Here is a 72,089-nt window from a genome sequence, read left to right on the forward strand (position 1 = left end):
ATATTTTGGTCCAAGCCTTGCTCAGATAAATCAGGAGCACCACTGCTTGTTTAATTTACAAATTGTAGAACTCACCAGGGGAAAATGAAGTAGCCAAATGATGGTGAGTTTCTTGTTCATTTGCTTTTTAGTATATAAATGGCATGCAGAAAATGAGCAACTGCAGCAGCCAACCAACTTGTGATTAATATATTTGATACAGTAGCTCAAGAGGGAAAACATGCTTTGAATAATTTGTTGTTGTTTGTAATGAGCACACGATACGACAGCAGTGATTACCTTAATGAATCAATTTAGCGCAGTGCAATTGGAGTTGGATGGAAGCCGGTGATGGCCAATTGTGCAGCCACCACTGGGAGAGTTACTGAGCAAACCATATCAGACCTCAGCCAGCCTGCTGTTGGTGTAATAGAGGTGGTTGGGGAAGTGGAGAAGACAAGGAAGCAGGTGATGGAGAGGAGCAGATTTTGGCAACCTGCATGTTTCTGAACACGGTAATTATCTTTGTTACTTTGCTTGGAACAGATCCAGTCCCCAACCTTCTGGAAAGAGCAGAGCTGGGTTCTGAAGCACAAAAATTTGTTTTTCTGAATCTGTTAAGAAAGGAGAATTATGGATGATGGGGTGGGACTCTTCATCAGGGACTATAGTGATAGGACAATGGGCAAATTTAAACAGGGGAGATGCAGCTTAGATGTAAGGAAGAAATTCTTTGCAGTGAGGGTGGCGAGGCACCGTTATGGGTTGCCCAGAAAAGTGATGCCCAAAGATGTCAAATGCTCCATCCTTGGCCGTGTTCAAGGCCAGGTTGGATGGTGCTTGAAGCAAGGTGCTCTAGTGGAAGGTGTCCCTGCCCATGGCAGGGGTTGGAAATAGATGATGTTAAGGTCCTTTCTAACCCAAACCTTTCCATGATTCCATGGCTCCTGTAGCCGTAGAAAATTTGTCCTACTTGCTGGTACTTTTCAATGTCAGCCGTAGCAGGGTGTTTAATGGAAATACTGTGAACCTGGAGTCTTTCTGTGGACTTCCTAATAATATCTGAAAAAACCACCCCTCACATTAGTGCAAATTTGGTTTATGTTTCATGTGAGGGTCCATCAAAGTTGGGATCCCTGTAGTTTAACAGTGTACACAGAAGGCTGTGCGATGTCTCTGAGCTAATTCAGGTCCAATAACTCAGGTTGAACTGGAGCATTTCTTGTAGAGAAGCACCCACTCTTGTGTTACAGACCTCTGGCGATAGAGAATCCATGAGAACCTTTGGTATTTTCTTTCAGTAATTAATTATTTGCATCATTACTGCAAGAGTTTCTTTCTTGCTGCGTGATTCTGTCACTTTTCCACTTGTAACCCCTGCAAATGGATGTATTCTTGTCTCTAGGCTGAAGTGCTTGCTAGAGCAGATTTTCATTATCCTCTTAGGTTCTTCAACTGTGATCTAAGTTCCCCTTTCACCTCCTCTTTCATAAACCAAGTAGTTTGACCTCTGTGAATCTCTCTTTGTGGTCCTGCTTTCTGATCCCTTCATGTGTTTTTTGCAGCTTTCCTCTTAACACTCTCCAGGTTTGAATTATGGAATCCTACCAGGATGAAGCTCTGAAATGGCTGTTGTTTCAGGCTTGAGAACCTTTCAGACCCATCACTGTTTTCTGCAATGGAGGGTGAAGAATTGGTCATTGCATTTTCCTGTTCCGGACCTCTCATTTATTTGCCAGAGGACTTTCTGTTCACCAAAACCTGTGTCTTGTTCATACTATACTGAGAACAACAGCTCCCTTGTACCTCAGGCTTAAGTGGTTCAACTTGCAGTGAATTTAAGCTTTGACATTTAAAAAGCATTGTGTCAAAGCTCTAATGTTTAGATGAAATACTTGAATCTCTTTCTCAGGTGGAATTAGTTACTCATTTTGACCTGAATTTGTGGCTGCTTTTCACTTATATAAACTGCTTTGAATGCAGACTGACTTGTTTCTGGAAAAGCTTGTTCCAACTTGAGCTGAACGCTTCCAAAGCACACCCAACTGGTGGGAGATCAGTGTAGCCCTCACATCTCCTCTAACATTGCTCTGGAGCCTCAGCTCATCATTTTTAACAGTTTGAGATGTATTTTAATTAGTGTACACAAACAGCGCATCCAAGCAACTGTGCGTGCAGCTACTTTATAGCTATTGACACGTCTGTGTGCAATCTGTTGTTGTAGATGGATATTTGTCTATGACATCTGGGGCTTCCCGAGCCTGAAGTAGATGTCCAGCGGCTCACTTAGGAGTGAGCTTTTTCTAAGTTATCTTCCCCTGAGGCATTTTGCTACCATGATCCAAGTTGTTCCTGTGAGGAGCCTTCTATCTTGCACAGGGCAAGAAGGCAACTGCTCTATGCCAAGTGCAATGCTTGCAGCAAGTTTGCGCATTCGTTTGGGAGATGAAGGATGATCCCATTAGAAAAAGCCTCTTGGTTTGATGTCTGTAGCTTGGTTCTACACAATTCCTTTATTCCTCACTAGTGGTTGTGTGATTTTTTTGATCAGCAGATCACCATTGTCTGTCTGGTGTCCAGCCCCTCCTATTATTTGTTTGCTGGCTTTGCTTTGTTGCAAGAACCCACATGCACGGAGATGAGATGCTGGAATACTTTAATTAAAGCCATGCTTCAGCCAAGTTGTTTGCTCTGCTCTGCAAGAATTGAACATCTTATGGAAAACTTAATTTCGGAGACCTGACAAACTGTACAGGCAAAAATTGAAGTAGTGGATTGCTTGGTGGCTCAGTGAAGTATGAACACTTCTCTTGCTTCTGCTATTGTGTACAGAGGCATAATATGCTGTGCTAATGTTTGATTTTTACATGGAACAAAACATGATATTTTGTGCATAAAAATGAGCAATCTAACAGTGTAGTAGGATAGGGTGAGGTTTAACATAAAAGGGAACACTTCTTCATGTTGCTCGTAATTCAGCTGTCACCATTGCACAGTGCAAAAACTATACATGGGTTCAGAAAAAGGGCAAAAATAAGGTGTAACCAGGCAAAATAACGCTGGGCATGTTTCTTACTTACGAGGTATCAGCTAATAGCCCCTTCCAAAGAAAGGTTATCATTCTAGAAAAGCCTTTAGGTTTGTCAGGAACTGTTTCTAGGCAGCTGCACCATGAAGTTAAGCTTCTAGTTACACATATGTGTTTGTTTGGCCTCAATCACTGTGTCCCTACCTGGAAAGGTCAATTGTGTCTGAATAACTGAGGGTAGACTCATGTAGCTGGGTCTGTGTTTGAGAAGAGTATTTTGCTAGAACATGAGCACTTTGAGATTTATCCATCAGAAGAAGCAAAACCACTGTGGTTCTAGTGGCTGCAATGGGGTTGATGAAGATCATTCCTGCTTCAGTGCAGAAGCCGTCTTTTTGTCATGAATAAAAGTTGTTGCACTTGGGTTTCTAGATGCTACAGGAACATGTATGGTAGCAGTACACAGTTTTGTGCTTGCTTTTCATTAAGTCACTAGCAGAAAGCACAGAAGGAGATTTACAATAGCCAAAGTAGATATATTGTAATGTAGCATTAAATTAGCTTTACTGTAATGATGTTTCACTAGGTTATTTACTCTTTGACATTCCTACAAGACCACTGCTCTTAACAGAGAAATTTGAATGCCTTACAGCTGATTCCTTCAAATCCTCTAATTTCCTCATTAATGCTTTTGATTTATTTTGCCTCTGCCATGAGTTTATTTTTCAGACTCATTCTGGTTGCTGTTACATTCCGGAGGAAAGTTTAGGTTTTCAGTCTGTGAATCGGATTAACCAGCATCCCAGAGTTTTCATTCTCACTGTTGAGAACTGCAGATGGTATTACCCTTCATTAGTGTTGCAATCTTTCTAATTTAAGTCTTTGCCTTTCTATTGGTCTTTGAGTTACGTCTGATTTTCCTACTTCCAAAGTCATCTTTCTTGCCTTTATTTCGTTGTAAGCACAGGAGTAAGCAGTTCTTTTTCAATCCCTTCTAATGACTATACTTACTGTATATATCAATACTCCTATACTTCTCCCCCAAACAATGTATTTCTAAAGTAGTTATCAGTCATAGAATAGAATCATAGTATAGTTATGGTTGGAAAGGACCTTAAGATCATCAAGTTTCAACCCCGCTGCCATGGGCAGGGACACCTCACACTAAACCATATCACGCAAGGCCTCGTCCAACCTGGTCTTGACCCTTATGATGTTAATATGGTATAATTTGATAGACACATAGCCCATATTAATTAACAGCCCATATTTCTGCAGGGCTCTACACTGGAATTTTAGGAATGATGTTGGAATGACACTCTGTGCATTGTATGATATCAAACCATCACACCATACCTGATTTTACTATATGGGTCTCAATCAGTATAGGTTTTAGAGAGCGATAGTGCTATTACAGGAATATCGCATATTAGGGGGTGCAGTATTAACTTTGTCTGGCATGGGAAGTTGTTCCATAGTTTCTATGCATGTGACAGTTGAATATCTCTGTGTCACCTACCAAGCTTCTGATATCACAATCATCTGAGAGAGGGAAGATATTGCAATCAAAAGGAGATACTTGCTTAGTAAATCTGTGTGATTTCTAGAGATCATATCAGTTATAGGTTTGTAAAGGCTTCACAAGTTTTAAGATGCTCTGGTGATAAATCTGGGCAGACCTGTGGCTATACCTGTGGCTCATAAAGAGCCGGTCAGTGCTGTAACATCAACTTCCTCTAGTTCCCAAAGCATCATCTCATGATCTCATTATCATTGTGATCTCATGATGATCTTCAAGGTCTTTTCCAGCCTACTTGATTCTATGATCTCCAGGAGTTATCCTAGTTTTAATAGGGAATTAGGAACTATGGGTAAGGAAGCTGTACCTGAGAAAACCTGTAGCCCTTCAATGTTTAGTTTTTCTGATGGCTCATCACAACGTGATTGACCCTAAAAAGTGGTAATTCCACGACCCCTTTTCATGAGGTTTTCCTCTGTGTTAAGCTGCAAATGTTGATTTTTCTATATTAAATTCATAAAAGGGAGACTAAAAGAAGCAACTTGAGTGCTGGCCAGTGCCTTGGAGAGCTTTCACCACTGCTCGTAAATCCAAAGCCTCAATGAAACAGGAGCTTTAAGGGCTTTCTCTCATATAGAAGTAATTTCTCATATGTATTGAAATCTAAGTGTGCATATGGTGCTTTTTGCTTTAAATGCACTGTTTGCTTTAATTAATCGCACAGTATTGTATATGAGAAGAGGCATATGGAAAAAATTCCAACTTGTTCTTTAGGAAAAATGAACATTTCAAGCACATCTCATTTCCATTTCCATGCTTCTCCCTATTTTTTGGACATAGAGTTTTCCATTTCAAAACATTCACAGGGTAGATGGTGCGTATGAGAGGCTGAATTCCCAACTGCTGCTAACTTTGAGTTGGAGTATAGGGAAATCTAGGGCAGTGATATTAACAACTCTCTTTCCCCTCTCACCTTCTCATAATTTCTGCTCTCCTGGTCTTCCCAATACCACTTGGTGAATGACAGGATGTTTGCACCAAACCATCATCAGATGATGATAGAAATGTTGCACCCATGGAAAGAAAATTTTAAAGAGAACATAAGCAAACCAGCTTGAACACGGGTGGTGAAACTGCTGATAAAAGTGCAGAATTATAGATGCAGCAAAACGTCTCTGAAGTCTTTGAAGCTGATTTAAGATGTGGGGAATCATTTTACTAGGATGTAAAACAGGAGGGAGAGGGCGAAAAAGGAGGGAGACTTGGGACATCTGAAATACTTGGAGCTTCTCTGGGTTGTTCAGCCCAGAGAAGAAGAGAAGGCTTCTGAAGGGGAGACCTGAGAGCAGCTCCAGTGCCTAAAGGGGCTGCAGGAAACCTGGAGAGGGGCTTGGGACAAGGGCCTGTAGGGACAGGCCAAGGGGAATGGCTTGAACCTGCCCGAGGGGAGACTGAGCTGAGTTCTTAGGCAGAAGCTCTTCCCTGTGAGGGTGCTGAGGCGCTGGCACAGGGTGCCCAGAGAAGCTGTGGCTGCCCCATCCCTGGCAGTGCTCAAGGCCAGGTTGGACACAGGGGCTTGGAGCAAGCTGCTCCAGTGGAAGGGGTCCCTGCCCGTGGCAGGGGTTGGAGCTGGGTGAGCTTTAAGGTCCCTTCCACCACAAAACAGGCTGGGGTTCTGTGGTTCAACAATCTGCTGCCTCACCACCACTTTGCTACCTCTGAAGCTAACAAATCTTTGTACTTGGATTCCTCCTTGCAAGCTGGTGGTGTTTGCTTAGGGAGCTGTGTGCTGCAGTCACCTAGAAACAAGTCTAAATCTGGTGGGTTGTCTGCCATGGCTCTCCTGGACATCATCATTGGCTTCATAACCCACTGGGGAGGACGGGATGATGGCTGGGGTTTTAGTGCCGCAGTGGTGTCAGGACTGCTGATGCTGGCTGTTTTTAAGTAACCTTCTTTGGGTGTGTAGGAGAGCCGAGCTAGAAGGTAAGTTGTGAGTTACATCCGTAGTTAACATTGAGACAAACACTAGCTATAAATGATTGCTTCACAGAGCTTATCCATTAATACATTAGGAACATGGACGAGGCTTTCGAGCCATTAGAAGTCCCTGGAGTAAGCTTGGCAAGAATGCTCAGCTTCTGAATGCTGGTACCCAGAGCATAAACAGGGCTGTGAGGAGGAAATTGGAAACAAAATGTTCTGAACTCGGTGCAGTCGCAGTGTGCTGTGTTATGTTCATGGAGTATTAAAACTGATCAGGAAAGAGTGCTGCCAGGCAGAGCAGCAGAGCAAGTTAATGCTCCAAATAGCAAAAGATGAGACCTGCTCAGAGTTACTTATTTCAGCTATGTTTAAATGCAGAACGTGGTGTATTTTGGTTTGTGTATTTATGTACTTGTTTGTGTCTTCCTGCACACCTCGGGTGCACAAATCAGTGCAATACTTCTCCCAGTCTTTGCCCAGTGCAGATACTTTGCAGTGAGGGAGTTACTCTTTTACCTGCTCATGCCAAACAGTGAGTGCTTTTATTTCATAGAGCCCCAGCCTGGTTTGTGTTGGAAGGGACCTTAAAGCTCCTCCAGCTCCAACCTCTGCCACGGGCAGGGACCCCTTCCACTGGAGCAGCTTGCTCCAAGCCCCTGTGTCCAACCTGGCCTTGAGCACTGCCAGGGATGGGGCAGCCACATCTTTGGGCACCCTGTGCCAGCGCCTCAGCACCCTCACAGGGAAGAGCTTCTGCCTAAGAGCTCAGCTCAGTCTCCCCTCGGGCAGGTTCAAGCTGTTAAAGGAACCTGAGTTTAAGGAACCCGCGCTGTGGGGAGGGAGGTACCCCCCCTAGATAATGCAGAGCCTTCCCCGTGCTCTGCTCCTCTTGCTGCTGCCTGTTGCTCACCTGAGCTTTGACTGCAGGTGATGAAGCATGCTCTGCCTCACCTGCCTTGCTCAGGGCAAGCCTGCTTGTGGACTGAGGTCCTAATGGCAAAGGTTTCAGTGTGCAACATACACCAACATCTGCTGCTCTACCTTCCCTGCTTCTACTCTAGCTGCCTACTTTAATGTTGATGTCAGTATCCACAGAGCTGCTGTTGCCCTGCCTAATTGCAGTGGAGACATGCACTGAGCTGAATTTCACAGGTCCATTTATCCATAAAATTCAGATTTGCTGTAAGAGAGTAGTGGCCAAAGTTAACTGCTCTTTAAGAAAGGTGCGATGTGTAACATACACAACAAACAGCTCTGTGGATGTCTTCCTAAGTGACCGGTGGATATATCTATAAAACCTAAGCCTAATCATAGCATCCCAGCCTGGTTTGTGTAGGAAGGGACCTTAAAGCTCCTCCACTTCCAACCCCTGCCACGGGCAGGGACACCTTCCACTAGAGCAGCTTGCTCTAAGCCCCATCCAACCTGGCTTTGACATAAAGGTAAGTGTTGTGCCACTGAAAGCAAATATTAAAGGGAAACAAAATTAGATCAGTCCTATGAATTAAGATGGAGTTTCTTTGGCATAAAATTATTTTCAGGAAAAAACAGGTGTTAAGGATAGTAACTGTCACCCACAGCATAGTTTTCCTGTTTATCTCTCCATGATGTGAATGCAGAGGTTGTAAATCACCTCTAACACTCTGAAAGTCATGCAAATAGCTTCCTGTCACAGGGAAACAAACTCATGTTATTCCCAGTCAACCGTACGTGCAGTAAAGAACTGCTTTGCATTCCAGATGAAATACACCCTGGGATGTATAGATAATCCTGGCTAACAGCTGGGGATGCCTATATTAAAACAAAGGTCACAGCTTTACAGGCAACATTCTCATTTGAATGCAAGAGTTGGCATTTGTTTTTCCAGTGTTAAAGTGTTTGCAAACAAGTCTGGAAAACATTTTCAAATGAGACTGTATGAAACGTATGGGGTTATATTACAGTGTGGACATAAAACTTCAACTGGAGGAGGGCTGTAGTGGCGGAGTCCTCGGGAGTCTGGCTCTGGGAGCACTGGGTATGAACTGGAATGGCACGTGCTGGTATTTGCTGATGGGAGAGGCTGGTCCTTCTGGGTTAGTTCAGCTTTTTGCAGATGTGTGAGTCTCTAGTGATTGTTCAGGGCTTTTATTGTTTAGATTACACCTGTAGTAACATTATAGCATAACCCTAATGATGAACAATAAATTTGAAGGCAGGAAAAGGTTTCTACTCAACAGCATTGAGGGGCATTGGATCCACAGCAGTTGATGTCTCTCCCATACAGTTTGTCCATAGTTTGCAACAGCTTTCTCTTAGTCTCCCTCTCTGACAGCATGGAAACTGTGCACCGTGTCCCATCTGATTGCATTCTGCCTTCAGACAGGAAAACTGGTTTTCCTGCAGGTGGAAGAGTGCGTCCAAGGAGAGCTGCAGCACTGTCATTGGGATGTGAAACGAGGCTGTCCTCTCTCAGACCAGCCTATGGTAAGCCCGTCATTAGGGGAAAGTTCTATTTCAGGCACTCTCATCAGCTCTGTTGGCAGCGTTTTGCACTGGTGTCATCATTCCTACAACTGATTTATGGGATGGGGCTTTGAGCAACCTGCTCTAGTGAAAGGTGTCCCTCTCCAGGGCAGAGGATTGGAACTGGAAGAGCTTTAAGGCCCCTTGGACCCAAACCAGTCTGGGATTCTGTTTCTTATCATCTAGTGACCAGAACCCCTCAGACAGTCAAAACCATTCCTTTTCCTCATGGCATAGCTGTCTAGTAATAAGGATCTTCAAATGAATTGAGATAAATAACACACAGAAAAAGATGATTATTTGTTTATCTGCACTTGGACTGAGACCATTTGTATGTGGGGTATGTGTGGGAGGTTTTACTGAGCATTAGCTATGTTCATATAATCATAGACTGGTCTGGGTTGGAAGGAACACCTTCCACTAGACGAGGTTGCTCCAAACCCCATCTAAAGAGTATGCTGAGCTGGGGATGCACAGAGGCAGGCATGGAGGAAGGAGAGCATTGATTTGTGTTGGGGAAGAAACCAAACCAGCAGGACAGTGTCTTGCCATTTCTGCCTCATGTTTTCATTGCTTGAAGGAGAAGCAAAAGGTGGTCAAGCATGGGGAATACTCCTGAGTGAATTCTTCCATCCTGTTCAGAGAAGCTCTCAGGCACCTGTGAGAGCAATGGGTGGGTAAGGTAATTTCCATATAACTGCAGAATAATTGCAAATGCATCAGTTTAGGATTTTATTGTTCAAGCTGATGTAAGTTAATGTGCCCCTCATGTTTATGTACCTGCAAAGCACTCTTTAATATACAATTTAAATGTATAAACATGCATTAATCTGAGTATAGTTTCCCAGGTTGTTTAATAGGAAGTGTCCTGGGTTCAGTAGCAGCAGTCATTTTCTCCTTCTTAGTAGTGCTGTGGTTTTGACTCAGCCTGGGAACAGCGCTGATAACACCGATGGGTTTAGTTGCTGCTCAGTAATGTTCAGTCTGACCAAGGACTTTGTGAGCTCATGCTCTGCCAGGGAGGAGGGGAAGCCGGGAGGAATCAGAGACAGGACACCTGACCCAAACTGACCAAAGCGGTATTCCATACCACAGCACGTCATGGCCAGGATGTAACTGAGAGTTACCTGGAAGGGCTAGGGCACTGCTTGGTTCAGGCTGGGTATCGGTCGGCGGGTGGTGAGCAGTTGTATTCTCTCCCCTTGTTATTTCCCTTATCATTATTATCATTGGTGGCAGCAGCAGTGGTTTGTGTTATACCTTAGTTACTGACTGCTCTTATCTCAACCCGTGGGGGTTACATTCTTCCGATGCTCCTCCCCATCCCTCCCGAAGCAGGGGGAGGGAAGAAGGGAGGGAGTGAGAGAGAGACTGCATGGCTGATTTACGACTGAGCTTAAACCACTGCAGGAAGGTGAGCATGAGCCACAGGCTCAGTTCAGGTACTCCAGGCTGCACAGCTGGTAGGCTGGCTGGGCAGCTTTCTGAATGGAGGAACGTGCTTGTGAGCTGCCAGTGCACAAGGGATCCCTGTTGCATTCCTGCTCATTATGGAATTTGGTAAACATCAGTTTGAGGCTCCTAAAGTCATGTTTCAAACCTTAAATAAAGGGGGAATTTTCCTCAGCTGCATTTGTTATCAAGCAACAGTCCCTGGTAGTTTAAGGCTGCAGAAAGGCTTGTGTAAAAGGTTGGTTTATGGTGGTATTTAATAAACTGCATGTCTAAAATGATGGGAAGTCCTTGTTTGTTCACTGGAGGCTGCCCTTCTGCCTTGTAAGAGCTGTATCAAAGAAAAACGCTACTTAGTCGGGGCTGGGGATTTCACTGTTGATCTTACATTTCATATATCAATTTTCCATTGGTAACAATCAATGGATTTTTGTGGCAGGGTGGAGAGGACGGAGAGAGGCAGCAGAATAAAGATCAGGCTGGTAAGGCTGTGTGCCTAGGTAAAGGCAGTCTGGTTGTATCACCCTGCGCAAAGCAAGTCCTTCCTACCTCAACCGGGTTTAGACAAATGCACCACAGGGGGAACAGGATGTAAGGAAATCCCAGAGCCTTTAATAGCTGCACATAACAAAGTCTGAAATCCCCCTTAGCAAGTTTGTTATGAAACAGTGCATCTCTGGTTCTGGTGGGGAAAACCTTTTTACTGAGGTAAAAGCAAGCGAGCTTCTGTCACTGTGCCCCCTTTAGCAGCGCTGTGTTGTGTCGTGGTTTAGAAAATGCCTTTCCTGATTGGAGCTACAGTAAAGGAAAAAAGAAGAAAGCCAGAGAGAAAGATACATGGAGAGAGTTTCTCTGTTCTTCACCAGCCTTGGATGCAATAATGTCTGGAAGTTCTGCTTTCAGTGTTTGTTTTAACTGAATATCGATAAGGAATCTATAAAAAACTGAATATTGATCTATTCCTCAAATCAGTATTTTCTGTAACTGATTTCTCAGTGCAAAAGTAAAATAATGAACCAAAATAGTTAGATAACAAGCCACACTTGTTAGTTCTTTATCCTTTCAGAAGCTTTATCACAACTTAGCTCACTGTTGGGTTAAACTTGCACAGTTAAAATGTAATACTCTTGAGCCCGTGGCTAAAAGTCTGTTGGAAGGGTTATGAGGAACAGAACTAATTAAATGTCATTGTTGGTTTTCATAACGTCAAACAAAGTGCTTTGGGAATGGGGAATTACAGAAGCTTTAGTAGTTCTGGGTGTAGAATTCACCAGACTGATAGGATTCCTTACTAACTCCTTGGGGAAGGCACCAGAAAGCTTGTCATCCCCTTGTCTTGGCATACATATCTTTGCAATAAAGTTAAATCACACATAGTGTTTCTCACTGGATTTTGTCTTTTCAGATTTTCACATGAAAAATTCAGGTTTGCCATTAAGGTATATATAGGATTTGGTTTAAGCAAGAGAAAACAACCTTCTAAATAGCACTATCCATTACAGGACTGTCATTTACAGAATGGAAGCATTTTCCTTAAGGAAACTCTGAAACATCAAGTAGCATCACAGCTGGCTATTTAAGGTAAGCGGGCAGATAGTGATCAATTCAAATAACAAAATCAACAGAATGCTCTGCCGTCCTCCTGTGTAACTCCATAGATCAATGTGGTTCGTAAGGGTGAAGTTTTATTGCTGTTAACCTTATTACTGAACTTGCATCTTCTTGCTTCAGTACACTTACGACTATTTTTGCTCATTTTGTTTTTAGCACTCCCTCAAGCACCTCACATTGCTTGTAGTTTATCTTCTACCATCACCCCAGTATCCTTTGGGAAAGAACAAAACCATGGTCACTTAGTGACCGCTTCCCTCTCCCCTTTGCAGCATTATTTCAAAGTCATCAAGGGTTAGTTTCTGCTCATTTTGAGGGTTTTGAGGTCATCTCCTGATTCCCTGCATCTTCCTCCTCCTCTTTGCTGAACAAGTCTGTACTAACCCCAGAACTCTGGATTCTGGATGGATTGGCCATGTGGACAATGCCCAATGTATGGTTTTGGCTCAGAATTGTGGGACTGTTTCAAAACCACATGGACTCCAAGGTGCCAGTCAGTAACGACTTCTTTGGGGGTGGGAGGCTTTGATGGAAGGTTGGTCAGCATGAAAATAGCCAAGAAAAGTCCTTGAGAACCCCCTTACTGGAGTCAGTACTTTATATTCTGCCCTTCTGTTGAAGTGATTTATATTTAAACCCCGAAGCTGTCCTGTGGTCAGTGCTCCAAATATCAACTGTGGCCCTGAGAAATGCATATATTTCTTCATTTAGACTCCAACCCCCCCATCCAATGCATTGCATTCACTGGTAAAATGAAATTTCAGCTTTTGGCAATAGATTGTTCTGCAGGCAGGAAATTATCTTTCAATGAGTTTTTACATAACTTGAAGTAATTGAGTGCTTAATATTTACAATATTTTTCTATGAGCACTTAAATATTAGCACATAAAATATGCTCTTTCACAATGCTAATAAAGTCTAAGGACCTAATAGCCACATCCATTATAAGAGGCAGTAAATCATCTTTGGTGAGTTTACTTTTACTTCCGATATAAATACAGATTTATGAACATTCCTGTTATGGAATTTATTTGCCCATCTCCCCTTTTTTTTCTCCCGAAGAATTATGGTATCCCAGACTGGTGCAGTTTGGAAGGGACTTTAAAGCTCATCCAGTTCCAGTCATCTGTCATGGGTAGAGAGAAGAGTATCTTCCTCTTCCTAAACATCTAGTATACTTAAAAAGGGATTAAATATATATATATATATATGTATATACTTATCTCAGGTGACTGTTTCTTCCACTGGACAGCTCAAGTAAAAGGTTTACACTGATCTTGTGATGGTTTGGGGTTTTTTGTGTAAAATAAATGGTGAATCCTGGAACAAGAAGAGACACTTGCCAAAGACAGATAGAGTTTAAATAGGTCTGACTTTCTATACTGGAGGTGACTAACCAGAAATGATGCAGCTTCTCAAGAAGGCACATACAAATAGTAAAACAAAACCATGCCTTTTATTTATTCTGCCCCCATATCTGTGTCTGCTGCTGTTTTTATTGCTCAGTCCCTGCCTTCATGTTGTCTTTGAAGCAGTCTCGTATTTGCAGCGGTAAACCACTTTCCGTTAGCGAACATTTGTATTTAACAAACTGTGTTTTATGGAAGTAGAAGCCTGTATTTACTGATTGTTTTCTTGAACCTGAGGGACTTTTCATCATGCCAGGGAGAACTATCTCAAAGCTTTTAGTTTTCAAGTCAGAGTGGCCATTCTCATTTTTCTGAGGCTCTGGAAAGATGTACATGGGGAAAATCTGACATAGGAGACTCGTAGGAAATATTGTAAAGGAGAGAAATACATTTATAGGAATGGAAGGAGGAAAAGAACAGTGTTAAAGTCCTGCTAGCAATGCACTGCATGGCATCTACCACATCCATGAGTTTTTAATAGCTTTTGTGAGTTAGCAAAGAAGCATGCACCCAGCTCTAATAAATCTGAGGTTGCTGAGTGAGAACAACTCAAAACAAGTCCATATTTACCAATCCCTTTATGCTTCCTACACTTTATACATTGCAAAACTCTGGCTTACAGATTGTAGCTTTGAATCTAAATTAATTAAGCTTGATTTTTTAATCCAAGTATTTGCTTCATTGTTTTTGATTTACACCCAAAGATATATTCACTTCCAGTTTACTGTCATTTTGGTTGCTTGAATGCTGCTTCTGTTATGAGTCTGCCCATTCCATTATATCAATTTTTCAATAAGCTCTATGCCTTCTTTCTTAGGAAGTGGGAGGTAAAATGGGTGTATGAATATGAAATGACTTCTCTATTTGAACTTCAAAGGCTATTTGGACTGCTTCAAAGGATTTCTTTGCCACAGAGAAATCATGGGTTTTGAAAATATTTAAGAAAAAGGGGGGGAATAAAAGACTTTGTAGATGTCTACAGTGAAAAAACTCATCCTCTGATGACTTGAGCAAATTTGGGCAGTGGTGATTTCAATATACTTGTAAGACTTACTCATTATGTGAGCTTTGATTGGTGATGCTTGATGCCTCCAGGCTCTTCATCTGTATAACTACATTTAAATTAAAACTAAGGCAAAGCATTTTGCTGTAACACATCCCTCATGCTCTATATTTAGTATTCTCCTGTTGTCACTGAGATTGCTAAGGGAAAACTTAATTTCTCTGTTTGCCCTTGTGGAATGTCTGTTTAAACATCCTTCAGTGGGATTGTTTTAAGAGTCTCAGTTTCTCCAGCAATCCCCTCCCTAGTACTTGTGCTTAATGGTATTTAATTATTACAGTATAGCCAGGGGTGAAATACAGTGTCAACTGCTGGTGTTCAGCACCTAAGAGAGACAGATGACACCGGTATTAATAAACAGTGTCTGCAGAGCTGCAAAAAGGCCTCATGCAACACATGCTTCAGTGTATGGTTTACATTCCTCTTGACTTAATGAGGTCTGAATCAAGCAAGAAGGGAATTATAAAGAAGAAGAATACTTTTCATCTTGATGCCATCTCTAGTCGGTCACCGCGCCGACATGAATAGATATTCCTTGGAGGGATGCGCTTCTTGGCTGTCTCTGTGGGTGGCAGAGGCAGATGCTCTGTGCTTCCCGAATAGAAAAAACAGGGAATAGCTGAATGTTATTTACAGAAAATAGATGGAGTTTGTGTTTTGAGGAAGTTTTGGGTTTTTTCCCCGAGGAAGCTTGTTACCATGATTTCTTTTCCAGTGTTAAACTGAATTGCTTTTACCTCTGCAATCCACTTATTAAAGTGACTTTTAATTGATTTTTATTTTTTGCTTCTAAATATAGGTCATTCTGGATTGCTTCAATAGAGATGATGCCCCTACAAGGCAAAACTTCATCTCCTGGCTTCTAAGGTAGGATGCTTCTTCAAGTTAGCTGTATATGGTAATTCTGTGGAATTTTGGAGCTGTACACTGGGTCAGTGTATATATATTTCTGTATGTGAAAGTACATCTGCAGATATCTGTATGTGTACAGAGACACGCATTCTTGTCCTCTTGCATCTCCAAGGAGACGATATAGATGATGGTGAATGCTGAATGTGCTTCAGCAGATAAGTTTCCAGATCAGTCAAGATAAATGCACATGTTTTTATTCTTACGTGTCAGTCTTTTTCTTCAGTTGATTTCCGGCTGATCAGGTCCTTTTCAGGTTACTGGGTCTATGAACAGCAGGATAAAACCAAGCAGCATTGGTGTGTAATAGGAAGCACTCCATAAGTCAGAAGAAAAGTGTAATTTCTTCAAGCTACATTTCTGGCATACTTTCAGTCCTGAAGCATGAAAAGGAGTTGGACAGAGATATGCTGAAAGACTGAGAAAGTTGGGACTGTTCAGCTTGGAGAAGAGAAGGCTGCATGGAGACCTCAGAGCAGCTTCCAGTATCTGAAGGGGGGCTACAGGGATGCTGGGGAGGGACTCTCCATTAGGGACTGTAGTGATAGGACAAGGGGTAATGGGTTAAAACTGAAACAGGGGAAGTTTAGATTGGATCTAAGGAGGAAATTCTTTCCTGTGAGGGTGGTGAGGCACTGGAATGGGTTGCCCAGGGAGGTTGTGAATGCTCCATCCCTGGCAGTGTTCAAGGCCAGGTTGGACAGAGCCTTGGGTGAGATGGTTTAGAGCAAGGTGTCCCTGCCCATGGCAGAGGGGTTGGAACTTGATGATCTTAAGGTCCTTTCCAACCCTAACTATTCTGTGATTCTATGGCCCTTTGGAAGGGCAAATGATTTTTTTCCCATGGAATCTATGTACAGTCACATTTGCCTTTCCAGGAAAGCACGTGAGCATTTAGTTTTGGGTTGGATAATGCTGGATGACTTTTTGTGGGAAAATGGAAGCATCAGCTTGGCTGGAGTTTCTAAATAGGCCTGAAAGCTGGTATGTCCCAGATGAATATTACCCAAATGCGGGGTGTCTGGGAGAAAACAAGCAGGATAGTTGGAGGCAGAGGGTTCACTTCCATGAGGGAAAACATTGTCATCTGCCTCCCTTGCTCTCTGCACGCCTGTTGTTTCAGGTGCTGAAGAGCTATTTAGCAGAGAGGAGATTTGTTTCTCCCATTTCCCTCTGCTGATCTCTCCTCTTACATCAAAATGACTCAGTGACACAGAAGAAAATGAAGTGCACTTGCTAAGCCTTTATGGAGGGAAAAACCTGTATTCTGTTAACTCCTGTCTGCAGCAATAAATAGTCACTTGGCAAGTGGCTGCTCTGGTTTTCCAGCCTGTTTTTCCCGGAGAACCTGCAGCAGATTGGCTATAATTGCTCATTGCTCTCCATTAGTGGATCTCCCCCCTGGCAACTCTTTAATAGTTTACATCTCTTGGGGCTGGAAATTACTATTTTAATTAAAACAATTTGTTTCAAATGGGGCTCCCAGATCCTCATATGATGTTGTAGGAGCCTTGGGCAAAGAACTGGAAGTGGAGAGCAGCAGTTGTTGTAGGGCTTTGAGTGAGGCTCAAAGCAGGAATTAGGATTTGCACACAGCTTTTTGAGGCCTGAACTTGCAGCATGCGAGACTCACCCTCAAAGGACTGATACGGAGTAGGAATGAGATTTTGCCTTCCAAATATTACAGTAATTCACAAGGGTGGAGGAAGCATCCTTGAGTTTTGGTTGAGCCTTGTGGAGACTGAGAGAAACAGCGATTCTCTGGTGAAGGAAAGGTGAGAGCCAAGCAAAGGGAAGTTGGGCACCTAAATGCTACAGAAATTCACTTTGGAAGTGGAATTTCATAGAGTAATAGAATGGTTTGGATGGGAAGGGAGCTCAAAGCTCCTCCAGCTCCAACCCCTTCCACGGGCAGGGACCCCTTCCACTGGAGCAGCTTGCTCCAAGCCCCTGTGTCCAACCTGGCCTTGAGCACTGCCAGGGATGGGGCAGCCACAGCTTCTCTGGGCACCCTGTGCCAGCGCCTCAGCACCCTCACAGGGAAGAGCTTCTGCCTTATATCCAATCTAAACTTCCCCTTTTTAAGTTTTAACCCATTACCCCTTGTCCTGTCACTACAGTCCCTAATGAAGAGTCCATCCCCAGCAGCCCTATAGGCTTCCTTCAGATACTGGAAGGCTGCTCTGAGGTCTCCACGCAGCCTTCTCTTCTCCAGGCTGAACAGCCCCAGTGTTCTCAGCCTGTTGAATCAATGATGAACTCACACAGGATGAGGCAGTCACAGTAAGGTCCTTCAGCAACAATCCTCTCCAGGATGACAAGGCAGATGAAGCCCTGAGGCATTGGCTTGACAGGGTGTGGAGGCAAGGGAAGTTCTTCAGCACCTCCCCAGGCAGGGCTCGCTGGCTCCCCATCCCCTCCACCCCATCCCTTCACCCAGCCGTGCCCTGTTGGGAACTGGGGGTGTTAAAACATGGGTCTGACACAGTGTGCAGCTGCTGGGAGCATCTGCAGAGGGGGTTGGCAGCTCACAGCAGCCCAGGAAGCCTGATGAGGCAAAAGCTGTCAATTCATAGCAGGTTTGTCTTGAAATGTCTTGGTAACTGCTTAGAACTCAGCGTGTGCCTGGCACAGGGCTGGGGTTGAGGCTGGAGCCGCTTTCTGAAGGGGTAATACACAAAGCTCCTCCCTTCCCTGGCTGTAACAGCCTGAAATGACAAAGCAAGAGGTGTCTCCATGCTGAAACACACAGCAAAAGATTAAGCCCCTCAAAGGTCGGGATTACCAAGGGCTCAGGATGAGAAGTTCCATACAGAACACATGAGAAAGCCCCAGGTTTGGGGGAAAAGCAGTAATAACCTGTTGTGTGAGTGATGCAGCAGGCACAAATCACAGGCAAGGATTTCTTCCTAAGAGCTCATCTCAGTCTCCCCTCTGGCAGGTTAAAGCCACCCCCCTTGTCCTGTCCCTACAGGCCCTGGTCCAAAGCCCCTTCAGGCACTGAAATTCAGCTGCTAAGGTAAGAAAACATATTTTACCTTCTGTAAAACTGAAACCACGCTGTACTGAACCGATGCTGGCATTGTCTTGACTCCTGCCTGCCTGCTTTGCCTGATTCCCTCCTACTCCACATGCTTTCTGGTGTACTCATTTTGCTCTTCCTCCTTTCCACCACTGCTTTACACACCCTGACAGTATTTCTGACTGCTTTACTTAGATGACAATGAAGGCATAACTTTAAACCCACGCTGGGTTGTTAGGGATGCTTGGCTTTCCTCTGGTTTGCATGAGCATTACATGCACATTGTGCTGCTTTTTCTTGTTTCCCTATTGCCATCCAAACTGTGAGGTCTGAATGGTTCCAGGTACGTGCTTAAATCATATTATTTGCCTGTGAAGATTTGCTTGTTTGTCCAGGGTCCAAAAAGACTTTGTTTTGTAGGGTTTTGGTGATTCCAGCTCCCATTAGCTGCTCTGCAAATGTGTTTGAGCATTCAGACCTCTCCTATCCGTTATGCGGAGCCATTTTTATCTGCTTGCCTCAGTTTCTATCCCAGCAGGGAGCGTGTCAGGCCTGCCAGGTTATTATGGAGCTGCTGACCATCTGTTAGCCATGGGTTGTAGGGCTCTGCCAAGTAGTGAACCAAAGGGAGAGGCTGGTTCCTCCCTGAAAATGTGCTTCTGCTTTCCAGAGCTTCCCAAGATCAGTCTCTGTCTCTGCTGCCACAACAGAGCTCCCATAATACAGGATATGCCCATCATCAAATCGCTCCAGCTTTAAGAGAAACAGGAATAAGATGTAAATGAAGCTGGATCTTAGCCTGCTGCTCTGTGCACACTCAGGCTGCGGATGCTCACAGGGTGCCTGCTGGGTATAGGCTCTTGTCCTGCTGAGTTTTCCCATCCTTTGCGCTCGCATCCTTGTGATGTTGGAGTTACAGAAGCAGAAAAATACCAAGGGGATTACTAAATAATCCTGCAGTATCTGAGCAGCCCAGAGAGGCTGCAGAGGTTTAAAGTTTACAAAGTCAGCTAATTGTGCTGAAAGCTCTTTTCCTGGAACAGATCCAGCTCCATCCTTGCCTGAGCATCCGTTACCAGCTCAGAGCAGAGCATTGCATAGTCCCATGGGAGCTGGCTCTGCCAGTGGACACAGGGATGTGCTGTGGCTGCTGTATCATGGGCTCTGTCTTCAGAGCTTCTGTCCATGCCCCAGACCAGCCTCTGCTCAGGTTGGCACTGTCTCACCAAAGCAAGAAACCCATAGAACCCCAGCCTGGTTTGTGTTGGAAGGGACCTCAGAGCTCCTTCAGCTCCAACCCCTGCCACGGGCAGGGACCCCTTCCACTGGAGAAGCTTGCTCCAAGCCCCTGTGTCCAACCTGGCCTTGAGCACTGCCAGGGATGGGGCAGCCACAGCTTCTCTGGGCACCCTGTGCCAGCGCCTCAGCACCCTCACAGGGAAGAGCTTCTGCCTAAGAGCTCAGCTCAGTCTCCCCTCTGGCAGGTTCAAGCCATTCCCCTTGCCCTGTCCCTACAGGCCCTTGTCCCAAGCCCCTCTCCAGGTTTCCTGCAGCCCCTTTAGGCACTGGAGCTGCTCTCAGGTCTCCCCTTCAGGAGCCTTCTCTTCTCCAGGCTGCCCCAGCCCAGCTCTCTCAGCCTGGCTCCAGAGCAGAGCTGCTCCAGCCCTCGCAGCATCTCCATGGCCTCCTCTGGCCTCGCTCCATGTCCAGCAGGAGAGAAATCCTCGCTCCATCTGGTCCCATTGGAACAGTACTATTGCCTGATAGCACACAAGCGTCTCAGATTATGAGACTTAACCATTCCCTATGTGTTATACTCCAGCAAAACCGATCAGTTAAATACACTTTGGTTCAAAGCAAACCCCATCCCATGATTCATAGCACCTAATTACAGATGACAGGCTGTGTGGTTGCTGTTATTACCTGTGCTGTTAGAAGTTTTTCCTGATACATGATGCTGCCACTTTCCTGCAGCCTTGAACAAGTTTCCCTTTCATTACACCTGGAGATATTAGTTTATTATGGGTATTTGTCACACGGTTCCAGCATAGTTAACAGGGAAAAACAAATGCAAAGCATTTGTGTGTTGTTCTTGTTAACTTTTTCTTACAAGGAGGTATATACAATCGACTTATGGTGGTTTCAAATGAAACTTGGTTTCAGAGTGTTGTGCGTTATGATTTTCCCTGGATAGTTACACACCGGTTCTGGAGGCATCCTGGAAGAAAGGCCTAGAAAAAGCAGCCTGGTTTGTTCTGCTGGGTATATCATGAGTTTTACCATGATATATGCTGTGTTTACAAAGACTCGAGGAATTCTTTTGACAATTTAAATCCCTACACTGAAGTAAAGTGGGTTTTGTTGTGTGCTGTCAGTAATATGGCATACATATTACAAAATACTAAGGCTTTAAAGTCTGGCTAGCTAAACTGTGTGATGGTTTTCTGCATGGATTTTTGTGAAAATAGGGAAAATGATACCTAAGGGAAAGCTGTGCCTTCAGTTTTAGTCCTCGATGGTATCATGGTGTGTGATGGACTCAAAGAAAGAGCATTTTCTCCACAGAAATATCTTGTGGCACTTTCACACACATTACCTAGTAATATATAAGGCTATTGCACCTTTCTATGTGTGAAAATGTGCTTTTAGCAGTCATCCCATACCACTCAATGTATGTGTGACAACATGTTTATGGATGACAAGTGGTCAGTTTCACTGACCAAAAAGTGTGGATGATTTGCTTTTCAAGCTGAAATGAGCACAAACAGGTGAACTAAGCCAGTAAATGTGGCAAGCAGTGGAAAATGAGAAGGTACCATGAAACAGGAAGGAAACATCAAAAGAAGAGGAAATTCTTTCCTGTGAGGGTGGTGAGGCACTGGAATGGGTTGCCCAGGGAGGTTGTGAATGCTCCATCCCTGGCAGTGTTCAAGGCCAGGTTGGACGAGGCCTTGGGTGATATGGTTTAGAGCGAGGTGTCCCTGCCCACGGCAGGGGGTTGGAGCTTGATGATCTTGAGGTCCTTTCCAACCCACACTATTCTATGATTCTGTGATTCTATGAAACTAAACACCCAGTTATCCCAGTGATATTTTAATTGGTCTTGAATTCCTGAGTGCTGATAAAGGCTGAGATAAAATGTGATGTCCAGGTTAGAGTATTTGCTGCATGAAATCAAACCAGGTTGGGTTTTGATAAGGGATCTAGAACCTTAGAAATAGTAACACATGGATATGCCTCCTGCAACCTCAAATACTATTTTCTTAATTTGATGTGCCTTTGGTGAATATCCTTTGGAATGACCTTAGGATCATAGAATCCCAGCCTGGTTTGGGTTGGAAGGGACCTTAAAGCTCACCCAGCTCCAACCCCTGCCATGGGCAGGGACAACTTCCACTGGAGCAGCTTGCTCCAAGCCCCTGTGTCCAACCTGGCCTTGAGCACTGCCAGGGATGGGGCAGCCACAGCTTCTCTGGGCACCCTGTGCCAGTGCCTCAGCACCCTCACAGGGAAGAGCTTCTGCCTTAGATCCAACCTGAAGCTCCCCTGAGCTTAAGGAAAAGCCCAGGTTTTTAGATGAGGGCTCTGATGTAGTGGCTGGCTGTGCTGGAGATGGGATTTTTGTGTTGGAGCTGACCGTGTCCATGTGAGAACACAACAACCTAGAGGGTGGTGGATGCTTCCCGACAGGAGAAGTGATGAATGTTAAGGACTGGTAAATCTTATGCTTTTAAAGTAGATAAAGCCATTTCTAAGAATGATTAAGAGATCCGTAAGGATCTTTTTTTCCTCCTGAGGATAACGTAGGAGTGAATATCTTCTGAATTGGTGGCAGTAATGATGTTAGACTAGATCTAAAAATGCCACCTGGAAGGAACTCTTATTCCAAAGTTATAAGAAGCTGAAAATACTCTTCCTCTGAACATCGTATTAACTCAAACTCAAATGTAGCTCCCTCAGTAGACTTATAATAAGATTAATTTCATGTCCTGCATAGCGTTATATCTAGCAGGCCAGTACTGTGCTATCAGTTGCTGTCACTGCTGTGGAAATATATATGAGCAAAACAAATGAGGCTTCCCATGCAGCAAGAAACATTTTGTGTTCTTCAGTGTCAGTTATTTAAACCCCCCCCCCCCCATACTTTGAAGCTCAAAATGTAATTTCCATTCAAGAAAGCTGGTTCTTTTGGAGGTTCAACAAGCGAGCAAGCCTGTGAAATTAATGGGATTAATTAAAATGTACATGTATTTAGGAAGTATCCATAAGCAGAACAGAAATTTGCTCTTTCATACTATACTGAATTCATTTTCATGGATTTTCCTGAGAGATTTTGAAGGCATTTTATGCTCTTGTTTGTAAAAGGAAATGAGGGATTTCTGACTCGATTAGTTTTAAGAAAATACTTGAATGGATGTATTCAAGCATTTTGTGAAATGTTTCTGTTCATTAGATCATTATATTTCTAAGTAAATATATTATAAAGAATCTGCACCTCTTGCATTTCTAATTGGAAACAGGTTGGTTTTATTCTGTAGTTTTTAAGTGAACTTCTACTATGTGCAGTTAATCGATGTGACTAGCTTCCAGCTAAGAGCAGCCACTTCAACCCTGTCTGCCTGTCTTCAGCAAGGAAAAGCTATTCCCTTTAATGGTACCTACAAGCTGCTGCTTACCAGTCTGTCTGCCTGCAAAATGTATTCACTCTGTGTTGATGCCAACAGTTGCTCCTGGGAAGCTGATGCTCATACACATGCTGGAGGCTGGCTTGTGACTGTGGAAACAAGAGTTCCCTTATGGACCAAACAGCCAAAGACCTGGTGTGCTGTAGCTCCAGCGGTAGAGGTACGGTGACTCTACATTAGGGACTGTAGTGATAGGACAAGGGGTGGTGGGTTCAAACTGAAACAGGGTAGATTTAGGTTGGATATAAGAAAGCAGCTCTTCCCTGTGAGGGTGCTGAGGCGCTGGCACAGGGTGCCCAGAGAAGCTGTGGCTGCCCCATCCCTGACAGTGCTCAAGGCCAGGTTGGACACAGGGGCTTGGAGCAAGCTGCTCCAGTGGAAGGGGTCCCTGCCCGTGGCAGGGGCTCGAGCTGGAGGAGCTTTAAGGTCCCTTCCAACCCAAACCAGGCTGGGATTCTGGGATTCTAACACAAGTTTTGCAGATTTTGGTTTGTGTTTCAATTATTTACATGAGACATCAGCTGAGGACATGTAAGGCCAGCCAAACTAAACCAGGGGGTTTTATGACATAATTCATAACAACTATTGTCAATAGGTACAAACTCTTCTGACAGATGTTGCTGAGCCCATATTCTCTCGAGGCAGTTTAGTGAGGGCTTTCTTGCCCCTTTGTGTAAGCTACAAACAGAAGATTGGGTGAGATGGTATAGCAGTCTGAGACAGTATGATAAGTACCAGGAGCACTGAATGCTCATAGGACTATATGGGCTTCTGGAAACCCTCTGGAAACTGCAGGTGCTGTTGGAGAGAGTGTTTGTCATTCCTGTGTTCTACTTTTCTCATATTCCTTTGTATATGAGTTGTGGTACTAGTATATTTTGAACGCTCAAGCAATTACATTTGTAGTCTTACAGTATCCAGAAGCAGTCCTTAAATAACCTGGTTTGTTTCAGTAGAGAACTGCAATTGGAGTCTTCTCTATTTAGAAGAAACAAAAGGTCAGCAGTGAGATGTTGCATAAAGAAGAAAATTAAGTTCAGTGGTTTTGCCTAGAGTTAGACATTAAAGAGGCAAAAAGAAGCTGCATCCAAGCAAATCAGGAATGTGTTAAGACACATTTCCAGGGTATGTTTGCTATTGGGTTAAAAAACATTGCGAGATCCGTTGGTGTACTGAAATCTAAGAGGTTCAGCTTTTCAGTTTTACTCTTGAAGACTTCCCATGGGAGTCATGGATTTTGGGAACCTGTGCTATTTGTTTTTTTCCATGATTGCCATTTTTGATGCATTATGGTGACTTTTGAAGCTATTGAGTTAGGAGATGTGCGTATAGGATGGAGCTGACCAAGGATCTGGTTTAACTGAAGCTTTTCTGCTAGAAATAAGGATGGAGGTCTCACAAAACCTTCCTCAGAGGGGTTTGTGTTCACTCTGCTATGGTGCTATGGGAAGCGTATCCGGTCTCAGGAGGATTTCTGGGAGCTCCTGGTTTCGTTTGCAGGAATGTGAGGGTGTTTCTGCTGCCAGTGTGTTGTGCTCTACTGCAGGGATTTCTACCCACTCTGTTAGGTTTTATTTCTTAGCCAGGAGGGGTTGTTGGCACGGGCACACTTGGGAAGGCAGAGAACTCGTGAGCTGGAATGCTGTGCATATCCTTCTGAAATGAGAACGTTTGGGTCTTTAAATGTGTGAGATACACATCTTTGACATCCGTACTGCTTAACCTGTTCTTCACTTTTAAGCAAAGTCCTTGTTTTGGAAGAGTCTCATTTTAGCAACTGCTGTCAGGTTATTTTAGAGTCTCAGTACATTTGTTCCCTGTCAAATACAAACTGAATTCCAGCTTCTGGTTTTGCTTTTTGTCTTTTTCCTTCAATGTGTTTGCAATATCCAGATAATGTTGCATAAGAGAGAGAATTCAATTCTGAAGGAGAAATGCTTTTAGCTGCACTTGATCTATACTCATAACTATGGGTTTAGGGAATTCTGCCTGTTAAGTTTTTCCCTGATGCTTGTACACATGGATCCCTGTTACCTGTAACCAACTTATTCAAACCCGTATTCAACTAAATTCTTAAATAAATGAAATTATTTGCCAACTACTTAAACTCTTGAGCTATAGACAAGGATGAACTGCAAATTCTCATTAGAATTAAGGGTTTTGTTTGGGAATGGTTCACTTTGGAGTTAGAGATGTGACTCACGTTTCCCCAGTGTTACAGGTATCATTTTACCTGTGTTGCTTACTAAAATGGAGATGATCTGCATATGGAGTTTATGCAGCCTTACTCCTCCTGTTAGATCCTATAAAGTTACCAAAGGTTTCAAAGCCAGGGAATAGTATAAACATAGGGGATAACCCAGCTTGGTGATCCTGTGAAGTTGTAATGAGGGAGAGCTGGGATATGCTCCGTCCCTGGCAGTGTTCAAGGCCAGGTTGGATGGGGCTTGGTGCAACTTGCTCTAGTGGAAGGTGTCACTGCCCATGGCCGATGGTTGGGACTGGATGAGCTTTAAGGTCCCTTCCCACCCAAACCAGTCTGGGATTCCATGATATGATCCTATCTTAAGCTATTCACCTTTAGTCTTGCTTGTGAGTTTGAATAAATCATTGCTATCCATAATTAAGGCTCTGCATCCAGACCTGGCCTGAACGTTATTGCAGCCCAGAAAGCCAACCGTATCCTGGGCTGCATCAAAAGGAGTGTGACCAGCAGGTCGAAGGAGGTGATCCTGCCCCTTTATTCTGCTCTTGTGAGACCTCACCTGGAGCACTGTGTGCAGTTCTGGTGTCCTCAACATAAAAAGGACATGGATCTGTTGGAACAAGTCCAGAGGAGGCCACGAGGATGATCAGGGACTGGAGCACCTCCCATATGAAGATAGGCTGAGAAAGTTGGGGCTGTTCAGCCTGGAGAAGAGAAGGCTGCATGGAGACCTCAGAGCAGCCTTCCAGTATCTGAAGGGGGCCTATAGGGATGCTGGGGAGGGACTCTTCATTAGGGACTGTAGTGATAGGACAAGGGGTAATGGGTTAAAACTGAAACAGGGGAAGTTTAGATTGGATCTAAGGAGGAAATTCTTTCCTGTGAGGGTGGTGAGGCACTGGAATGGGTGCCCAGGGAGGTTGTGAATGCTCCATCCCTGGCAGTGTTCAAGGCCAGGTTGGACGAGGCCTTGGGTGATATGGTTTAGTGAGAGGTGTCCCTGCCCATGGCAGGGGGGTTGGAACTGGATGATTTTAAGGTCCTTTCCAGCCCTAACTATTCTATGATTCTATGATTATTGACCTGCTTGGAGCCAGGTCTCAGCCTTGTGTGGGTAACTCAGCACACAGTCATGTTGTGTAGCTGCTTCTGGAACAGACTCATTTTTCGTGGAAAAGTTGTTAGGAGAACCTAAGAAGAATGCAGTAAACGTCAGGTCTCTGTTGATGTAGTGTTTATGTACTTACAGTGACATAGCCAAATAATTGCATAATGACACTTAAGGCTATTTAGCACATGCCTCTTCAGTGTTCTATTAAACGCCTCTATTTATTTTCCTATTAAGCTGCATTCCATGCACAGTATTTCATACCTCAGCTCTCTGGGGGCTGGGACACTGAGAGCAGGAATTTGTTCTATTACCACAATCCATCAAAAATGTTGTTATTGATCAGTATGAATTGAGATTAGGGGCTGTTTAATACGTTTCACCCATCTCATTAAAATCATTAAATCTCATTACACAAAAGAGAGAAGTAGAAGTTGGTAAAAGGACCTCAGTGACTAGGTGCTAACTGTATTATGACATAAGATGGTAAAACTATGAGTTATTGCAAATGGAGATATATATTTATATCCATGCTTGTGCCAGCTAATCTCCAAAGTACTGCTTAGGAGAGTGATCTTGGGTTTGGAGACCAGAGTCTTGTGGATCACCATCTCCAAGGACAGAATAGGGTTGGACTTAGGTTGGTAAAGAGATGATTTAAGGAGAGTGGTAATGCAGATAAATAGCATCATCAATAGCTGTAAGAAGGTGGATTGGGAATTACAATTGGCTGTCTCTCATAGAAGAAATATAGAGTAAGGAAATTCAGAGAGTAATGTTTCTATAGTGCTATCAATAGACCCAGACTTGGTGGTATTTAAAGTAAGTCACTTCATTTGCAGTTATTTCTGCATGGTTTCCAAACTGTGTGTGTAATTGGTATTACTGAGTGAACCTGATTTATTACAGACTTTGCAGGGTGGCTTAGAAGGTGTATTGTGTGCCTTTGTCACAGCTCAGACAAAGAGATTCCCTGGTTGCCAGCAGCTTTCTTTTGGAGGGAATAAAATACAGAAATGAGGAAAAAAAAAGGGAATTATTAAAGAATAAAGAGAGATTCCATCAAGTTACCTGTGAAAAACTGCCCTTCTGTGAAATAAACAACCTCTTGTCATGCCAGCACGAGATAAAACAGAGGGGCATAGGGTATATGAGGAACTTGTCAAGGAAGGCTTTTGCTTCTGGATTACATGATTGGTCTTGCAAGCAACACAAACTTAGATGCTATATGTATAGATGCTACACTGAGCCACTGTTCAGTTTTCTCTGTCTGAAGGATAGGTGAAGGTAAGGCAAAAGGGGATGTCCATGTAGCAAAACACATTGTAGACGTTGCTTATTTGGGTTAATGCTTATTAATTTATGATCACTGCTGGCACTGAGCCCCCAACAGTAATAAAAGCTGGTAGTAAAAGAGAGAACAAAACTCTTTGTATGCAGTGTTTGCTTCCCTGTAGATCCAGTGGAAGGAGTGGTAGGACCCATGATTGTCTTGGAATTTTGACATAGTTTTCCATGCTTTGTGGGTGATTCTATGATTCTATGACACCGGGCACACAGCACCATTGGGAGTACAGCCCTGACTGCGCTCAGTTGCCCATTGAAGAGCTGTGCTCCCGTGTTCCTCCAAGCAACCTGGAGAAAGGTCTGGAGCTTGGAGCTGTCTTTTAAACAGGGCAATGCTTCCATCAGCATCCCCCTTGGGTTCAGTGCTTCACGGAGATCAGGCACCTGTGACTTTGTGGACTGCTGTCACGTTCCTCATCAGTTCAAGGCCAGGTTGGACACAGGGGCTTGGAGCACCCTGCTCTAGTGGAAGGGGTCCCTGCCCGTGGCAAGGGGTTGGGACTGGATGAGCTTTAAGGTCCCTTCCAACCAAACCATCTTGTGATTGTATGATTCTGAGTGCTCAGAGTGTTGTAAGCATGAAGCAAATATTCTACATTCCTAACCTTCCCAAGATGGACAGCGGTGTTGTTTTCCCAGCTTCCTGGCCTATCTTGGGTGGTTTTTGCCAGGAATGTGAGTTGTGCTCGAGGCTGGGCCCGGAGCTTCCACTGCAGGGATTTGATTTTCCAAGTGGAAACCTGGGACATGGCTCCAGTGACTGGAAATAGGGAACATGAGGGGAAACGCATTTGTGCAGAGAGAAATGAAATGAAAGGAAGGTTCTCTTTAGCATTTAGGTGGTAAAATGTGCATTTATGCTTTTCCCTCATGGCTAGAATTCCCCATGCAGTTCCATATTTGGCTTCAGCATCTCCCTAAGATGGAAGGGAAGAAACACATTTTTGCTCAAGAAAAAATGCATCCCCAGGACATGAAATCAGAGCTGAGGAGCCTGAAAAACTGAAGGGTCCTAAGTGAGGACCAATCTAAGTAAGTAATGACAGATGTCTTGTGATGAGTTCCACTGCATAATGGAGACCTTCTGAAGGGCTCTCTTTGTTGGAGTTCTGTGGGGTGATGGATAATGTGCTGTACCTGTTCTGACCAGCTCAACCCACAGCTACCCTGTTGTGAGTATCCCCCTCTGCTCCATCTTTGAACTGGCCTAATTGCAAGCAAAGACCAAGTAGAAGGCTGGCTCTAATGATACTTCCCACAGTGAAATAATGTTAAATATAAAAAGGGGGGAAAAGCCAAATAAACAGGAAAGGGATTTTGCTTAAAGGCACCTCTGAACAATATACTTGGTAAATGACTTTAAACCTAAAGTTGTCCCACCTTCAAAACCCATGGGGATTGGTTTACCTTAAAAACAGTTAAAAGCAGCAACACCAGCAGTGTTTCAGCTGTGATTTGTATTCTGTAAGGTTTTCTCTCTGTGTCTTTAGGTTTTTAAGGCCTCCTCTGAGTCACTACTTTCCCTCTTCTCCTGCTCTCCTGGTTTAGGTGAATGGTGAAGGCTGTAAGTGGCAGCCACCCACAGCGATGTGTTTTTAACTGATTTTGGATTCAAGACCATTCAGTCACTCTTTCCCTCAATTTCTGAGCAATTCCCAACCTGATGTTCTAAATCAGTTCCTGAAGTGTTGCCTTTGATACCCCTCAGAGGCTTGTAAATGGGGCACAGAGGACAATTTCTGGCTCGAGGAGGAATCTTCCTCTCTGTGTATCAAACTGTGCAAGCTGAGTGAAGCATCATCTGGCTGGAAGGAGAGACTGAGCTGACCCTGCTGTGCTGCAGGGCACGCTCATGCATGTGAGCTGGGCAGCATAAGTTTGCTTCTGCACAGTAACATCTTGGCATGCAAAATGTATGATGAAATGAAGCTCATTATAAGATGTATTATGATAAAATCATCTCCCTGCTGTCAGAACTGTGGTCAAATGGGTGAGTTAAAATCAGCCCAAACACTTATAGCAGTAATTTTCCCAGTCAAGAGAAAGGCTCCCAGTGTTTGCAGAGCGTCAAATGACCTTGATGACGCTCCTAATTCTTCTGCTAGGGATGTATTTGAGATAAGTCAGTTCCTAAAAGGGAACATCCTAAGCCTTGTCAGGTTAAAGAAGGCAGATCTCAGGTTTTGCTTTCTCCTCAGTGTGACAGAGAAAGACCCAGTGATTTTATTGATCTTTTTCAGGGTGAGAGGTGTTTGAAGCTGCTCACGCCACTTTGTGCTCCTCCATCTGCTTGTAAAACCCATCTGTCTGCAGGAATTGTGTATGCACGGCCTGTCATCCTCTTGAGTCTCTGATAGTGGAGATTGTGGCTGTAATAAGGCAGGAAATCATTTTTATTAAGAATCAGAAATTGAATTAGATAATTAGATTCATTGATGGGAAATTAAATCTAACAACGGGGAATTACCTTAAGTTAGTGTAGCAAGAGTTTCATTACTCTAAATGTAAAAGCTGCTTTCAAGCTGCTTTTAACCTGGTGAGATATAAGCTGGTGTGACACAACCTGGCGTGTTTGATTGGGAAACAGGGTGCTTGGTCACAGCAGTTCAGTTGGTATCAGCTAGGTATTTCTTCATGAATGAAATAAATACCTTTTCTATTTAACAGCCTTCCAGAGAGTCAATGCCATGAAGCAAGCCTGTGTATGTGACACTCATCCCTGAGGCAGGGATGAGTCACAGTTACTGGTATGTCTGTCATGTTTCATATGCATACGATGACTTTTTTCCACCCAAGTATTCCTTAGGCAAACCTTAAGTCTTTCGGGGTGGAATGTTCTGTGTACGTTGTCTTTGCTGTTCCTACATCTAATTATGGGAGAAAAAAATTCCTGCCTCACTTTCACCTAGAGACAAGTCGAGGTGGGTTGGGATGGGGAGGATGCTGAGACCACAGGATTAGCTGGGAAACGCACAGTAGGCTGAAGAAGGGATTCATGAGGTGTAAGCATGGAGGGTGCTGAGCATCTGCTGGAGTGGACAACCTTGTATTCAGTGCTGGGACTTGCCCCCTTGACATGGGGAATGGAGATAACTGAGATAGACACATGAAGAGCTCAGTGGAGGGGAAACGGGTGGTGTGAGGGGTCCTCCTCCAGTGCCCTGGGGTGTAATTCATGGTGCTAGTCCCTCCACTAGAGAAATGCCTTTGAAACACTCTGGCCATGCTTTAATAGTGTTTGGGAGGTAATGGTCACAAGTAATGGGTACAAGAGATACCAACTGGACACAAGAAAAGCTTTCCCCAGTGACAATCAGCCACTGGAATGATCTGCCCAGGGAAGTGGTGGATTCCCCAACATTGGGCAGTGTTAAGATTTGGCTGGACAGGGTGTTGGGACATCTAGTCTAGGTCCTGCTTTGCCTTCCAGACCAGATTGTTGGACCGGATGATCCTTGAGGTCCCTTCAACTTGGGATTCCATGGTTCTGTGACCCAAAGCAGTGGCTCCCAGCACTGGTGTGGGAATCACTGGTGGCACAGACCCCACTGGTTTAGCTTTGGGGATGCTTCCTTTGCCTCCTGTAGCTCAACACCATACTCTGCTGCTGCTGCCCTGCTGGATGTGGTGCCTGAGCAAAACTGGGACCCAGATGTTGCACAGTTTGAACCCTGGTGCAAGAACTGTGAAAATCCATCCTAATGGCTGCATCCTAAACAGCTCCTGAGGATCCTCTATCAAGTACAGTGACGTGCTTGTATTAAACCAACAGATGAACTTTTATGGCCATATCCAGATGGGCTTCACTTGAGAAAGATAGAGTCAGTTGGAGGTTTTACTGGTGTTCAGGGGAGTTAGTTACTGCAGAGTAACTAACTGCAATCCTGCTACAGGGCCAGTGCTGAGCAACCACTTGACTTCATGAACTTGATTACATGTTCCCTTCCCACACACCTGTAGTAAGTTACATCAGTGACATGGGCAATAGGTCATTCTCTGCATCTGAAGCTTCATTAATTGCACAAGAAAAAAGACCTACTGAGGGTGATAAGGAACAGAGAGCAGTGTTTCTAGCCACAGCACTCTACAGCAGAGCAAGCTCTTAACTTTGTACTGAAGTCAGACCTAAAAGTAAATCTGTGTGCTGCGATGGGCTCAGGTAATACCTGCACATCTGCAGTGTCTCTCTCTATTTCCCTTATCAACATTGAAAGGTTCTGGGTACATTTTATGGGCCTGAGAGGAAATCTCTTCAAGTTTGTTCCTCCTGACTCTGACCCCAAAGTTGATCTTTTCTGACTCCTTATAACATTTAATTTTGCAGCACTCACCAGCAGCTGCTTCACTGCACTGGAGTAAATCGTGAACAAGACACAACTTCCCTGCTGTCGGGGTTGATTCATGTTTAGATCCTGCTCAAGCCACCCATCAACAATCAGCAGGGAAAATCCATTGAAAGTAAAACTCAGAGAGGAAGAGGAAGTACTCAAGATAGCCTGAAAACCGTGGAAAGATGGATCCATGCCAATAAACACTCCATGGAGCAGCATCACCCAGGAGGAAAGTATCTTCAGTTTTTCCATTGCTGTGAATTTTCCTGCTTTTTTGAAGTTTTTATCTTCCAAACTAATGGTGAACAAGTATACATTTGGTAATTCCCATTAAATCCCAATCCAGTTTATAACTTAACCTGTCCTTTCCTTTTTCCCTTTCATGCCTAAAGCTACTTCACATCAGGTACATCTTCCATTCACGTGCCAGCAATATTCTGCTGACGGTATTCTCTTTAAATCCATAATAATCTCTGTGTTATTCCAATGCCAGCATATTCCTTTCACACCTATTTTTCCTTCAGCAGAAAATGTTCCAGCAGGAATGCAGCTGTTCCAATACACTGAACTCATTCATAAACTGCTCACTTCTACCACTGTGAGTATATTTCAGTTGTGTTGTCTTTATTGAACTTACTTTCTTCGGTGTTATTTCAGATTTAACTATTCTAATATTTCAGTTCCTGTTTTGACATAGCTGTTGGATTGCTCAGGGATCTTCTGTTTCATAACTGAATCATGTTTTCCTGTCGTCTTTCAAAGTTCAGAATCAGTGGGTATACTTGCTGGGCTTTTCCTATAGTCTCTTCAAGGCTTTTTGATTGATTCTGGCAAGGATCAATCTCTTCTTTTCCTTGATAGCTCCTTTTATTATCTCCATAAAAACTCCCCTGTCAGTTCAATTGAGCTGACTGTATTTGCACCTGTGAAAATGCAGCCATCCACTTTATGATAAAATGCATTTTTGTGTAAAGAATAGCATTAGCTTTCCATTCTCATGGATTTGGAAAGCTTTCTGTACTCTTTCCAGTTGATTTGGGCACATGAATTTAAAGAGGTTCATTTCACACTCCGTGTTTGTTGTGTGAGATGGGGCATCCTCAGGAAGCCGTGGTGCACTCTGAAGAGATAGATGCTGGTGGTCCTTCTCTTGGGCCACTTTCCGTGAAGGGTGGCATTGGTTACTCTACAGGACTAAAATACCATTTCTGCTGTGAATAATGCCTTAAGCTTTTGCATTATTCCACTGACCTGGGACGCCTTCTTTTTCCCTTTAAATTGCTGTCTCTCAGCAAATTGCTAAATTCTTTGAGAGCTTTGTTTAGTTCCAGTGTAACCCCCCAACACCTATTTTTCTACTCACCAACCCGCTTTAATTCACTACCTCAGTAAATTGATGATAAGGAGCTGTGATATAAAATAACCTAATGAAGCGAATAGTATACCTAGCTTTCAGATTGATTTTAAACAGTAAATCTCAAAGGGACTTTATGGAGCAGCCATTATCCTTGTCTTCACTCACATGACAGGGAGAAGAGAGGAGCAGTGATTTATTTAACTGAGTTGCTGAGTGCAGGGTAATAACATCCCCGTCTGTCGGGTCCCAGCCCTGTCCTGCATATAGCATATTGCACTGCTGGCTGCCTCTGGGGCTTTTTCTTTTATGTTTTTCAACTCTTTTTCACTCTGGATAATTACCTGAGGGGAAAATTAAATAGTAATTGTTGTAACACTGTGTTTCACATTACACAGTAAAACCAATATGGATTTAACATAAGGTGGGTTGGAGAAGTGAGCTGTGACTAAAGGACTCTTCATCAGGGACTGTAGCGACAGGACAAGGGGTAATGAATTTGGACTTAAACAGGGGAAGTTCATGTTAGATCTCAGGCAGAAGCTCTTCCCTGTGAGGGTGCTGAGGCGCTGGCACAGGGTGCCCAGAGAAGCTGTGGCTGCCCCATCCCTGGCAGTGCTCAAGGCCAGGTTGGACACAGGGGCTTGGAGCAAGCTGCTCCAGTGGAAGGGGTCCCTGCCTGTGGCAGGGGTTGGAGCTGGGTGAGCTTTGAGGTCCCTTCCAACACAAACTCTTCTATGATTTTTCTGCATTTCAAGCCTGCGTTGCTTGAAAAAACATCTCACAAGGTTTGGTGCAACAGCTCAGCTCGTCCATGGAATGGAAAGTTAAATCATGCACAGACAGAAAACACTGTTAACCGTGATGCTGTGCTTATATTTGTAAGTAGCCCTGAACCTAAGAATCACTAAACTTTTGCCTGCTAATATATTTTTTTCTCTTAAGTATTACTTTAAATAATGCAAGAGCTTTTGCTTTGACAAATGACAACCCAACCCACAAGCCATTTAAAGGAGAAAACCAGCTAATATATTTTCCAGCACAAAATATTCAACAAACGCAGCAGAGTTCTACCTACCCTATTCTGAACAATTTCAGTCTCCAAGTGTGTATCAGTTGAGGACCTTTGGAACCAGCCCACTTTCTGAACCTCATCACTTTACACACATTGGTCTCTTCAAGGCCACATTAGATGGGCACTTCTTTGGGCAGTCTGTGCCAGTGCCCTCACCACCCTCTTTTTGCACCACTGCTTGCTTTGGTAAATGTTCCTTTATGAGGATTGGTCAGCTGCCAAACATCAGGGAAACGGTGTAGAATGGTGGGACAAATGTCTTATGGTAACTTTCATATTCCTTAGAAGTACATCCAGTATAAAACATGTGATTGATGCAGGGAGGCACAAAACTGAAAGGTATCTGAAGTGAGACTGATTTTACTAACAGGATGGTGATGGTGGTAGTTGTTTGCAATCTGAATGTTTTCCCAAGCAACTCAGGTGGTAGGTACCTTCTGACACAGGCACCCTTCGTGCCCAGCCAGGACTTTTGGTGGCTGCAGATGCTGTTGAGCTGTCATAGCTCATATAGTTGGCCATAGAGTTGACCTTCTGGTGGCTGTGGTGTGACCAGCAGGGGGAAAGAGCATCTCCTCCAATAAAAGCTCTACCAGATGCCACGAGTGTCACCCCTGGGGCACTGGCTCTGCTGACTACTGAAGACATGAATGAGGTTTCACCACTGCATCCAGTTGAACCCCTAAGGATGCTGTTAGTTGCATTGCAAATCTCTCATGGACCTTGCAGGAGAGCTTCCCACTGGCTTTGCAGTGATTTCCTGTTGTCTGGAAGCTCTGAGATTGCGTCTGGACCCACGTAAGGGAATAGAGAGGAAAACACATTCTTACTTTCTTTTTTCTTTTTTCTTTTTGATTCTCTTTCTGCTCCTGTTCCAAGAAATGTTCCCCCAGAATTGCTGTATTTTACTTAGGGAGGGATAAGTGCTAAAAGCCTCCTCAGCCTCCCTGCAATCTAAGTAAGTAATGACAGATGTCTTGTGATGAGCTCCACTGCATAATGGAGACCTTCTGAAGGGCTCTCTTTGTCCCTAAAAATGTGCCATTTCACATCTGAGACAAAAAGAAAAGGTTCTTAATCTCTTTTAGAGTGACTAATTTAGATATATTTGGGGCCATCTCCCAGTTTTGCTGAAGGCTTTTAGAGGATTGAGGCTCCTTGTTTTGCAAGTGTACTGACTGTACCTGGAGTACCTGGAGTGTTGGATGTTCCTGGTATCTGCATGTCACTCAGACAGGAATTACCCTTCATTTTCATTTCTCAAGGCTTTTTCCTGTAGGGTTTTGTTGGCAAATCCAAATGTCTTTGGATTTCTCATTAAATATTTGACAATTGTAGTGATGAACTAAAAGCTATTTAGTTATTTGAATTAAAGCTATTTACTTGTTTTGCTAATGTCCAGTAATGATTATGTTTTGCTTTTCCATATATTGTACTTTCTAGCATGCATTAGGGTAAAAGAAGCAGTTAGACAGATATGGACAGGGCTGTGTTTGCTCTATGCTTTGAATGTTAAAATGGGCAAAATTAATGTGTAATAAAAAAACATATTTGTGGAGTGTTCTGGTATCAGCAAAGTGCAGTGTGTATTTATGCGGTTAGGTCCCATCCATCATCCATCCTACATGAAGTAACTGACCTTTTTATAGAGAACTTTGATTTCTTCCTTTAAAATATGTTCTTACTCGGTTATAAATTGCAGTCTTCATGCGGGAATCACTTGGTGGAACTTACAGCCTGTGTGATGCATGAGTTCAAATAGACCATAGCGGTCTCTCCTGGCTCCAGGATCTAAGTATCTTTAAAAATCTCATCTAATTTAATAAGTGCAAAAGCACCATGAGGATTTCACTTGGGTTCAGTGCTGCCGTGGGGATAAGTAAGAGCAAAATAGATACGTTGGGTCAGACCAGCATAAGGAATGGTGTTTCCAGCAGTGGTTGAAGGCAGTTACTTTGAGGAAACTTGTTACCTTATTTTCGAATTGTGCTCATCGTATTTCTACTTATTTCCTTCTGGCTGAGGGGACCCAACCTGTTGGGGTGATTTTGGGATGCATCAAAACCATTCCATCATTAGCAGTGTGAGAGAGGATTGTACTAATGCGATTGTTCCTTGTCCATTTGGCCAGAGTTCCCCAAATCTGCTGGTCTGGAGTGAGACATTTCTAACTATCCTTCCTACACTTGAAATCAGCTTTCACCTGAAGAGGCGCACCCCCACATAAGCTGTGCGTCTTTGTCACCCTGCTGCAGCTGTGAAAATAGGGATGCCTTTCTTTCCTTTGTTTTTATTTTTGGTGAAATGGTATCTTTAAGTCCTGCAAACAAACTATTAAATGCTGAAAGAAATGGGATTTACAGAACTGACCTATGAAGCAAAGGTAGAGTGATTTACTAATGATGCTAATTGATAGACCTCATGCTGTAGATATTTCTGTCCTTTACTGGTTCCTTCTTTAAGTGGAAAAAGGTGCTATTTCCACATTTATGCACCCAGATCAATCCCATCTAAAATATCTAAACTATAGTTATAGTGAGGATATACATATATATGTAATGTATATAGAATGTATTATAAATATAACACAGCTCTTAGGCAGAAGCTCTTCCCTGTGAGGGTGCTGAGGCGCTGGCACAGGGTGCCCAGAGAAGCTGTGGCTGCCCCATCCCTGGCAGTGTTCAAGACCAGGTTGGACACAGGGGCTTGGAGCAAGCTGCTCCAGTGGAAGGGGTCCCTGCCCGTGGCAGGGGTTGGAGCTGTAGGAGCTTTAAGGTCATTAAGGAATCCCAAATCCATCTGGGATTCTATGTATAACTACCGTATATTTCCTAGAAGACTAGATTCCTCTATTAAAATTCCCTAACAGGGCTGCTAATGGAAATATATCTCTATGTGTTCATTCGGTGTCTGCTTCACCACTGCATGACTGATAATAGATATATTTAAAGAGACTGGTGTTTAAAAAGAAGGTGCTTTGGTTAGAATTTATCCAAGGAAAAATTTATCCAGGAGTTTATCCAAGGAAAATACTCAGCAGAGTAGCCAATGCATTTGTAAGAAATTCTTGGACTATTTTATAGAAGTTAATTGTCCCTTTTCCCATCTTAGTCGTCTCCTTACCATTTAACACAAAGCACATTTTACCTGGAAAAGTGGGAATTGTCACTGTTCAAGATGCAGCTAGAAGGAAAAAGGTGCCTATAATACGTAAGTAATCTGTATTGCGTATCGCATTTGACTGATATAATAATTCTCCCTCCTACCCCACTGTCCCCACTGCATTAATCAGTGACACATCATGCTGAACAGCCAGGGGTGATTTTGACAGAGGGAGGCAAAACTGAACATGAAACGACAAAAGAAAATAGAATTAAATCTTATACTGAGCTCCTGCAGGTTTGTATCATTTACTCATTTCCAAAGAGCAAACAGCAGTCATCCCAGCTTCATTTCCTTTGTGTTTCGCTCCAGTGTGAACCAGCTTTGTGTGTGAGCATATGGATATAACCTGAAAAACACTCTTTAGGAAATGTGAGTGAAAATAGAGAACTTGAGAGTTTTGAACTCTTTCTGGTGATGTCTCCGGAAAGAAAAGTGATATTTGGTGACATGATGCCATGCACTGCTTGGGGCACATCTGTGGGAAACCTGGAGAGGGGCTTGGGACAAGGGCCTGTAGGGACAGGCCAAGGGGAATGGCTTGAACCTGCCAGAGGGGAGACTGAGCTGAGCTCTTAGGCAGAAGCTCTTCCCTGTGAGGGTGCTGAGGCGCTGGCACAGGGTGCCCAGAGAGTAACCTTTAGCTTAAGTCACAAATCCAATAAAATGAAGAAATCCCAACAAATCCCCAACCCTGCACTGGGAAGGGAGCGCCCCTCAGGTTCAAGTAAGCATGATTTAAATGCTTTGGTTTACCTGAACTTTCCCTGTTGGGGCTGCTAAAGCAACATTTACCTTTCTTCTTTTTTTTTTTTTTTTTTGACTTATTTTTCTTATTTTCACTTTTCTTTTTTCTTCTTTTTTTTTTCTTCCTTTTCCCTGTTTCTTCCTCTTTTCCTTTTTTTTCTCCTTTTCCTTTTCCTTCTTCCCTTTCCTCCTTTTTTCCTTCCTTTTCCTTCCCCCTTCTTCTTTTTCCCCCCCTTCCTTCTTTCCCCCTTCTTCTTCTTTCATTCTTCCTCTTCCCCCTTCTTCCTCTTCCCCTTCTTCTTTCCCCTCTCTTCTTCTTTCCCCTTTCTTCCTCTTTCTTCTTTCTCCCCTTCTTTCCCCTTTCTTCCTTCTCCCCTCTTCTTCTTTCCCTTCTTCTTCCCCCCCCTTTTTTTCATTTTCTCCTTTTTGCCCTTTCATTGTTTTCTCTTTTTTTTTTGTCTACTTTTCTCTCTCTCTTTGCTCTATGCACTCACCTGACCTTCTCTATCTCTGTATTTTGGCAGAAATCCACTTAAAATCACTTCTCTGGAGCCTGACCTCTAAAGGAGTTTAGGACTCATGACCAACACATGTAATCTCCAGTCGGGTGCAGCCAAGTTATTGTTTTTAACCAAAGTCATTAAAAGAACCCCCAAATTAATTTTTAATTCAGTATTCATCCCCATAGTTTCATTATGCAACGATCCTCCAGCAATAAATGCTTTGGTCTGTGGTGATTGTTAATTTATGAATGTATTCAGTATTGATTTTTGAGCAAAGCTATTTAAGTAACATCCCCTTTATTTCTGCATTTTCTATTGAGCAGGCTCAGGCTATTTGAATTTCTTATCTTCCAGTCGTGGTTCATGGATTTATTAGAGCAAAGGCTAAACGTAATTACATTAAAATATGAAATAAGCCTAATAATTGCGAGCAGATTCCTGTAATAGAATGGCTGAAATGGTGCCATTGCAGTGCATGAGGTTTCTGTAAAGGAGAGGTGTTGGGCTTTGCAAAAGCTTTTCACTTTGGTGTGTTTTACAGTAAATTGATATTATTGCACAGTATGAAAAATGTGGGTTTTGGGGGATAAAGAAGTCTGTGTTTTAGCTGATGAAAGAGCAAGCTGACATGGAACCCGCTTGTTTTCAGGTTGGGTTAGTGTGTGTGTTTTGTATTTAGTGTGGTGGAGCAGGAATTCCAGCCTTCACAGCCGAATGTGCACCATGGGCTCGCTTATTCAGAGCCATCAGAAGACTTGTCCAGCAGCCTGGATAATACTTGTTAGTCCTTGAATCTAAGATTTTTATTGGCCTGAAGTTACTGCACTGTCCAGACTGGATTTAGTTCAGCTTAAGGTGGCTTCTCTCCATCATTATGAGTGTAAAAACTAAAGTGATAATGTTAACACTGCCCATTGCAGGAAGCAATGTGCACTGTAAAAGGGATAAGGGCTCTTTTTGATAGCTATGGCTGTGAATGTAATGTGTTCTCAGTTCGGGAGGCAGAGCAGAGAAAGGCAGATGTCAGGTTGGGAATTGAGGAACTTACAGAATTCAATAGATCAGGTGTGATTTATTTAAAATCATTAAATTTTTGTCAGGTCAGTGCTGTTTCATAGCCTTCTATATGCTCTTGTGCTATTTCACAGGGCTCTGTAAGGTCTCCTTCACCCCAAAACAACCCTGTAGTGGGGGGAGGTGACAAAAATAGAACAGGAATGAAAGGTGCCTGGCTCTGAAGAAGCAGGACAAACAGGGGTGGAATAATTGTGGGTGTTCCCCTTGTTTCTGTAACCCTCCAAAGAATAATGGTTTGTGGAGAAGCTGATGAAACGAGGTGAAACAGCCCTGCCAAAAAGGCAGAGGAGCTGTTTAGTATCAGCTGATTCCAAGAGATGGCCCAAACCCCTGACTCATAGGACAAAGGTTTGCTGTAGAAAGTTTAGTTCACCCAGAAGTGATTTTCTATGGCAGAGTGACCCAGCTAAGCAAAGAAAACCAATCCCTCATGTAGACAAAAGTCATTCCCAGATGGAATTTCACCTTAATACAAAGGTAACCCTTACTTGCAGTGAACTGTGGAACCCTAATTGCAAGGGTTTGTGAGCATGTTGCTGCTGTATCCTTCTTGTATTGGTCCTAAGTTTGGAATACATGCTTTGATGTGGGTTTTTGATATTCTAATTCCCCAGATCAGCACTGCTATTTGTTTTGTTGTATTTAACAGCTTGTCTAGAAAGCAGTTCAATTTGATTACAGTGCACTGATAAACAGGGTACGTCACCAACTCAAGCCACATTTCCTAGGCCATTTATTAGCTGCAGCTATCCCTTGCCTCAAACCCAGAAAGGAAATCTTGTTTTCTACATTACAGAATCACAGAACGGTTTGAACCTCAAAGCTCCTCCAGCTCCAACCCCTGCCACGGGCAGGGACACCTTCCACTAGAGCAGCTTGCTCCAAGCCCCTGTGTCCAACCTGTGTCCTGAACACTGCCAGGGATGGGGCTTCCATCATATGGAGCTCTTTCTCAATGAGTCTCCATGGTATTTTTCTCCCCTCTTCATCCTCCCTTATCTCCTGCCTCTGCAGTCTGTGTTCCAGGTGAGAGCAGGGAGTGAGCACAGTTCTGCACAGGGGCTTCCAGAGATGAATTTAATCTTTCCAAAGCCAAGGGCACCAAGATGCAGGGATTGTGCTACTGCTACATTTGGTACAACTCCCCTTCCACTTCCTGGTGGGACCTGGTAGCTCACAGGTGCCATTATATTGTCTCTGGTCTGCACCCAGTTTAGCTGGGGACACCTTGCAGATGTCTTGGCTTAGATATTGTGTCTTTTGCAAGCAGGCTCCCATCCTACATGCTCTGCAGTGAAGTGTTGGTACAGCACCCCATGGGGGGACACTAACCAAGGTAACTGTTGGGTCTGAGGAGGTCCTGACTTGCCTTGAAATCAAATGAAATGTCATTTCTGTGTCATGGGATTATGTGTTTATCAGAAATTAATACTGCGAATTAAATTGATCCTGGTGCATGACCACAGTCAGTAATACAGGTTGGTGGTTTTCAGTGAAATCTATTTCCTCCATAGTAAAATTACAGCACAATGCCTAAGATTAAAACAGTTTATTTCATTAGAAGTTATACCAAGACCAGGCCTGACTAGGACTGTAAGAATGAATGTTTTCTGTGTGATTATTATACAAATATAGAAATATTAAACTTAGAGAACAGTTCCGCATTAAGAGGAACCCATATGCCAAGGGTTGTGTGGGACACAGGTGGGTAACAGCCAGCTCAGACCAGCTTTGGAGATGGTTTGACATCCACAATGACCTCTTCTGCCTTTCCTTAATATCATTGCTACTTGTGCTGTCCATTGCAATTTGAGATCAATGGCTTTGGAGTACCAAAGGCTGAAATGAAGAGGGTTTTGCAGACAGATGGCAAGACTTGCTTCATTTTACAGAATGGGAATAATTCCAGGGAAAAAGTGTGAAAAATCCCGCAGTCATTTCAGCTTCTTACTGTGATCACCCTCCTCCTGCTTATATTCTATATTTTAATGTTATAAACCAAACAAATCTACCTGGCTGTAAAGTTTTATGTAGTCAAACTGTTTCATAGTGAGAACAATCACAGTGTGATCTTAAATGGGGCGAGCGAGAGAAGTCTGATTGCTCATTTGAGAGGACTCCTTTATAGATTTCTCGAAGAAAGAAGAAATAAAACCTGCAGGTATGGCAGAGAGAACAGAGTTCCACAGCTCAGGAGAAAAACAACCCCTTTGTTGCAATATTTATTTTGCCATCCAGCATATAAATAGTACATGAGCGAGGGAGAACGCTACGTGCCTTTTAACCGGGGGATCCAGAAAACAATGCTGATGTTGGGCTTTGGGGGTTGCAATTCCCAAAGCTGTTCCATCATTTATTATGATGGAGTTACTTATCACACCTGGTTGTTATGGTTTTTATCAGCTGTGTTGCGTGATGCATCATGGAAATCCACTGTACCTGAGGAAATGTTAAATGAATACCAATATTCTTAATGGCTGCATATGAAAGTCTGAGGAATTGGACAAACCACTTGCTCCCTTCCCAAAATAAGAGGGGGATGAGCAAAGGCTGGAGGCAGGAGGATGAGCAGGGGGGACCACATTGTCCCCAGCACCATTGGTAGGCACCTGTGGATGCCTGAGCTTTTCTGGGCTGTGATGGATGGAAACATGTGTTGCCTGGGGACTGGTGATGCTGCAGGCGGATATATCCTGTATCAGTGGTACCCCGATATATCAGCTATGTTAGCAAAAAAAAACACAACCCAAATGCTACAAGACCCCCAAACCAACTCAAAAAGACCCCAAACCTAATCAAGAATATTTTAAGTGAAACATTTAAGTTAAACATTAAATTAAAGGAAAGGAACCAGGTTGAACAGGGCTTGAAGCCATCTGCTCTAGTGGAACGTGTCCCTGCCCATGGCAGGGGTTCGTAAATGAATGAGCCACACAAACCACTCTGTGATTTAAGAATCTAAAATATGTGCAGTGTGGTTTAGGGAAGACCAGATTTCTGGAGGTATTTATATGTGCACATAAATCTTGCAGAAAAAGAACCCTGTGTACTTATGAATAGAAGATTCTGTGGTTGCCTATTTTTTCATTGTGACCCTGATTTGCCTTCAAAACTGAGCTCCTCTGCACATGCAGTTGGTATTCTTCTCCCACCCCGCAGTTTTAGTGCTGGCTTTCTACCACACTGATTTCTCTTCCCTCTTCACCACAGGTTTATTTGCAAGCTAGACTGCAGCAGGTTAATGTTTCCCCAATGTGGTGGGGTTTCATGTGTAGGGCATTGTATGGACATCTCCGCCTCTGCATGGTGGACATCCATCACACCAACCCTGGCGCCAGCACATCCCTCCAGCCATTGCACAGCCTAGCAGCACCCACTTTTCTCATCGTTGCAGAAGGTAGGTGCTCTGAAGCTGATGTCAATTCACCAAAAGCCAGAATTAACCTTATCCATTTCCTTTGTTCCATTTTCCTAGGTAATTAAATTTTAACCAAATCCCTTTTTTGCAATGTTGACCCTCTTATTTGAGTGTTGGAAGAAGCACTGCCACAAATGAAACTGTGCTCAGAGCATAATGAAGCTGGCCTAGAATTCATTTAAAATTCACCTGATAAAAGGTCACTTCTTAAGGAAGGTAATCCTTGCTTTTGCATGCCTCAATGCAGAAGTGTGTATTTCTGCTACGAAATTCATCTCCAACCCAACCTGAAAGCTAAGTGATTTGGAAAAGCGGGTTGGGATTTTCCCACTATTATTCCAGAGGAGCTGAATGTGTGCAAAACTTAAGTATAATCTAAAGAAACCAGATTTCCCCACCCTCCACACAACTGCAAGGATGCTTAAGCACACCAGCTTTCCTATCAAGTCTTAGGTGTAACTCACTTAATCTACTCTTAAGCCATGACCCATTCTATAGTGCATGACCTACTGCATGTCAGGCTGCAGGATCTCTTGCCAGGGTAAAAATCCACATGGATAAAATGGATGGAGCTCCTGGAAGTGGCTTCCAGCTGGCAAAGACCTTGGGGACTGTGATGGGATTGCCCACCCATGTACAGTACAGAGTGCTCAGGCCCCTTTTCCTCCTCTCTTCCTTGAGGGAACAGACTCTGGTAAGTGAGATTTTCTTTCCAGCTCTGAAGTTTTCCTGTTGTGGTTATCCATGATTTTTGAGGACATACCTTTCCTCTAAAGTTGGATGCATCCTTTTGCCAGTCAAAATAATTTGTTATGGAATTTAATACGGCAGAAAGGTATTCGGAGACCAGCTTCAGGTGGATGTCAAACTGACTTAGCTACATCCCTCTCACAACAGCCCTTATTTCATATTTATTTATTTGTATTAATTTATATATTTATACATAATTATTAATAAAATATTTATACTCATTAATTTTGGGGGGGTATCATGACCTAAAAGGGGCTGACAAAAAAATCTGGAAAGGGCCATTTTACAAGCATAAGTGCAGACAGGCCAAGGGGAATGGCTTGAACCTGCCCAAGGGGAGACTGAGCTGAGCTCTTAGGCAGAAGCTCTTCCCTGTGAGGGTGCTGAGGCGCTGGCACAGGGTGCCCAGAGAAGCTGTGGCTGCCCCATCCCTGGCAGTGCTCAAGGCCAGGTTGGACACAGGGGCTTGGAGCAAGCTGCTCCAGTGGAAGGGGTCCCTGCCTGTGGCAGGGGTTGGAGCTGGAGGAGCTTTGAGGTCCCTTCCAACACAAACTGTTTTAGGATTCTACGATTTCAAGACTCAGCTCTTTTTTCACTCCTCTTGCTGAAAGTTCACCACGGACTCTGCAGCTGACGTGTCATCACTTCTCTGCTGCTGAGAAGTCATCGCTAACACAGCTTCTGCAGTGATGCAGAGAAATCAGGAGTGGGTGAGGCTGCCCCACAGCTACTTCAAGCTTCCTCTGGACAGGGAGGATGGACCCCTGCACTTGCCTTCTTCAGGTAACAATGATCCACGTCCTCATATGGGAAACCCCCCACACTTTATCATCCCAAAAGCAGGAGCACACACGGTGCTGGTGAAATGATGAGCTAAAAGACTGGGATTTGTGAAGCTCCTTGCAGAGTCTTGCTTGCACATCCTGGCTCTTTGCCGTTTGGACTTGGACTCAGGGTAAGCTCTGTGCTTGGAAAATGCAGATTCTTGATCTGAAGCATGGGTTTGTGGATTAGGGCACTTTGCTCTCAACAGAAATGCAACTGAATTTCACACCCCAGTTTGCCCAGAAAGCTTTCTGCCATTTTTCATCTTGAGTTTAATACTGGATCAACATGATTTTTTTTTTGGGTAAAAGTGGATGCTGCTCCTAACATTTTCCATTTTTTCTCATAAAGTATGAATGAAAATCCAGGTTGTTTCTGGGTCTGCAGGAACCTTGGCTCCCTGTTATGTGCTGTTTGGAGAGCCAAGTCCCCTACCTCAGGGGTCAGCGTGATGCTGCTATTGACACTTCTGTACAAGACAGAACCCTTCAACAACTTAGTTAGCATTAATATGAAATACCATGTCTAAGATAATTAATTCCTTTTTTTCAATCCAAAACCAAACTTGATCCATCTCCCTTGAAGCTTCAAATCAATAACCTAAAGTGATTGTTTCTCATAAAGGGGTTTCTGAACTGACACTGACATTTCAAACTGTGACTCTTCTTCCCTTGCTAAACAAATGCCAGTGTTATAGAAAACCCCATTACAAGCAGGGTAGAAGCTTCTACAGCTTCCTTTTTTAGGCAGAAGAGGAAGGACTGTGGCTTGTATATTCTGTTTCAAATGACTTACATTATTTGCATAACAATGGAAAAGCTTCATTTCTCTTTTATACTTGAGTTTAACTCTTCATTGAAGATGCATCGTAACATTTGCCTGCCCCGTGAGCTGAGACATTTGCTAATGGTTACAAACTGCTTTGAAAGTTCTGCATTAAAAGCTTTGATCATGCAACTCTGATTCCTTATTGATTCTGAAGTGCGGACCTGTGAGTAGTGCTGGTTGTGAGTCTTCAGGAGTTTCTCCCTCCTTGCTTGTTCTGCCATCAGTGAGTCTAAAAATCCTATGATTTATATACTATATATATAGTTAAATCATAGGATTTTTAGTATATATTATATATATTATATATAGTCACAGAATGGGTTGTGTTGGAAGGGACCTTAAAGCTCACCCAGCTCCAACCCTTGCCACAGGCAGGGACCCCTTCCACTGGAGCAGCTTGCTCCAAGCCCCTGTGTCCAACCTGGCCTTGAGCACTGCCAGGGATGGGGCAGCCACAGCTTCTCTGGGCACCCTGTGCCAGCGCCTCAGCACCCTCACAGGGAAGAGCTTCTGCCTAAGAGCTCAGCTCAGTCTCCCCTCGGGCAGGTTCAAGCCATTCCCCTTGGCCTGTCCCTACAGGCCCTTGTCCCAAGCCCGTCTCCAGGTTTCCTGCAGCCCCTTTAGGCACTGGAAGGCTGTTGGTCGGTCAGGCAGGAGATGGTCCTGTTTTAAAAGGTGTAAAGGACAAACTGCCTCAGTGCCATTTGTAAAACACCATCTGGCCTTTGATGAACAACCATGACTGGGCTTTGCAGCAGCCAGAACAGAGAAGTGAACTAAATAAAGGGTCTTTAATTTGGATGGCTCTCTGAACCATGAAAACTGCTTCCTTTGGTTACACATTTGTGTCTTCGTCAGCAGGAATTATGTACCTTAGTGTCTTGTAAAAACCCTATTCAGTCAGCAAACATTAGGCTTTCAGCACTCCAGCTTTACACCATCGCTGGTTCCATGGTATTATCATTAATCTAGAAAAATACAGTTTGACCCCTTCAATCTATGCAGGAAAGCTGCTTCAGCAACAAATGCTTCACCAGGCATTAATGTATATCACGCCCAACACATTAACACTGCAGAGACATTTGCATTACACAGGCAATTGCATCTGTTAGTCCTTTAACTGAGAGGGTGTGCCCAGTCTAAATATCATCTCTTAGCACACACGTGTACATGGTATATGTGATTAGGTATTTATTTCACTGCTATCCAAGTCTCATCCTTAAAGCTCATCCGGTTCCAACCTGCTGCCACTAGACCAGGTTTCTTTTCCTTATGTAAATATCTGGCAATGCAATAACTATCAGGTATTTCTGAGAGGTGAAGCTGGAACCTTCTACGTTGGGTTATGTCTGTAGGATAAGGCTGCACAATTATCTTCTTGATGAACTGCATATTCAGAACACAGTCATTTACCAAGTTAGAGCGGAAAGGAATATTCTTCCTAACTGGATCCTACTGTTAGAGAAATTTACTTTGCTCCTTCTTTTAATTTGGAAGTACATCATCGGGAGTTACCCATACACCCTGCTATTTCTCAACTTCAGGATTGTTTTCCTTCCCTTGATTTAAACTGGAATTGCTTTGAACTGTATTTCCCAAGCCGGATATTATAGGAAGTCCCATATAACTCTTGCTCCGTGGTCTGGTTTGTGCCTCAGTAATTTAAATATGTCATGCCCTATGCCACATTCTTTTCCTGGAGCAATCCCATTAAACTAGAGGAGTTCAGGGGCATTCAATGTGGTTCCTTTCATGGTCTATGGAAAAGCAGCAAGCCCGGCAGGTCAGGAAGCTGCCTCCATAGAAACTGCCCTTGAATCTGTTGGTGAGAATCAGATTTAATGCATATATTCCTTGGTTCGTTAATAAACCTGTGTAATGATTTGATTCAGTGTTAAAGCCGCTTGAATGGCTTTTCATGAGCTGTTGTAGCAAATTCCATGTTTCGTCTTATGACTCTGTCTGCTTTTCCTCCTTACCCACCTTAAGGCAATTTTAGTATGTGTGTTCTATCAGGTCAAGTGTGTTATTATGAGTTTCAAAAGCAGCTTGTAACCAACAGGAATCCTCTTTTCACACCCCTCTTTCTTTGCATTCTCTTCTTCAGCTGTGCAGTCCTCAAGCTTTATTTTGAAGTTCTCTGTCCACTTTGAGTTAAGAATGCTCTGCTGTTAAAGAATAGAGTTGCTGACTGTATTCTGGTCAGAGTAGCATAATAGGGCATGCTGCATTGGTTTAACAAATGTGAAAATGATTAATCATTCTACCCGTGGAAAATTCAAGCAGCCGCCATGACAGGTCTGCTTTTTGAATGACCTGGATTTTTTTCCCCCACTTTTTAGCAATTTAGTCCAGCAGAGAATTTTGAAAATAATTGGTGCATAAAAACATTGCAAATGAGGATGAGGTTTGTTGTTTCCATATGAATCTCTCCATGTGTCTTTTTAGGGAAGAAGAGATGTACTGTTAGTCTAAATAGAACCAGTTGCGGTGTAAAACTAACAGTGCACTTGGTACTTCAATGACTCTCTTAAAATCTTCTGGTTTTAAGTATTTTTTCCATTTCATTCTTTTTTTTTGAGATGAAGTGTTTCATCATTATAAGAGGATGCATTTTTTCATTATCTAGACCATATCTAGAAATAAGTTGTATATGAGCAATGCAGAGAAGGGACCCCAGGGTGACTCTTATCCAAGCTCCTGCCTGAGCAGCCTCTTTGTTTCCTCCACTGCCATTCTGCTAGTGACAAACTTAGCAGATAAAGTAGAGCACATGGATCAAATAATGGACCTTTAGACTTTATTTCATTATGGAGCTGGAATAATACTGTGCATTAGATTAAACAGAGCCTTGGTTTGCTTCTTAATGCTTGGGGGAAAATTTTCAAGTAATGAAAATGTCTTCAGACAGAGAAATTTGTTGCCTATTCTCTTGATTTTGTCACAGTTTCATATTCTTGTATTAGAATCTGCCTGTGTAAAAGTGTATTAAGTAACTTCAGGGATGATAGCTGACTTGGAGGATGCTCTAATTAAACCTGCCCTGTAAACAGCAGCACAAAAGAGCTTGTGGAGACACCAGAATGCTGGATGCTGAATAAGCCTTTAACTCACCAAAAATACAAACTGATATTCTAGGGGGGGGTATAAATTTTAGGACTTGATATCACTCCATTAAAAAAGATTCAAGAAAATGAAATCACCAAGATTTTATCAACAGTCCTGAGAGACCCTTTTACCAAAGAAATTCTGTCATGAGAGATTAGTGAGAAACCGTCTGACTGAAATGGTTTATATCCAGCACATGACAGTTTAAGAGCCCTTTTTAGTTAGAAAAGCTTTTAGGATGTTAGAAAACATCAATAATGTTAAGCCAAATTGCCCTTCCCTCAAATGAACATCTATATTGCCTTGATTACTGCTGTAGAGCCTCGCCAGCATCATGTTTCTCTTCACTCTCTTTCTGGGGTCCACTTTTTCTCTCTTTATATATAAAAAGCTCTTGACAGGATAGTTTTAAAGGTCACTGCAGAGCCACATTACTTATTGCTAAATCAAATCTTAGCTTTGTTATTGCTCAGGCAGTCTCTTTCTCATTATTCTGCCACTTGCTGTATTTTTAGGAGACTAGTTAGATGAAATAGAGATGTGTTCAAGTCCTTATTCACAGGCTCTCAAATGACGACATGTATTTTCCAGAGGGGAAAGTAATATGCTCTAATTACCATCTTGTGCCTGGGATAGGGGATGGGGAGAGAAACCAGTTTAAAACGCGAGGCAAAATTCCAAGCTTATTTCAGATTCTCTTTAATGCCCAAAGCCTTTTAGAAATCTTTAGAAACTTCTGCTGAAAATCCATTTCATCATTAAATCTATGCCTGTATTACAAATGAAGAGCTATTCACCCTCCTTAAGTAAATGGATTACTTAAGATCTTCATTATAAAACGTAGTTCTGTGCTTCTGTGTAGTACACTTCTGCAAAGATGTGGTGTCTCAGGCAGGGTAATATAAGCCCATGTCCCTTTTCTGTGACATAGGAATCCACCTGGTGAATATGACATTATCTGCAGCAGTGTATTTAGGGTTTTTCTTGGCTTTACCAGTGGCTGTCTGAGTGATTTGGGTAATTCTGTGTCCTCCAGCGTTCATCAAACAGCTTCACTAAATTTTGCTCCTACCATGCTCTTACATCCATGCATTTAAAAGAGAGCTTGTTTTAAATATTAATTATCCTAGAGTTCTAAGCGGCTTCACAGTATGCAATCAGAATGCTTCTCCAACACCAGCTCATTAGGAGCTATCTGGGAGCCAGAGGGGAGACGTGAGCACAGGGGGTATGAACACAAGCGGCGGTGATTGCATCCTCTGTCATATTCAGCCTCTCTGTTGTTTTCACACTTGGCTTCAGATCAGATCAAACACTTTTAAATGTGAAATACAGTTCAAAACTTGTTGCCAAAAATTTCTGTGAGGGCTTAAAGTTAAAGTTAGAGTAATGAAGGGTGTGTTTTCCTGTAGTTATGGCTCACAATGGCCTCAACTCAGGACGGATGAGACCTGTGGTGTTTCTAACAGCCAAGGACCCCTTCTTGTCTGTCAGCAGCTGCCTGATGGATTAAATGTGGTAGGAGAAAGCTGCTGCTCTACCTGAGCATGTGGTCAAAGCCAGCACTGACGTTGCATGCCCAACCTCAGTTTAAATCATCCATTTCTTTGCTTGTGTCAGACGTGCTGCTGCTTCTCCTTAGCACTGAGCACCAGGGTACATTCAGGTATCTACTGCGTCCATGCAAGGTGTGTTGAAATGCTGCTGTGTGCTCACCAAGTGACTGTACAGACACAGCCTTTGACATTAACTCACCTTCTAAAAGTCTGCATGCATTTAAGGGTCAGCAGATTCCAGCTGTGAACTTCTGTGTGCAGCTTGAGGGACTTTTGCGCTAATATAACTGTGTTCTGTAGCACTCATGCCTTGCTTTCAGATTGCTTCCTTGAAGAGAAGAAGACCTCAACTGGTGGCTGAGCTGCAGGAGGTGGTGAGAAGGCTGTGTAGCATCAGGGAGGTGGAGGAGGAGTTAGACACCTGGTTGAAGCACAGTCTGCAGAGGACCCACAGCCAAAACCTTCCCCACTGGATCAGACAGAGGGGACTGGGGCTGATACTTCAGAGGAATGGAAGCTTGCAATGGCAAGGACATGCAGGAGGAAGAGACTACCTCCAGAGCTGAAGGTGCCCTAGAAGAACTGCTACACAGCTCTACAGACTGAAGAGGAGTGACCCTGGAGGTGAGTGTGGCATCCCAGTCTGCTCCCTGTGTAACAACCAGCGCAACTGGGAGTCATAGTTAAATCCGGTCTGTGGTCGAATATGGTCACGTAGCCCCCACTGGACCCTGACTTCCTCGCCTTTGTTCCTGCTGCCCACCACTACATGGGTGTGACAAGAGCTGGTGGGAAGTGTGCATGGGCTTTTGTCAGGTCTTTGTTAGGTGCATCTGCCACAGCCATCCCTGGCAGTGCTCAGGGCCAGGTTGGACACAGGAGCTTGGAGCAAGCTGCTCCAGTGGAAGGGGTCCCTGCCTGTGGCAGGGGTTTGAACTGGATGAGCTTTAAGGTCCCTTCCAACACAAACCAGTCTGGGATTCTACGTTTGTATAGCAATGCATTAGTAATAGGACTTGATATAAACCCGTAGTGTATTGTTAGAAAAACAGATTTGCATTTCTCGGCAAGATTGCCCTTGATTTAAAGTAGTAAAGGAGATAATTTGATGCCACTTGAATCTGTAGTCAGTATTTCACTTGATGACAAAGTTTTGTCCAAACCCCGTCGAGTGTAATGAGCTCTCCACTAGGAATTTAGAATTATATTGTCCAAGGAGTTTTGTTAAAGAGCACATAACAACTGATGCAATTCAGCTGGGTTCAAAGAAGGAACGTTAAGAATGAGACTAAAACCTGCAAAACTCTAAATGTCTTCATAATGTTTTGTAAGAAGTGTTAATACATGAGACAGAAGTACTCTTGCCTAGTCACAACAGTTTGCACATCGTTTACTATGATTAAAGTCTGCCAAATTAAGGGAGCTGTGCTCATTAAGACACACCATGTGCCTGCTCTATCATTGCATTTATATATATACGGAGCTGGGGATCCGAGTTCATGTGTAATCTAATACCTAAGAGGGGTGTTTGAAGCAAATTTTTATGTTGTGTGCAACAAAGAATAAGCAATTTGGAAGGATAATTTGGTCAGATTTTGAGAACTGATCTAAACAAGAAAGTCCTGTAGATCTGGACAGTTGGTACTCTATGGTCTGTGATCAGGTGTATTTCAGAGGAGCAAGCAGTCATGACTGTGACACTGTTCTGTAGTGGTAGAAATTCACAGAAATGAGAATATATGAAAAGGAAAAGGGAAAACTTTCTAACTGTGGTCTTTGCAGTGATGGCCACTGTTCCTGAAGGGCACAGGAAAGATGGAAGATGTGTGGCCAAAGGGCACAGCCAAATGGGCTGGGTGATGTTGGCTGTAACAGGTGAGCGCTTGGACTTATGTTCCTCCATAAAGAGGAGGTTCTTTTGTGTTTCCTTCTGCCCCACCTAGAATTATGCTTTATTTTAAAGGGTATGGGTCTGTATCTAATTCTTCTGAAGTTTAAAAATCCAAAACAAACTCAAAGCTCAGCCTACGTGACAGAGCGTCCCTTATAACCAACCCTGGACTGTTGCTACCTGATTCCTCTTAGGTTGAACAGAGGAAAAACAAGCAGAGGAAAATAGAAACAAGAAAACACAGCTTCAGCTGCTTTTCTGAGCTTCTCATGCCATTCTACCTGCACAGTAGACACTAGCTTGAGTTTCTGCATTAAATGAATGCTTGGCCTTCAGAAGACATGCTGTTTTGTTATTTATAGATGGCCCTTTGGGGACAGAGGGTGTGTGTAACACAGGGTTTATTCTTGCTCTTTGTCTCAGGTTCAGAGGGCTCTTGAGTGAAGGCTCCCTGTGGAGCTGGGTGCTGATGCAGGGCTGGTGACTGACAGCTGGTGACTACAGAACAGCATCACTGATGTCTGCTGCCGAGCCACCAAGCAATGTGACATGTCCCCTTGGTCAGTGGAGGGGCAATAAACCTGCAAGGACTGGAATATCGACTGGGTATGTACTCAGATTTGTTATTTCATGCTGTTATCTTTTCATAAGAAATGGTAAAATGTAACATTGAAAGCCATCAAGTTCCTTGACCCTCAAGCCATCTCTTTCCTTCACCTCCATTTCCACACAACCTATTGAGTTCCCAGGGCTGAATTCCTCTCAATGCACACGCAGGAGTGTTTGTGCCCTGCACATTAGTCATCAAAATGAAAATGAGATTATCCTTGACATTTCATGAGTGCCAGGATCAGGGCAGTGCCAGGATCAGCTTCATGAACTCAAGGATTAGCTCTGATTCCCTGACAGCTGGGAGAAACCAAATTCTCTGTTAGGCATAAAATGCCCATATCTGTTACTGGAGATCTGCTCTTCTTGCTATAGGAGGCTTGTTTTAATGCTTGCACATTATATATCTGAATGAGAACAAAGCTTTTTATTCCCATTTGTCCAAGACTGTTCAGGGTGAACTTTTTTGATTATATCAGAACACCAAACGTGAAGAGAAAGATGTGCCTAAAGATAATGACTACCAAAACAATACAGGTATGAACTTCTGTAAGTAGCTTGCTTGCAGGTATTATATTCAAGTGTTATAATGTATCTGAGGGGAATTTAGACTAGTGGTCAAGGCTGGATAAAATGGTTGTGAGAGGATTTGCTGAAAAGATTTATTTTCAAGGTCAGTACCTCTTTTTGAATGAATAGAATAGCAACTAACATCAGGATAACATGAGTGGCTAATAGATACAGGTTATGCAGCTATGCATGCAGCTGAAACTCTAGAGGGAGAGCAAATCTCAGTTTCTGAACCAAGCAGCCCATTTTGTTTAGCAAGGTGTTATTTCTCATAAGCTCTGTGTCCAGCTCTGGGGCAGCAGCACAAGAGGGACCTGGAGCTGTTGGAGCGAGGCCAGAGGAGGCCATGGAGATGCTGCGAGGGCTGGAGCAGCTCTGCTCTGGAGCCAGGCTGAGAGAGCTGGGCTGGGGCAGCCTGGAGAAGAGAAGGCTCCTGAAGGGGAGACCTGAGAGCAGCTCCAGTGCCTACAGGGGCTGCAGGAAAGCTGGAGAGGGGCTTGGGACAAGGGCCTGTAGGGACAGGCCAAGGGGAATGGCTTGAACCTGCCCGAGGGGAGACTGAGCTGAGCTCTTAGGCAGAAGCTCTTCCCTGTGAGGGTGCTGAGGCGCTGGCACAGGGTGCCCAGAGAAGCTGTGGCTGCCCCATCCCTGGCAGTGCTCAAGGCCAGGTTGGACACAGGGGCTTGGAGCAAGCTGCTCCAGTGGAAGGGGTCCCTGCCCGTGGCAGGGGTTGGAGCTGGAGGAGCTTTGACCTCCCTTCCAGCACAAAGCAGGCTGGAGTCCATGATTCTGGATTGGCATGCAGTGGGTTTGGCATTTTCATGTGTTGACGTTTACTGTGTAAAAAGCATTCTAAAAGGTTTTTTCCTTGGCTCTGGTCAGCCAGTTGCAAATCTGCTTGGGTTTGTGCATTTGCTATGTGTGCAGGACATGCTCTGAGGGGACTGTTCTTGGTGATGTGTTTGGAAATGGTGATTTGGACAAGCAGAAAAAATGATGTGAATTGTGGCAGGCAGTCTGTGTCATTTCCAGAAGTGTTTGAAATGGCCTGGCTGTTTGGGTGTGTTATGCTACATGGTACATAAAACAAATACAAAAAGGAGCGGGATGTGTTTCACCAGTTTTAACCGTTCTGGATCTGAGAACAGTGGGACTGAGATGTTATTTAGTAAATGAAGATGGTATTCAGTAGAATGAAATTAAAACAAAGAAAAAATGATCACACTGACATGAAATAAATAGTGGAATATTTAATTTCTCACTTATTAAAATATAATAATCATGCTCTGATGGTGAAGCAGATTAAATATAACAGAACTCAAACTATGTAAGCTGCTCTAGATGAAGTAGTGGAGTCTGTATAATGCATTAGTTGAATTAAATAGGACTTATTGCAGTGCCTTGTGGGCATAGGTAGAAGTGCCTTACATACTGCTGTGCCTGAGCTCTCCCAGATTGCATTACACTCTGCAAACCGCTTTGTCTTTGGTCTTTTCTCTGGAATTAGGGAATATATTTGGATGGCAAGTTCTCTGGGATAGAGGAGAAGCCTTCCTTGTAGTTATATGTAAAAGGAGTGTTGGAGAGCCACGGCGCTGCATCAAACATGTTACAGATACAAGGATTAATCAACGATGTTAGTGGATTAACAGTTGACTATTAGGTTGTGTGCTTCTCCCTGATTTCACTGTGCTGTTTGGGATGTCAGCTTTGCACCCTCATGCTCCCCATCACAAATGATTCAGGGTTTCCCACCATTCCCACTGGTGACTTCTGCTACAGGACAAGGGGAATAAGGTGTTTTAAATCCTTCACTCCCATCTCACAGCACAATCACAGATTTGAGTCTGGAATCCAGTAACAGAGCCGAGACACGCTCAGTAACATAAAAAAGCAGGTTCCTCATCAAGGAACGTCACTTTTGCTGGCAGTAAGGAACTTGAATTCTAATCAGGAACAACAAACGAAGCCCTTGTGCCAGACAGACAGATGCTCAGGCCAGAGGAGAAGGGATGAGTCCACTGGGGCTGCTCCTCAGCAGTGTCACAGGTCCTGTGAAATGGGAGGAGAACCTTTGGGGTGGCTTTGCTGGTTTTGGGGAAGGCCCTCTGTGGAATAGACCATCTCTTGACATGTCCTTCACTGGTGGATAACAACCTGTGATCGTCACAGACCTCAGGAAGGTGCTGCAAAAAAGTACCGTGAGATGGAGAACTTAAGAGATGATTTTGATTCAACTCTATAATAACTTTTTAGTAGGTCGCAGCTTTGGCTTTTGAATAACAAAATCTCATCATATAGTGTAAAAAAAGGCAGGGAGAAGAAGTTTGATATTTAAGACTTTTTGCAGTTATGCCTTGATCCAATTCTGTAAGTTTTATGATGCAGACTCCTCGTAAAAGCTTTCTGTTCAGTGATGCATTGCGCCTATGGAAACAATATTGGTTTTTACTTCAATCATATATTCAACATGTCAAAAAGGGAGCATCTATATTCATAACCTACAGAAGTGAGTCTTAAATTTTATTGCTTGCTTTTCAATAGGCCCATTTAATTGCGTGAAGTGTTTTTCTCTTTCTACTTGCCTAGGAACCTGTACATGTTTAGCAGTGTCAGCACTTGTTGTGGTCATATTGAACTCAAATGAATTTGTAAGTTAACTTAGGTGATAGAAATACATCAAGTTACTGGTGGTTTGTACCAGTTATTTTATTCAACTGGAGATACTGACGAGCTAGACAGGTTTTGATAATCCAGGAAATGAACTATTTACCTTGTTTTAATGTTATAAAGAAAGAAGGAAAGAAGGAAAGGATGGGCTGACAGACTTTGTTTGATTAAAGTTAATTACAGGTGCTGGTCAATGCACTAAGTGCAGGTGTGTGTACTCAAATGTAGAGGCACTATGAAGGAAGGAGAAAGGAGACGCAACAGTGATGCCTTAACAGCTTTGCACCCCCCCTGCTCTTGTTACACCATCATTTTCTGACCATGTATATCAAACATGGATTAAACTACTAAAAATGTATGCATTAAAACTTTATATTGCAAATGTGTAAGGAGGTTGGATTGAGGCTGTTGCTCCAAGCCCCTGTGTCCAACCTGGCCTTGAGCACTGCCATGGATGGGGCAGCCACAGCTTCTCTGGGCACCCTGTGCCAGCGCCTCAGCACCCTCACAGGGAAGAGCTTCTGCCTTATATCCAACATAAATCTCCCCTGTTTCAGTTTGAACCCATCATCCCTTGGCCTATCACTACACTCCCTGGTAACAGTCCCTCTCTGCGACTCTTTTTGCAGTAACTTCTATTTTGAGGATAGACAACATAAGTGCACCTACACAGTGTTGTTGTTGGTTAAATTCTGTATTCTATTATATACACGATGTCATCCAACTCAGTATAGCTGAGCTGAAATTTGGAGGAAAGAGGTTTTTCTTATTTACAATTGGTGAATCAGAAAAAAATGAACAGAGTTAAACAACAGACCAGTCCTCCAAAATACTTCTAAGTATTTCATCTCTTTGCATTAAAAATTGTCTAAATACTAACTTCTGATGCCAGCAATTCTAAATGATACATCTGTTTGCACGTGGGCTAAGTCTGTGGGTTCACATGCTGCTGCTCTTATTTTAAACCACCTTATGGGAGCAAAGTACTAGGGAACAGTTGGTCCCATGACAATTTCAGTAGACTTGTTTAACTTCTTCCACTGCTTGATTGAATTCATCAAGTTACAGAAGCCACAACCCAAAACTGCATTTCTTGAACGATTTCTGAGTAATAAAGTTCTTAATCAGTTATTTTGTGCTATTGTTCAGGACATTGGTAGGATTGAAGCAGTAATAGGTTTCTCTTCATTTAGTGCCAAAACAAAGATGTAACACAAAAGCCCCGTGGGTGCAAATTATTGCAAGCACAGATGGATGGTGGAAATATAAGATTTATGATGTCCAGAATTGCTGCAGTGGTCAAAACATCTTGACTATGGAATTAATCCTTTTTCACAATTGACATAATGATGTTTTTTAGATAGTATGCAATGCCTTTTATATAAATATATGTATATCTAACCTGCCAATACTGTTAAATTACACATTGTCTCCAGGATTTCAATTTTCTAATGTCTGAACACTCAGTTGCTGATGTACCTTAAGTGATTTCCAGATTTTGAGACTCCAGATGCATTTTTCCTTTACTGATAGTTTAAGAAGGACTCTTTTCCAAGGTAAATAGTTTGGAAAACCTGCCCAAGCTTCCCTGTCTGAGCTTTTAGGGGGTTTTGAAGAAGATTGTTATTATGGAGGTATTTAGGAAAGCGGAAGATGGATCCAGGTGAACTGCTGCACTTGTGCATGTTTCTAGCCTAGCCACACTGCGTGCTTTCTTGCATCTTTTTAATTTCACTGCAAGACTGTAAAACCTAACTATTCCTGTAAGGATTGTATAAAATTAAATCACTTTCTATCTAATTTTATTAAAATGATTAGGACTAAAATATTGATGATCAGCCTTTGAATACTTTTAACAGAAAACTCCCTGTAAACGTCTATAAAACAAATGTTGGTGTTGATTGCTGTGCGAGCCTGGCTCCGATTTTAGCAACAGAACTGATCTTGAGACAGCATTTTACTCTTCATATAGAGAAGACATAAGTCCTTTTCTTCAAACTTAATCACTTTCCATCTCTGATTGTTATGCATTTATTTTGTAGTGGTACCCATTTATGGGGTTTGTGATTCATGTAAAATAGTTTTTCATTTATATAGTAAAAAATAATCTCCTTTTAGTAGAAATTACTAAGTATTCAGCCTTAACATGTTGATTACTGTTGTCGCACTCAACAATTTAAATGACTAGTTTATTTTGTGCATGGCCCTTTATTACCTAATTCTATGGTAGAAGCATCTATCTCTTCTGTCATCTTTATTAATAAGAGAAAATACCTGACATTTCCCCAGAGGATGAACACTTCCATTGATAATTAACAGCCAAATAGTTAGGTTTTTGAATCAGACATTAAAAGGTTTAATGCAAGTTCAATGCAAGTTTAATGCGTTTTACATTTCACTGAGTTATTTTTGTGGCATTTTCCCTTCTTTTTAATAACTAAAAAAGTTTGTTCAGTGCTACTGAATGAAAATCAACACTTGATATTTATTACTTGATAGCTGCCTGTGCCCATGCAGATGTAGGCTGAGCCCATAGCACTTGAGATCTGTGAAATGCTCTTCCTTGAATGGTTGGTGGAGGGGATGGAGGAGTTGTGGGTTGGTTTTGGACCAAAGTGATTTGATCACTTTGTATAGTGATTACCTTCTAATTGACCTCCCCAAAAAGTAAAGTATCCTGTGGGGATAATCAGATTCTTTAAGAAAAATGATACACTTAGAAGTAAATATCACAACCATTGATTAATAAATTAATTGTTACAACTTCTTTAATTACATAGCTATATATCCTGAATTATATATCCATATAATTACCTAAAATATATCTTTTTATATATCCTGAATTATCCTATATATCCTAATTTATGTATATCTTAAGTTATATATATATAACTTCTTAAATTATCTATCTATATATCCTGAATTGTATATCCGTATAATTTCATCAAACATACATCTTTATATTTAGGATATCCTAAATTATGTATATGTAACTTCCTAAATTATCTATATGATATCTACATCAGTTGCAGCTTCCTAAATTATCCCTTCTTCCTGTTACTTGGAACCTATCTTCTTCTTGTGCACCTTTCTTCATCCTTCCAGGATTGTTAGTCCCTCTCTGCCTTTTTTCTTTGACTCTTCTACTGATAATGTTGGACTTGATGAAGCCACAGCCAAAGTTAGAAGTCCTGCCTTTGTATCAGCAAATAAAATTCCCAAGAGTTCCCAGACAGAAGTGAAGATTCAGGATTATACTAATTGGAACCTGACATATAAATTGTTATTGAAATATGGCCTAATAGCTTTGAATTTTAGGGGAGAAAGCTTTCATTTCCTCGAATTATAGAATCATAGAATAGTTAGGGATGGAAAGGACGTTAAAATCATCCAGTTCCAACCCCCTGCCATGGGCAGGGACACCTCTGACTAAGCCATCGTTATATGGGTTTAGAAAAATTGGGGTGTATAGTAAGGAAGCTGTGGCTGCCCCATCCCTGGCAGTGCTCAAGGCCAGGTTGGACACAGGGTCTTGGGGCAAGCTGCTCCAGTGGAAGGGGTCCCTGCCCGTGGCAGGGGTTGGAGCTGGGTGAGCTTTAAGGTCCTTTCCAAACAAAACCAGGCTGGGATTCTATGACATGGAGGACAGCTCTTCTCTTCCTGAGATACTCTTGCTTGGCTTCCTTTACGCCATAGGGTGGCACAGGATTTACTGGAAGGAAAAAGCCATATTCTTCAAGGATTTGCATAGAGAAACCCTAAAAATAGACTTGGGTCAGTGATGGCCAATTCTGAACTAGTGCTACTGATGGAAAAGCAGGGCAAGTCCAAGAGGATTGCCAAGGAAAGGCAGAGGCTGGAGCTCAGGTGGATGGGTTGGAAAGCTTGTACTCTGACCAAGGTTCTAAGTACAGAAGTGAATTGAAAGAAAGAAAATAGGTTCATGGTTTTCAGCACATGAATTTTTGTTACTTCATCTGTGCCAGGGATTTAAAGCAATAGTGGAACGGATGCCTAGCAGCAGGAGGCGCATCACAGTGAGTTCCTTTAGTGGGACTGGCCCATTTGTCTCTTTTATTGTACTTCTCTGTTACATCAAATGTAAATGGACATGAAAGGTGTAATTTCCCTGGAGACTCAAACGATGATGTTGTCAAGCTTGGCCCTGCGTCCTGCCATCCTGTCTCCCTCTCTGCCTGATTTTGTCATGTATCTGCCTGAGCTTTCCATTGATAGTTACACAGTTGCCTGAAGCTCTACTAATTAATAATTAGCATTCACTTTTATCTTCTGCTTCTTGAACTACTTTTATTTCTCTGGGCTCTGGCAGAGCTGCTGCCTGTGAGGGTGCTGAGGTTTCCCCTAGAGCAGGACTGTCACCATTCATTAAAGGATGCTCCTTTGGGACATCTTCATAACGAAGTCAGTGCCTTGGTTTCGTTGTGCAAGGGATCTCACTGACAGACTCCTTTCCCTTTCCTTTTCCCTTTTCCCTTTCTCTTATCTTTCTCTTTTCGCTTCCCCTTTTCCTTTTCTCTTTTCCCTTTCCCCTTCCCCTTTTCCCTTTCCCCTTTTGCCTTTTCCCTTTCCCTTTCTTCTATTCCTTTTCCCTTTTCCCTTTTCCCTTTTGCCTTTTCCCTTTCCCCTTTCCCTTTCCCCTTTCCCTTTCCCCTTTTCCTTTTCCCTTTCCCCTTTCCCCTTTTCCCTTTTCCTTTTTCCTTTTCCCTTTTCCCTTTCCCCTTTTCCCTTTTCCTTCCCTCTTTTCCTTTTCCCTTTTCCCTTTCCCCTTTTCCCTTTTCCCTTTCCCCTTTCACTTTCCCTTTTCCCTTTCTTTTGCCTTTCCCCTTACCCTTTTCCTTTTTCCTTTTCTCTTTTCCCCTTCTCCTTTTCCCATTCCCTTTTCCCTTTCCTTTTTCCCTCCCCATTCTCCCAGCTCTGCTTTGCAATAACACCAAGCAACATCCCCATGAGTTCATTTCCCTAATGAGGGTGAACCATGTGACCCAGGATATTACTTTCCTTACTACAGTTAAGCATGAGTACTCAAAATGTTATTCAGGTATCTAGTATTTGGGGCTTGTTCAGGTGCGACCCCAAAGAATTCTGTGACATTGAAGTCTGCCATAATTAAAGTATATTCTAAGAAGTAGTTATATTTGCAAAGCAAAGGGAGTGAATATGAAGGGTCTCCAGTCAAAGGAATTCTAAATCTCTGCTGAAACTGCTTTGGGGCAGATTTCTACACATCATTTGTGTTGAATTGAGGCTATTTTTATTTTCCACATGAGGGAGATTGTTAAGAATGTTAATGAAATATTAAAATAGTATACCTTGAATTATTTTCTCTCTCCCAGATAGCTCTTTTGGCAAATCTCTGCCGCAGTATCTCTGATTCTTGTTAATGAAATGTAGTGACACAACATTAGAAGTTAAAATGAATGCTATGCAAGGGGCCTGAGAGACCTGGGCTCTGAATTCACTTCCTGCATTTCACTTAAGGACATTTAAATTCACCCTATTGCTTGGATTTGCATTTTCTTGCTGTGCTCAAGAGAGGTGGATAGAGCTTGCTGAAGTTAATGCAATGGTCTGCTGGCTTTGGAATGTTTTAGAACAGGTCTGATTTACTACTATGATTGAATGTTGTTTATTTACTTACAGGGGTTTTATTCACTATTGCCAAAGATGTCACTAGTTATAGCTGTCTAGAAAAGTCCTCCAGACTCACTTCAGTTATAACATTTACATTACGGTTTCTTTGTGGAAAGGTTCAGAGAGTCCATTGTCACTGAACTGAGCTGAAAACCCTTGTGATGCCAAAGCTTCTCTGACACCAAGGCTGCACAGTCCTATTTAATTCCCCACCCTGGGATTTACTGTGCTCTGTCAATGGAGTCGCTGATGCATTTAATCACTTAGCATCAAGTTATGTTAGGAACACTGTGGGAATAACAGCAAGAAAACCATCTGGAAGCTTCCAGAAGTTCAGTTTCTTGATGTACTTCAGCCTCTCTACATGGTGGTTGTGGCCAAGGGAGAGTCCTCTGTTAAGAGCTGCACCATCCATTTCTTGCCTTGCAACAGTGCTACAATCTGATGACCCATGAATCTAATTCAAGGAGATAAACTGGCTTTGGAGGGCAGTTTGCTCTGAACCATGTCACGATGGGGTGAGACAAGCACCAGAGCTGGTGGCCTGTGGCTGTGTTGCTGCACTGTGAAACCAGTTTTTAGGGAAAGTCTAAGCCACAGCTCAGGGCATTGAGTCATGAGGTTTTTGCCTTCAAAAAGTGAGCTTAAGAGATTAAATACTCCCGAAAGTGTGGGTTTTCGTAACTGAGACTGAGCTGTGAGGAGCAAACCATCCACAGCATCTGGAGCAGCAAAGGTGCTTTCTCCAAAGGCAGGGAGCCTTGTCAGATGTTCTTACCACTGTCACTGCACTTACCTCGGTATCCCATGGTGATGAGATGCATAACACAGTCATTTTATCTCTGGAAAGAGGGCCCAGTTTTCTTCAGTGTTACGAAATGTTCCATTTTACAGCAGGAGCAACTGTAAAAGATTTAGTAGGGGAAATGATCTTGATATGAGGCTTGTGGCATCTATGGAATTCATCAAACATTATGCAAACTGCTCACAGGCAAAAGATATCATAAGTTTTATTTATATATGCATAAATATATATATGTGTCATTATCACCACAATATATATTATACAAGTTGTGTGGTAAAGGGGTTTTCAGAAGCCTCTCAGAAATTCAGTACTTTCCATTTTTCTGGCACACACTGGATATCTTTCTTCAATAATCTTTAGCTATCTGCAGCCATTCCCTGCTCTGGAGTTGTTTCCTCTTTAAAAGGGATGTTTCAGTTTAGGTACGGAGGAATGATTTTGGGAACACAGATAGCCACGTCTTCAGGTGGGGCAAAAAATAGACTTTAAAGGTTATTTTCCTACCAGGATTATGTTTCCTGTTCTGGAGAATTGGTCATTTCAGTCTCTTGGCAAATGGAAAATTCCTTTATTTTCTGTTTTATTTAGGACACATCATGCCAAGAAGCAATCAAGGCAGTAGCAGACCTGCTCTCCAGTGTGGGGCTTCTGTTCCATGGTGTGGCACTGGTGACTGCAGGGCAGAGCCCCCATCACAATCTCAGTGTCTATCCATTATTCATCTTTTATGATGAAATAGCTCAAACGTTCACACTGCACTGGAAGCCTCACTTGTAGCCTTCACAGATGTTGTTAATCACGGGCAGCACCTTTCTGATCATCCCATGTGCTGTCTATGGGTTTATACACCCTTCACTACTTTATAGTGGCTGTCCAAATGGTGTGGCTTGTCTTTATGTTTAAATAGGATTAGATGTGTTCACCCAATCACATCAATTGAGAGCAGTAACTTTTAATTGAGCTGTGATTAGCTGCTTAAACTACCTGAGTCCGATGGCACAAATACATTACCCCTTATGTTAATGAGGAAATTGATTGCTTCGTTGTGCATCCCTGGTGGTAAATATGATAACCTTTACCATAGCAGTGGATCAATAGTTCAGGGGTCTGATTCCTTTGCTTTAAAGCAATCAGACCTGAGTAAACTCCCCCCAGAACCCTCCAAACCAAACAAATAATACCCAGGTTTGAGGAACTCTAGGAGTTTTACACAGGCAGTATCACATTGCATCCCTTCTTGGTGCTTCTGAGTGTGTAGTCAGACCTGGGATGCTGAAAATCAAAATATGAAGCAGAAATAATAACTCCTGCCTATAAACTTTTATTACCTTAGGGATGTCTCCACCTCAGCATTTTTGTCTTCGTTTTGCCTTCAGGAGATGTTGACAGATGTATATGTCTTTAGAAACACCAGAATTTGATACCTACAGAGTAATTGCCCCAGGCAGCTGTAAATGACCCCTCTGCCCACCCCTCCCATATGTATTTAACTTAGTGAGTTGTATTATTTGTGCTTTCTCTGACTCTGAACTCACTTCTCAGAACTGCAGCAATCTGTTGCCTTGAGTTGTACTGGAATATTTTGTGTGCTTTTGTAGTAAAAGCAGTTAAGAAAGGGAGTTTGCTTACCACAGAAAAGCCAATTACCCTGTGCCTTCATTATCAGTCTGGGGTCAAACCCCTGTGCAGCAGCTCTCATGTTTGCCTGGTTCCTGAGTGTGACATATTTTGGGTGGCATTCTGGTAATGTCCTCTTAGATTATGGATCAACGCTATACAAGGCTGATGCCTTTCCCAGTGACTGCCTTATAAAGCAACGGTTAAACCATGTGAAATCAATCACCAGTCTGGTCTGAATACGCATGCAGTCCCATGATCTTTTGAGCTGATATTCATTTCCATGTCTTTTTGCCTAATTTTTCAGCAAAAAATATATATACAAAAGGTGATTATGCACATGGTTATGTTAAAGGTTGGGCTTGATCATAAAGGTCTTTTCCAACCTAGTTGATCCTGTGATTCTATGGTTGAGAAGCTTCCCTTCTCAGTGCGCAGACACTGACAGTAAGACATGCCTAAATTAGCTTATCAGCAAGTCGGTGACTTACCCAATAGTCACGGTAAGAAATGTCTCTTTACAGAACTGACCCTGAAACTTGTGCCTGATGGCAGAAGGTTGTTGGCTTTAAGGTAAAATTAACTTTCACAGATTATTTAAAAACCATGCTCACTCGATTGCCCCAGAGGACCTGGTACAGTGGGTTTGGGCGGTGTGGAGGCACGGCTGGTTCCTCCTATTAAATCTGTGCTCCTCACAGTGGCTTGAGGTCTCTTCAATATTTTACCCAGTGAAACCCCTCAAAGAGCTGCCCTCTTGAAAGAGCAGGGCGAGCGTGAGGGCAAGGAGCACAGGAATACAAACTCATATGACCTCTTTCCAGTAGATTTGAACTTTCCAGTTCAAGTGGAAGGAAGTTTCCACTGAGACTGATAATACTTTGTCCTTCTTCCTATAAATCAACCTTGAATTATGCAGCAGAATGGTCAGGAATCTTAATTCCTGAAATGGGTGAGAATGACAGGGAGCAGTTACTGTTAAGCTATCGGATATAAAAAACATGTCTATATTCAGCTTTAGTACAGACGAAAGCCATTACTGTTTTATAGCAGGCCACAACCTTTAATGTCCATTGCTGAAAAGCATTTCCAATCCTATTCTTAGGTCGAGCATCACATTAACAGCCTCATGTGTGGATGGGAACATGCTAACTCAATAGAGCCCAGAGGGAAGCACATTGCTCATCAGTTCTCCTGAAAGGCTGCACTGATGAGTCATAAATTCATAGAAGAGTTTGTGTTGGAAGGGACCTCAAAGCTCCTCCAGCTCCAAACCCTGCCACAGGCAGGGACCCCTTCCACTGGAGCAGCTTGCTCCAAGCCCCTGTGTCCAACCTGGCCTTTAGCACTGCCAGGGATGGGGCAGCCACAGCTTCTCTGGGCACCCTGTGCCAGCACCTCAGCACCCTCACAGGGAAGAACTTCCTCCTTATATCCAACCTAAATCTCCCCTGTTTAATTCCCACTATATATTTCATAGTTTCTTATGAAGTTTAGGCATTAGAGTCACTTAGGGGAAGTCTGATTCTGATTCGATAGGTATTGGTTTGGAAAAAGTCCCAGATGAAAAGCAAGAGGTCTGACAAAGCAGAATAAAACCTGCCTCCTCTCTGCAGCTTTTTAAGGTAGGATGAGCTTCCGTCACTGAAATGGGCAGATTAAAAGCTTTTTGCATGTTGTAAATGTTTAAATATTATACGTTACAAACAATTAAGCCACAAGACTTGAAAAGGGCTGAACGCTTATGTGCATTTATATATGGGTATGTGAATTTATGTATGGGAAGTGACCTCTGGTGGGATGGCTGCTGGGGAGCTGGGGTGAGCTGGAGTTCTGCTTGACACCAAAGCAGCTGGTGAATGTAGGACCTTTTCATGTGGCTTTTCTCTCTTGCAGCTGCTAGGACTGGCAGAGATGTCATCTAGTAGAAGTATTCTACTGATGGAGGGGAATTATCTTTCAGACAAATCATAGATAACCATCAGCAGATCTCATAGAATCGTAGAATGGTTTGGGTTGGAAAGGACCTTTAGGTTTTTCCAACTCCCAGTCTCTGTCATGTATAGGAGACACAGAGGCATCAGCCACTGAAAGAGGAAATAACATGTTTTTGTAGCACAACCTAGTTTCTAGATGTTTCTCTAACACTGTGTGCTCCCAAATATTCCAAATATTTCAGTGGTCACTTTTCACTTGTAATTACAGGTCTTTAATAAGATACAATAATTCTCTGTTACTGCAGGCATAGTTCTGATGATGAAAGGGTGAGAGACTTGGACATAAAATAAACAGTGAAATATATGAAAGATAAATGAGATCCTGTAGAAGAGGAAAAATTGTTATCAGATTATATGGTTCACTCTTGAAGCCTGTGTGTTGTGCAATCAGCACTGAAGGGAAGATTTCATTTGAGGCTCAGGTTCGGGATGATGAGTCAAAGTGGTCCATTACAGATGCTGTTAGAATAAGAAGACTAAAGTTACTGATGCATCACAGTGGTAAGACATTGCTGGTGGAGTCTGGGTATGTCCTTGCACAGGATTTGTGAAATGGGCTCTTGGTTTATGTGATTCACAACCTGGTTTATATATTGCTGCTAAGTCTCATTTAGCTGATATTATTAAAATTACTTATTCCTTATAGTTAAGAGCCATTTTTTGAGGTCTGACGCCTTACAGACATCGTGAACAGTTTATCTGTACCCAGGGCCATTCAGGGAGCACTGCCGTTTGAAATAGTTTCATACATATCTTCGTCGAAGACTTAGCTGAGACTCCAAACTAAAATGAATGTGCAGAGGCCCCATCGGTGTTTGGAAACCCAACATAATTTAGAGCATATTGCATGATTGAATTACAACCTAATATCTCATCATTTTCCCCACTTGTCAGAAAAGGTCATGCAATGCTGTAAACAATCAATAGTTTTCATGTCTAAAATGAAGAAGTTGGAACAGTTTTTCATGAGCTGTGAAGGTTAAATGGGGCACTTGCCAAGATCTATTGAGAGCCATCCAGGCTTTACATATTTTATAGCACGTTTAGTGGCATACTCATTACCATTACCATTAATGGCTTATGATTAATCAAAAGAATTTGGTTTAAATCCTGCACATGGAAATAATGTATAATTGATCTCCTCTTCTGGGGGTTATCCTGAAGAAACTGCTGTGGGAATGATCTTAATGTGAGCTGGAGTTCATATGGTACGTTAGGTGCAGCTATGCCAAACATTGCAATCTGAGAAAGAAAAAAAAGCTCTTTGTGTATAAAATCACAGCACTAGCGTTTGCATAAAGCTTTGGTGAAGTAATCCTTGGTGTGCCTGTTATGAACCACTATTGGTTCAGGTATACAGATTGCCATACAGGAAACACTATAAAGTGGAACACTACACAGTGTCATGACTGGGGAGCAAGTTAGATGTGGCTAATTTGGAGTGATACTGGTGGGTTGTGTGCTTGTATAAACATATGGGCCTGTGTAAGTAAATACATATAAGGAGGCCTGGATGTTTGATAGAGGAAATACCAGATGGGGATCTCGCTCCAGTTGCAGCTGATTCAAGATGAGTTGTGCAGTAGGTCTTCAGAAACAGTAATGAGTATATCTGTGCTCTTCCAGGAGGGAACAAGAATCTGAGCATGGAAGCAGTGGATGTATTCAGAGTGCTTCCATGCTTCAGAATTGGTGGGAATGGGAAAGCAGTCTTCTTTAACCATGGAGAGTACAAAGGTAAGGTGCAAGGAGAAAGGCTCTGACAGAGCAGATGACAGGTCTGTTGGACACTAGCTGCTACCTTGCTGAGAGGCACCAGCCTCCAGCATTGCCCACAGTGGGATTTGGGGAGGAGAAAAGACCCAGGAGCTGCTCTGCCTGGAGAGAGACTCTGTTGGGCATCAACTCAGCAGCTCCTGCCTCTCAGAGGAGAGAGGTCTTGGTCATCCCACTGTGCACTGAGCATGGGTGCCCAGAGGTGTGCTGGATGCAGGCATTTCCCTCCAGTGTCAGCATGGTGGTGCTTAGAAAGTGGAAAACCAGCACCTTGTCGTGTGCTGCTTCGTTCCAGAGTGGGCAGCAGCAGGAGACAGTTGTGGTGCACATGAAAAGTGCTGCATTGCAGCTTTTCAGAAGAGCAGGTTTCGTCATTTGTGTTCGATGGATATGACTCAAGAATGCTTTAAGAGGCATTTCTGTCAACCCTGCAGTGTTGAAGGGCCTGGAGGATGCCTGAGTCAAACCAGGCACTGGGCTCAGGATGATGGTTACCTCCACTGCCCTCCTTGGGCTGCAACCTGCCCTTCAGCCATTTGACAAGCCAGGTTTTGCCATTGAGAGAAGTTAATGCCCACTGCGCTGATAGCAGTGGCTCTTCCACAGCTCTGTACCTGCCTTAAGCTAAGGCTTAAAACACTGTTATCACCCTAAACCTTAGAGCACAGATGATGAAGGATTAGTAAACAAAGCAGGGCATCATTTGGCCGCTGGGTCAGTTTATTGTCTAATCCTTGCTATCTCAATTGCACCCTCTGTAGATAGGGAAGCTAAGATCTGTTTAGGGATCTCCTGGGGTCTTTAGGAGGATTAATCTCTGAGTGTTCATAACCTATTTTTTAAGTGCTAACTATTGTGAGCAGTTTGTGAGGACAGCATGAAGTAATAAGTGTCAAAGCAAAGCCACAGAGTCTGATATGTTCAGTCTCTGTTTTCTTCAGAAGGGTTCAGGAAATTAGATTGGATTAATTTGATTTTACTGCTTAGGATTTGAATGGTGACTAAGCAGCAGCACAAGTTATAGGTAATCAAGCCACTGGTTTACTCCGAGTCTGATGAACTAAAGTGGCATGCATTTAGTTTCTGGTTTCCAGTTGAAACTCCTACTGCACCTATTGATAACACAGGTCTCCATCCAGGTTGGGCTTCTCTTACATGCAGGAGTATGAAACACCCAAGTGCCCTATAACAATGTCCCAGGGGCTTGTAGTTCTCTAACTAAAAAAAACAACCCTGAAATAGAAAATGGGGGAAATGCAAATCAGTCAAAGCTTCAGCAGACTCTTCCTCACTTGTACCCTGGTAAATAAATTTGAGAGAGGGGATCCTGCTCCTCTGCTGTGCTCTGGGGAGACCCCCCTGCAGCCCTGATCCAGCTCTGGGGCAGCAGCACATGAAGGCATGGAGCTGTTGGAGCGAGGCCAGAGGAGGCCATGGAGATGCTGCGAGGGCTGGAGCAGCTCTGCTCTGGAGCCAGGCTGAGAGAGCTGGGCTGGGGCAGCCTGGAGAAGAGAAGGCTCCTGAAGGGGAGACCTTAGAGCAGCTCCAGTGCCTAAAGGGGCTGCAGGAAACCTGGAGAGGGGCTTGGGACAAGGGCCTGTAGGGACAGGCCAAGGGGAATGGCTCGAACCTGCCCGAGGGGAGACTGAGCTGAGCTCTTAGGCAGAAGCTCTTCCCTGTGAGGGTGCTGAGGCGCTGGCACAGGGTGCCCAGAGAAGCTGTGGCTGCCCCATCCCTGGCAGTGCTCAAGGCCAGGTTGGACACAGGGGCTTGGAGCAAGCTGCTCCAGTGGAAGGGGTCCCTGCCCGTGTCAGGGGTTGGAGCTGGAGGAGCTTTAAGGTCCCTTCCAACCCAAACCAGGCTGGGATTCCATGATTCTATGGTGAAAGAATTTTTTCATGGGAGGGAAGCAGTTTCTCAAGCACAGAGAGGATGAGTGGGAAGGCAGAAAGTTCATAAAATAAAAGACCTGAGCCGGTCAGATGCGAGACAATGCTCTTAGATGAGTTTCACAGGTTGCTAAATTTGCTGATCCTATTTTTCAGTGAAGAAGAAATATTGATTAATAACATTGGGACTCATAAATAACCACTGAAGCTATGTAAGCTTGCTATGGAGTTAAAAGGCAGTGTCCTTGTGGGTAATAAGCCTATGCCATTTTAACAGCGTAGGGCAGCAATGGAAACGGTCTTTGAGCCTCTCTTAAAGTCATGCAACATCTCATTCCTTACCACCATGAGGAATGGACTTTCTCGTTACCCAGATCATTCACTGTGACAAAACACGGAGGCTCTCCCTTGCCAATAGCCTGAAGGCTGTGGTTTGGTGTCCTGGTTGGCACAGGGGCTGTGTGTGCCTGGATGAGGGGCAGCCCTGAACACTTTCAGGTGCTCTTTGGAGATCTCCCCACATGCAGGCACTCTGACTGCTGCGAGCCCAAAGTGCTGTGGATTTTGAGCCTTGTGTGTGGTTTTCAGGGTTTCCTGTTATCCTGTTCATTTCTTTTCCTTCCCTGATGATTTGCAGTGGCAAAGGAGGTGGCCAGGCCGGCATTAGGAAGTGGCAAAGGAGGTGGCCAGGCCGGCATTAGGAATAAATGACTTCATTGGACGACTGCGTGCTGTAATGTTATCTGCTGCCAAGGATGGCAGTGTCAATCTCAGACAAACCAAATTCCTTTCAGCAAGGTTATAGATATGTAGATTATTCCCATCCTCGCCCCCACCCCAATAAACAAACAGCTTGTTTTGTACTACTGCAGTCTCCCAGGATGTCTGCAGAGATAAACATGTGCTGAAGTCCTTGCACGATGGAGCACTGAATGGGGAGCAAAACAAAACAGCCACATTGTCACTGTCTTTCCTATTCAAACAGAATAGGTACAGAATTGTCTCTGTTGAGTCAGGAATACCCCCCTGGACTGAGTCTGGGCTCCTCACTGTTTGTCCTCCTGAGGAGCAGGGCACATTTCTGAGGGGCTTCAAGGTGAAAGCAGAGTGACTGTGCTTGGAAAACAACCCAGAACCTTCCCGTTAGAGAATGCCTCGCAAGGGCTGAGTGTTGTTTTTGGAATAGATGCTTCACCTCCTCTTCAGCCGGGAGAACAAAATCCCCTGCCTCAACTCCCACGCTGGTGGTGTGTCGTGTCAACCAACAAAAGCCTCAAGAAACAATGACAGAATTATTCCCAGCTGTAGCTCCACTATTGAAACAGCAGCTCCAAGAAGGCCCTTAGAGATTTTATTTGATTCTACTTTCTGAGGCAGGAGATCAGGCAAAGCAATGAATACCAAGAATACCAGCTTAAAAATCCCCGAAATAAATAGTACGGATTCACTCTCCCAGTCTAAACTGGCCAGGCAGGTTGGGATGACCATGGAATGGGAGCCCAGTGTGGAGAACAACCTGGGAGTCTCAAGGAGCCTCTGAATGTGTCTTTGAAGTTCATTGCATCCTCTGGAGGACATGGGCTGTGTTCTATCTAGCCTGATGGGGGTCCCTAACCCCCAGTGAGGCAGGAAAAGCATTGGATCTAAGGAAGGGCAGAGCCATCAACTTCCATCTTGGACGTATCAGGCTGCAGTTGGCTGTTATCCTTTATGGTACAGATTTGGGTGGCTTCTCTTCTGAAACAATATACCACATTATTAGCAACAAGTTTATGTAAATATTGTTATGAGGCAATAGTGCAAAGTTAGAATCCGAGCCTGGTTTGTGTTGGAAGGGACCTTAAAGCTCATCCATTTCCAGCCCCTGCCCTGACACCTTCCACTAGAGCAGCTTGCTCTAAGCCCCTGTGTCCAACCTGGCCTTGAACACTGCAGGGATGGGGCAGCCACAGCTTCCCTGAGGAACCTGTTTTGCCCCTAGTTGCCAGATTCATGCTGCTGCAGTCCATCACATCCTGCCTTCCTTCTGCATGTGCTAGAAGAGCACCCA

The sequence above is a fragment of the Neopsephotus bourkii genome, unplaced genomic scaffold (genome assembly GCF_033783945.1).
Source record: "Neopsephotus bourkii isolate Nb327-2 ecotype Australia unplaced genomic scaffold, CSIRO-AGI_Nbou_v1 NB_274, whole genome shotgun sequence".
NCBI classification, from domain to species: Eukaryota; Metazoa; Chordata; class Aves; order Psittaciformes; family Psittacidae; genus Neopsephotus; species Neopsephotus bourkii.